General features: G+C 38.8%; 2 protein-coding genes across 2 annotated transcripts; both read right to left on the bottom strand.

The window, feature by feature from the left end:
• Positions 1–30,357: 30,357 nt before the first annotated feature.
• LOC145116940 (transmembrane 9 superfamily member 7-like) lies at positions 30,358–34,752 on the bottom strand. The gene is made up of 7 exons (XM_079053241.1): positions 34,580–34,752; positions 33,488–33,652; positions 33,257–33,366; positions 33,050–33,158; positions 32,855–32,967; positions 32,606–32,756; positions 30,358–31,699 (listed from the first exon to the last, which is right to left on the bottom strand). Exons 1-7 carry the CDS (start codon positions 34,691–34,693, stop codon positions 30,542–30,544), a joined length of 1,920 nt encoding a protein of 639 aa, XP_078909367.1. The 5' UTR covers positions 34,694–34,752; the 3' UTR covers positions 30,358–30,541.
• A 19,651-nt stretch (positions 34,753–54,403) lies between these two features.
• LOC145116937 (beta-galactosidase-like) lies at positions 54,404–60,850 on the bottom strand. The gene is made up of 19 exons (XM_079053238.1): positions 60,380–60,850; positions 60,137–60,232; positions 59,938–60,050; positions 59,776–59,842; positions 59,603–59,695; positions 59,352–59,495; positions 59,136–59,224; positions 58,937–59,042; positions 58,748–58,835; positions 57,612–57,730; positions 57,358–57,522; positions 56,984–57,156; positions 56,784–56,893; positions 56,580–56,689; positions 56,367–56,477; positions 56,124–56,234; positions 55,774–55,979; positions 55,367–55,703; positions 54,404–54,911 (listed from the first exon to the last, which is right to left on the bottom strand). Exons 1-19 carry the CDS (start codon positions 60,554–60,556, stop codon positions 54,801–54,803), a joined length of 2,526 nt encoding a protein of 841 aa, XP_078909364.1. The 5' UTR covers positions 60,557–60,850; the 3' UTR covers positions 54,404–54,800.
• Between the last annotated feature and the right edge of the window lie 11,239 nt (positions 60,851–72,089).

Here is a 72,089-nt window from a genome sequence, read left to right as displayed (position 1 = left end):
AAGCACAATATCTCAACTCAGCATAAATAAATGAATGAATACATACCAGCCACGACATCGGGCGCTGCGCGGACCTCCTCCGCTGTCAACTGGAAGGCTCTCCCGCGAGCCTTCGGTGCCTCGGCCTTTACTGGCCGACCCTCAGTAGCTCGTGCAGTAGCAGGGGCAGATCCCTGCGTTGATCCCTGTGACAGCTGTGGGCACTCGGCCCTCCGGTGACCCGTCTGGTTGCAATGAAAGCAAAACATAAATCCCTTGGGGTAGTCCTTGGCTATATGCCCCTCCTTGCCACATTTGTAGCAAGCACCCGCCCGCCACACTCCATCATGTCCCTTGCCGTACTTTCCACAAGTGCGGCCCTTCTGGCCTCCACATCTCGTATCAGCGGGCTTAGCCCGCTTGGCTGCCGGCTGTACCTGTGCCGGTCGCCTGTCACTCCTCTGAGACTCGGCCTCCTCCCTGGCCTGAGTCTCTAACTCAATCTCCCTCTTCCGGGCATTTGCCTGAAGCTCGGCAAACGTCCGGTACGTCGAGTTCGCCACGAACTCGCGAATGTCTCTCCTCAGTATGCTCAGATACCGACTCATGCGTGCCTGCTCGGTAGACACATGCTCAGGGCAAAACATCGCCCTCTCATGAAACTTCCTGGTGATCATAGTAACAGAATCAATACCCTGCTTGAGGGACAAGAACTCATGGGCCAGCCGTTCCCTTTCCACCGGGGGAACGTACTCATCACGAAACATAGTGGTGAACCTATCCCAGGTCACCGCAGTAAGCTCAGCAGGGTTGAAATCCGCCGACACAAACTTCCACCAGTCCTTCGCCCCCAAGCGAAGCTGGTTCAGCGCGAACCGTACTCTCAGATGCTCCGGACACGAGTAGGTGTAGAAGCATACCTCAATGTCAGAAATCCATCTCATCACAGCAATCGGATCCTGCGTCCCATCAAACTCTGGTGGCTTCGTGTTGCTGAACTCTCGGAACAGCAACGAGTCACCCCCCTGAGGTCTAGTAGCTGCAGCCTCAGTAACCGCTGCGTATCTCTCATCAAACGTCTCAATCAGGGTGGTCTTGATAGACCCAAACGTCTCTGGCATCTCTGCGCGGATAGCCGCAACCACCTCATCGTGGATCATCTGACGAAGCTCCTCGTCACTCACGCCGCTGGTCTCTGCTCTGTGGCGTGTCGTAACCATGATGTCTCTGAAATACAACATAAAAATATCAGAGACTCGCTCGAGTATGCACGCACTCGATAACCCATCCCTACTTGTTCCTTAGTACCCTAAGGATTCTTTCTTGGACTGCGCACTGATCCGGTGTTTTCAGTAGTACGGGCCCTATACTATCGTCCACACCACATCAGTATTCACCCCAAGTCCTCCTCCTAGGATCCCGGATCACAAGTACTCTATTTCTCGCTAAGTACAGGCTACCCTTCGGTATGCCCCTCATAAGCTCCTCACTGCTACCTACTCACTCTCAAGCATCTCATAGCAGCAGTAATCTCCTAGGCTAAGGCATCACAAATCAGGCCACTCTAGTCCTAACATGAATACCTAGCCTACTCTAGCATACATAACATATCATATCATATCTCATAACACATAATGTAAGGGTATTTTGGGAAATCACCTTTCGGGCGCTGACTGATCGTACACACTGCTTCTTTCCGCTTTTCTCAAATCCTTTTACTTTTTAGAAAAATTGTTTCTTTTATGAAAAACTTTCTCAAATCCTCATTTTGAGTTCAGATACGCCCGGAGGTGCATCCGAATCCCTCAAACCAAGGCTCTGATAGCAACTTGTAACAACGTAAATTTTCAAAACAATTTTTCATTTTTAAAACATAATTTCATTCATAAGATATCATAAGAATCCATTGTATCACATGTCATCATAATAAAACAAATCCCAAGATCTCAAATACATAAATCCTATCAGTGTGTACAGATCATGCCGGCGCCTTCCCGCGATCCTCACTGGTACCTGAAACACATCACACAAACACTGTAAGCATAAATGCTTAGTGAGTTCCCCAAAATACCACATACGCACATACGCCACTCAAGGCTATAACTCTACAAGACCTTCCGGTCCATGTGTCTCAGGGGACTTCCGTCCCACAATCCTGGTAGACCTTCCGGTCCTACCCATAATGACCTTCCGGTCCATATCATAATGACCTTCCGGTCCATACATACTACTCATAACATAGAATAGCACATACATATTAAATAACAGCAAACATCACATACTCCTCATAGCACATAAGACCTTCCGGTCACACATATTACCACTCTAGGTAAAGTATAGTGAGAAGACTCACCTCGTACGATGTCGGATAATCTCTCTTGCTTGATAACCCGACCTAGCCTCCTCCTATTAACATAATAACATTTCTAATCAATACCTTCTCATGTCCTTACTTCTAAAGGATGGGTAGAAGACCATTCTACCCCTCCCTGATCTCTCATGAACCAGCTTGACCAAAACCCTAGGGTCAACTGAAGTCAACTCCAGTCAACAGTCAAACTTTGACCCGACTCGTCGAGTGCACTCGGGTGACTCGGCGAGTCCAAGTGTGTCCTCCGAATCCTTCTAAGTCTTTACTCGACTCTTCGAGTGAACCTTCCACTCGACGGGTTACCTCTGGTCATGAATCGCGGGGCAACCCCGACTCGACTCGTCGAGTTCCCTATGGACTCGGCGAGTTCCTTCCATAGACATACTCAAATGACCTTCTGAGGTCAGATCTGCTTCTCTAACTAATAGATCTAACCTTTAAACACTCGAAAGTCACATAAAGGTCTGACCTTTATACTCATGCAACACTCATAAGGCTCTTTTTGGTGAAATAGCTCCTAAAATGGCAACCTAGGTTCAAAACTCCATTGGAAATGCATAAAGCTGGATGCTTGGGACTCCCTGGACCCAAAAGGGTCCAGATCTCTAACACAACTCGAAAAGGGGGGGGGGGGGGGGTTTGAGGCATCCAAGACCCCAAAAGGAATGATTCAAGCCCTAACCCCAAATAGTGAAATCCATACAATAGAGAGAAAGAGGAGTCCTATTTGGTACCTCAAGATGAACTTCTTGCTTGGCTAACTCAGAATAGCAACCTCCTTTGACCCTTCTTGTTGGAGCTCCTCTCCTTTCTTGCAAAATCACACCAAAAGCTCAAATGGCCTTCTCTCTCTCGCTCTACACACTCAAGCTCGATGGGGGTTCTCTCTCTGGAATGGTAGCCGCAAATGAAGGCCATAAGTGCCTTTAAATAGGGCACAAGCCCGAGGATTTAGGGTTTCCACCCACAGCGCCTACTCGGCGAGTCTACTCTTGGACTCGTCGAGTAGTTCATTAAACTCGCGTGGCCACCCCGCTTCTACTCGACGAGTTATAGCACCAACTCGTCGAGTAGGTCAATGATTCACAAAAATAAATAATTAAAAATAATATACCCGGAAATCCGAGTGTTACACGGACCAAGAGGGTTCCTTTTGGGTTTTCTCATTTGGTTTTGGGCTGTTTTCGACTGAGGAATGTACATAGAGAGATTTGGGAGAGATTTCACATACTTGGAGAGAATTGGGAGAGATTTCACATACTTGGAGAGAATTGGGAGAGATTTCACATGTTTGGAGAGATTTGGGAGAGATTTCACATGCTTGGAGAGATTTGGGAGAGATTTCACATACCTGGAGAGATTTGGGAGAGATTTCACATACTTGGAGAGATTTGGGAGAGATTTCACATGCTTGGGGAGATTTGGGAGAGATTTCACATACTTGGAGAGATTTGGGAGAGATTTCACACACTTGGAGAGATTTGGGAGAGATTTCACATGCTTGGAGAGATTTGGTAGAGAGATAGATACAATGGGAGAGATTAAGAGAGACTTTGTCGGGAGCCTTTATTAATGTTTTTCTTCGTAGATCAAAGACCGTAGACTTAATTACATCCCATTTTGAGTGTTATACACCCCCGAAGGGCACGTAATAGTGTTTTATAGAGTTGTTACTTCTCTCAATCTGATTAGGGTTTAGAATTTTGAACATTTGAAACTTTCAAGTGTTACTTTGCATTTAAGGTTTAGAGTCATACATCGGTAAACATAATGTAAACCCTAATATACCAGGGTTAATTTAGTCGGTCGGTTTGACTTGTTGACTTTCTTTGACTTTGACTTGACCAGAAAGTGACGGTTGTCACATTATCCCCCCGTTAGAAGGAATTTCCTCCCGAAATTAGCACTTTGACCGGGACTTCAAGAGTTTGGGAAGAGGTGTGGGAATTTTTGTTTCATATGAACTTCGCGTTCCCAGGTGAACTCGGGTCCTCGTTTAGCGTTCCAACGGACCTTCACTATAGGGATGCGACTCTGTTTTGTTCTCTTGATCCCTCGATCCATGATTTCTACCGGTTCTTCCACGAAGTGGAGACTCTCGTTGACCTCGATTTCCTCGAGTGGGATCACAAGAGTCTCGTCAGACAGACACTTCTTTAAATTTGACATGTGGAAGGTCGGGTGTACGTTCTTAAGTTCTTGGGGTAGCCGAAGTTTGTATGCCACCGGGCCAATCCTGGCAAGGATTTCGAACGGCCCGATGTACCTTGGATTTAGTTTACCACGTTTACCAAAACGTATCGTTCCTTTCCATGGTGAGACCTTCAGTAGCACCCGGTCCCCAACCTGGAATTCCAAGGGTTTGCGTCGCTTATTGGCGTAGCTCTTTTGTCGATCTCGAGATGCGTTCAGTCTTTCTCGAATTTGAACAATATTTTCCGTAGTTTCCCTTATGATTTTAGGGCCAGTGAGGGTGTTGTTAGGGACTTGCCCTTTTGCTAACTGTGTATCTCCCACTTCAGCCCAGCATAATGGTGATCTGCACTTGCGGACATAAAGGGCTTCAAATGGCGCGACCTTGATGCTAGTATGATAGTTGTTGTTGTACGAGAATTCAATAAGTGGTAAGTGCGTATCCCACGCTTTACCGAAGTTAATAACACAAGCTCTTAGCATATCTTCCAAGGTTTGAATAGTTCTTTCGCTATGCCCGTCAGTTTGTAGGTGGTAGGTCGTACTCATATCCGGCCTGGTTCCCAGAGACTTTTGGAGTGATTGCCAAATTTGCAAAATGAATCTACTGTCTCTGTCGGAGGTGATGGATATTGGCATATCATGCAGTCGTACAATCTCTTTGATGTACGTTCTAGTCAATTTCTACATCTTGTCGGTTTCTTTGATTGGAAGGAAGTGCGTGGCAACTTGGTTATGAAATCCATGGTTATCCGCTTCCACTTCCTTTCGGGTATCACGGGTTGTTGTAGGAAACTCGAAGGCTTCTGTGATTCTACCCTGACCTTGGCACAGGTCAGATACCCGTCCACATATGTAGCGATGTCAGCTTTCCTATTTGGCCACCGATATCACTTTTTGAGGTCCAGATACATCTTGTCTGAGCCTGGATGAATGGAGTAGCGAGTTTTTGTGTGCTTCGTTCGTGACGGTGTTTCTGAATCCACTAACTTCGGTGTCCAGATCCGGATCATAGGATAACGTGCCCTGCCGCTCTTGCCTTCTAGGTTCTTATGATCGGTGATGATTGTATGTTTCGTATCGTAGAGATAGTGTCTCCAGATCTCTAGGGCGAGTACTACTGCTCCTAGTTTGAGGTCATGCGAGACCTAGCCGACCATGTACGTCTTTATCCGTCTTGATTCATAAGTAATAACTTCTCCTCAGAGCGCTGCATAGGGCATGCTTTAGTGATTCTCGTTTGTCGATTAGATCGGTAGGGAGCATACGGGTTGGTTTATGTGACTAGACTAATTTTAATGGTAGAATGTCCACTCGTACCCCTGGGTAGCCTTGTCCCAAAGTTCATGGTAGGACTCGTACCTGGTCCATCTATCATTACTCGTGCATATAGGACGTATGTAATTAAGGTTGGTAAGACAGTTGGATGGGTGACTCTGCCCCAAGTCCACAACCAGACAAGGAACAAAAAATAGGGCGGAAACACACATCCAATGTCCGTAGAATATTAATTATATATTGTCCTCGCGTATACACTTAGTAGTGATAGGTTGACTGCATTCGTCCCAAGCCTCTGTACTTGAACTTTATTTGTTGCATGCGTGATATTCCCGAAGGGTCTGCTGGGAATACTTGATGGGTTTTGAGCATTCTAACACTTCCTAAGTGTACATGCAACCCTAATAACCTTGGATCTATGTTTGTCTAATAATCATGCAAAGTTGAATTCCAAGGTTATATTCCTATCTAGCATACATGGGGAACATTTTTAACTTGAATGAAAGATATAATAACTTACCTTGTTGTTGATTATGATCCTTGAAACCTTGTGAGCCTAGCACCCCAAGTGTGATGCCTCAAATGCTTCACACAACACCAAATGCAAAGGAGTAAACTTTGAGAGAATCTTACACTTGCAAAATCGGCTCTAGCCCTCTTGTTTCTTATGTGTAGCCTATTTTGGTGGAGAATGGGTTTCTTATATAGTGTTGACACATCTAGGGTTACACCATGTAAACCCTAATGTGTCATGACTCTTCATTTCCATGACCCATGGGTTTGTAACTCCCATGGAGCATCCTATGGGTGGAACCCAACTTGATAATCCATGGAGCCTCTTAGCCCACTATATAAGATATGGAAGATTTACATAATCTACCCATATATTTAATTAGTTATCTTTTGATCACTTAATTAATTCTAAATTAATTCTTGATCAAACTAATTAAATAATATTATTAATATATTAGAACTTATAATATATTAATAAACCATAAGTGTTATTTCTCTCATTTTAGTTTATCCAATTGCATGGTGCCATGCAACCCAAATGGACCATGCCGGGTCGGGTCAAATACATACCAGAAATAGTTATGGACTTAGACACCTTATCCAACAGTCTCCCACTTGGATAAGTCTAATAACTATAACTGTAATACTTCAGGAACCGATCGGCAATCGTAGCTCTTTCAAGGTCTCTCGGAACTGAGAAGATGATGATACGCCATTTAAGATAAGTGATCATATAATCCTCTGTTCTAGATATCAGCCGGACAAATACATGGAACAGTGTCTTACTTTGTGTCCAGCAGTTTGTTTCCCGATTTCCGATTTGTTTGACATAGAACTCAATTGAACACATCAACTTAGTTCTGACCGGGCCCGGTACATAGGTCAAAACAAAATCATCGAGGGGCCCAGATATCAGCTTCTAATCCAAGAAGGAACAGATAAACTTCGACTCATATGTTTGTTCTACTACTCATTGAATTATACACAAGAGCACGTTTTATAACATCGAGTTACCAATGCATTTTCGTACAATCAATGCATAACCAACTCATAAGTAACAAATCATATCTCTAGGTTTGAAGACTTATATGATATTACCGTCTCACGATCACTCGAGATAAATTCCATGAAGTGATTCCAGTGAGCGTGGGTTGAGTCCAATGCTCAGAACTTATGAGCACTCATGAGTGTTGTAGCCATGTCCAACAACTTAGACCTCTGCAACCAATCATGACAGTCTTGATTCATACCTACTTCCGACATATGACCGACTGTGGAGGTTCGAATAATATGATATACCAAACATAATTATTCTGGAAGTCAAAACATGCAAAAGAAATATAGTAAACGATCGACAAGAGATAGCAACACTTTACTCATAAATAAAACACCTTTTATTCATCATCTAATGTCAATTACACTTTACAAATTTCAAGGTTATCTAACTACTAAATCTAATATCATCCTTCAGCCCTATGCTCCGAGCATGCTGGAGATGCTTAACCCGAGTCAGTCCCTTCATGAGGGGATCTGTTGGATTCTCATCCGATGATACCCTCTTTGCCACGAGGAGTCCTTCTTCTATTCGATGTCTGATGAAATGGTATTTTCTGTCGATGTGTCTGGATCTCCCGTGATCCCTTGGTTCCTTGGCTAAGGCAACTGCACTTTCACTATCACAGAAAATTTCCATTGGCTCTTTAATAGCTGGTACAACTCCAAGGTCTCCAATGAAGTTCTTCAGCCATATCGCCTCCTTTGCTGCCTCGCTAGCTGCTATATACTCTGATTCGCAAGTTGAATCAGCCACTGTCTCTTGCTTGGAACTCTTCCAAGAAATTGCTCCTCCGTTTAACGTAAAGACCCAGCCTGACTGAGAGCGGAAATTATCCCTATCAGTCTGAAAGCTAGCATCACTATACCCTACAACTCTCAAGTCTTCACTCCCACCGAGGGTAAGGACCCAGTCCTTAGTCATCCGTAGGTACTTGAGGATATTCTTTACCGCAGTCCAGTGTGCCTTGCCAGGGTTCCCCTGATACCTGCTAACCATGCTCAAAGCAAAGGCTACATCAGGTCGAGTACACGTCATAGCATACATGATCGATCCTACAGCCGAAGCATAAGGTATTCGACTCATTTCTGCTATCTCAGCCTCAGTACTAGGGCTTTGTGTCTTACTCAATCTGGCGTTACTCTGGATGGGTAACTCTCCTTTCTTGGAGTCCTGCCTGCCGAATCTCTTCAGCACCTTATCCAAGTAGGTACTCTGACTAAGTCCAATTAGTCTTTTACTCCGGTCTCTCAAGATCCTTATCCCTAGAATATAGGCAGCTTCTCCTAGGTCCTTCATAGAGAAACACTTCCCAAGCCAGGACTTAACTTCCTGCAGAGTTGGGATGTCATTTCCTATGAGTAGTATGTCATCCACATACAATACCAAAAAGCTAACTATACTCCCACTAGCCTTGACATATACACAAGATTCATCTTCACTCCTAGAAAAGCCAAATTCTTTGACTTTCTCATCAAAGCAAAGATTCCATCTACGAGATGCTTGCTTTAACCCATAAATGGATTTCTCAAGCTTACACAGTTTATTAGGGTACTCTGTATTGACAAAACCCTCTGGCTGACTCATGTAAACATCCTCAGCCAACTTTCCATTAAGAAAAGCGGTTTTGACATCCATTTGCCATATTTCATAGTCATGAAATGCAGCTATGGCTAACAGAACCCTAATAGACTTAATCTTGGCCACTGGAGAAAAGGTCTCATCATAATCAACTCCCGGAGTTTGTGAGAAACCCTTTGCAACCAGTCGTGCCTTATAAGTGTGTACATTACCATCCATGTCGGTCTTCTTCTTGAAGATCCATTTGCACCCTATAGTCTTACGACCAGGTACATTCTCAACCAAGTTCCAAACTTGATTGTCATACATGGACTATATCTCGTTGTCCATTGCCTCTTTACACTTGGCTGACTCAGGGCCTGCCATGGCTTCCGCGTAACTGTTAGGTTCATCCAGACCTATCAGTGTCTCATCACTGATAAGTGTATCACCTTCCGCAGTAATATGGAATCCATAGTAATGCTCAGGTGCATTCCTAACCCTTGTGGAACGCCTCAGAGGTACAGACTTGTCAATTGGCTCAACAGGAGTTTCCTCCTCAAGTTGAGTGCTAGGGTTTGAAGTTCCTTCACCACTTGACTCTTGAATTTCTTCAAGGTTAACTTGCCTCCCACTGTCTCCTTGGCTTATGAACTCTCTCTCTCGAAAGAAAGCCCTCCTAGCTACAAAGACCACATTCTCACTAGGTCTGTAGAAGAGGTAACCAAAGGATTTCTGTGGGTAGCCGATGAAAATACACCTCTCACTTCGAGGTTCGAGCTTATCATGAGTCTCGCGTCTCACGAAAGCCTCGCAACCCCAAATCTTAATGTGGTCTAGTTTGGGTACTTTACCAGTCCACGTCTCATGAGGAGTTTTGGCAACTTTCTTTGTGGGAACTAGATTAAGGATATGGGCCGCAGTCTCTAAGGCATACCCCCAAAATGAGATTGGTAGCGAAGCTCGACTCATCATGGAACGAACCATATCCAACAAGGTTCGATTACGCCTCTCAGCTACACCATTCAAATGCGGTGTCCTGGGAGGTGTCAATTGTGAGACAATCCCACATTCCCTAAGATAGTCGAGGAACTCTGAACTAAGATACTCACCACCTCGATCGGATCGAAGCATCTTAATGTTCCTGCCCAATTGATTCTCGACTTTCTGTTTAAACTCTTTAAACCTCTCAAAAGTCTCTGACTTATGCTTGATTAAGTAGACATATCCATATCTACTGTAATCATCAGTAAAAGTCAAATAATAACGATTAGCATCCCTTGTGGAATGTTTGAAGGGCCCACACACATCCGTGTGTATAAGATCCAACAAACCTTCACCCCTCTCACAAGAACCTGTGAAGGGTGACTTTGTCATTTTTCCAAGTAAGCATGATTCGCAACTATCATCTGACTTTAGGTCAAATGACTCCAATACTCCATCCTTTTGGAGTTGGCCTATGCGTTTCTTGCTTATATGTCCAAGACGACAATGCCATAATGATGCTTTATCCAAGTTATTATCATTAACAGAATCAATACACAATACATTATTTCCTAAGTTATCAACCACAGATACAGTTTCATACACACCATCACAAGGTAATGCTTTAAAATAAAGAACATTATTAAAGAAAGCATTAATCGAACCAACTTCATTATCAAATGAAAAGGTGAAACCTTGTTTATACAATGCATGAAAGGAAATAATATTTCTTGCCATTTCTGGCGAATAACAACATTTATTCAAATCTAAACTAAACCCACTACTTAGCGATAAAGTATAAACTCCAATCTTGGTGACAGGTAAAGCTTTCCTATTCCCCATGATTAAGTTTATTCTTCCATGCTCCACATTCTCACTTCTTCTTAGTCCCTGCAAATCAGAACAGATATGAATACCACAACCGGTATCAAGGACCCAAGAGTTAGAATGGGGTGAGTTATTAGATAAGATAGTGTAAATACCTGCATGGTTGGGTTTAACTTTCCCATCCTTCACATCTTGCTGGTACTTTGGACAGTTCCGCTTCCAATGTGACTTTTCATGGCAATAGAAGCATTCAGCCTCTTTAGGGTCAGAAGAAGGAGTGACAAAACCTTTCTTGGTTCCACTTGAAGAAGAGCCATCAAGGGTCCTAGCCTTGGTACCCTTCGAAGAGCTCGTTCTCTTCTTCCCTCTACCTTTCCCGATTGCCAAAACCGGGGCGGAGTTTGGAGTAGGAGTGTTAACAACCGACTTACCCTTAAGACCTGTTTCTGCGGTCTTGAGGAGTCCCTGAAGTTTGCTGAGTGTGACCTCTTCCTTATTCATGTGATATGTCATGCGGAATTGATCATAGCACGATGGTAAGGAGTGTAAAATGATATCTATTGCAAGCTCCTCAGGGAAGTTCACATTAAGCTTCAGCAACCGATCCACATACCTTTGCATTTTCTGCATGTGGCTCGTGACGGATTCCCCGTCCTTCATCATGGTTGTTATGATAGAGCATATGATTTCATACCTCTCTTGTCGTGAACTTTGATGGTATCTTTCCATCAGATCTTGGTGCATTTCAAAAGGGTAGAAGTCCTCATAGGACTTTTGGAGTTCCGCTGTCATGGTGGCCAACATGATGCATGCCACTTTTGTAGCATCCCTTTCATATGCCCGGAAGTCAGCGATCTCCTGGGGAGTTGCAGTGGTCTCATCAATCTCCTTAAGCTCCTTGTCAAGGACATATTCTTTGTCCTCGTAGCGGGTAATCATCCTGATGTTTCTGATCCATTCATTGAAGTTGGATCCATCAAAAGTGACTTTCCCACACAAGTTCATAAGGGTAAAGGAGCCATTAGGATTAGAGCCAGAAGCAGCATTGTTTGAAGACATCTGAAAGAAGAGAACAAGATTAGTTTAGATATTAAGAGAGTCCTTAATAAAACACCCAAATGTAATATTAAGGCTAGGATCCAATCACAATATATTATAACTTAGAAGAGGTATGTCGTAATCCAAGCTATAACATATTTGAAAGGTAGGTGAATGACGATTCACCAATTTCCACCACGAAAAACGAAATATAAATATTAGGTTTTTAATTGGTTCTTAGAAATTCCTAGATTCTTTTGAGATTCAATGAACTTTTCAAAGGCATGTTTCAATCTCGAGTGTGCCCTCCAAGTTTTGTGACTGGGATACCGAGGATCACAAAACGAGGTGTAAAGTAACCATGCAAATCACTTGGTACCCTCAAGGTTTATCACTCAATCGATGTGCCGGTAAACCACACACGCTCCACCGATGCTATGGTAAACCTTAAGTCACCCTTTACCTACCTTGTTAATTCCAAGTTAGTGTGTCGGTTAACCACACACGCTCCACCAACGACTTAAACAAAGTGTAAAGTGTAATTTCATGGATTAGCACCTTATTCACATTTTCCTAAAGTAACTAAGATTGGGAATTTAATAAAAGCATTTAGTTACTTTATAATATTCATCATACTTTTAATGAGAATTTATAAGTCCTTGTCTTACCCGTTCGGCTAACGACCCTCCACCGATCAAGGAAGCGGTGGGTGAGAGTGGACACCCATTAAGTTGCCATTTTATAGGCAACAACCTTATACCCCCCTTATAGACCGGCTTCGTGAATGAGGCGTACTAGCGGTAAGACGACTTGTTGTTATACATATATATATATTAGTAACTTATAATATTATAAAGTATAAAGGTTGAATTTTAACTTTTAAAATTCTAAGGGTTGGAACTAAAGTTTTAATCAAGACTTTACATGTTCCAAAACTTGAGGGCAAGTTTTGTAAACTTCCAAAACTTTTCATTTTTTATAACTTATGAATTAATTGAGTAATAAAAATGAAGACTCTTCATTTTTATAACTCTTGTGTTCTTTTAATGGCTTTAATAAAAGTGAGACTTTTGGTTTTCCATAACTTGAGGACAAGTTATGGACTCCATTAAAATACATTATGATCATGAATTAAACTACCATGAAGGTTACAAACAATTCCTATGATCATCTAATCTTCATAAGTTCAAGAACATGAATATGAACACTTTCAAGAATCAAAAATTACACTTAAAAAAAAAACTTGTAATTTAACGATTTTTTTTTTCAAGCTGTTTGCACACAAAAAAAAACAACAAACAAACCTAGGCTCTGATACCACTGATGGGTTTTGAGCATTCTAACACTTCCTAAGTGTACATGCAACCCTAATAACCTTGGATCTATGTTTGTCTAATAATCATGCAAAGTTGAATTCCAAGGTTATATTCCTATCTAGCATACATGGGGAACATTTTTAACTTGAATGAAAGATAGAATAACTTACCTTGTTGTTGATTATGATCCTTGAAACCTTGTGAGCCTAGCACCCCAAGTATGATGCCTCAAATGCTTCACACAACACCAAATGCAAAGGAGTAAACTTTGAGAGAATCTTACACTTGCAAAATCGGCTCTAGCCCTCTTGTTTCTTATGTGTAGCCTATTTTGGTGGAGAATGGGTTTCTTATATAGTGTTGACACAGCTAGGGTTACACCATGTAAACCCTAATGTGTCATGACTCTTCATTTCCACGACCCATGGGTTTGTAACTCCCATGGAGCATCCTATGGGTGGAACCCAACTTGATAATCCATGGAGCCTCTTAGCCCACTATATAAGATATGGAAGATTTACATAATCTACCCATATATTTAATTAGTTATCTTTTGATCACTTAATTAATTCTAAATTAATACTTGATCAAACTAATTAAATAATATTATTAATATATTAGAACTTATAATATATTAATAAACCATAAGTGTTATTTCTCTCATTTTAGTTTATCCAATTGCATGGTGCCATGCAACCCAAATGGACCATGCCGGGTCGGGTCAAGTACATACCAGAAATAGTTATGGACTTAGACACCTTATCCAACAATACTTTGGAAAGGTTTCGGAGGACATAATACTCCTCCCATGAGTACTTTGAGGTTTCGCAACGAGGGATGACCCGGAGGTCCGTGTCGGATTTGTGTTTACGAGAGACGAGGGTTTTGATATTCAGCGGGTTAGGTGAAGGGTCTTTTCGTAGTCATTCAATTGGGAAGGTGAGGACTAAACCAATCCAAATCGAATGACGACATTGAATATTTTTAGTAAGACATGTGTTAAGTTGTATTCGTACGAAATATTTGTTAGGGAGATAGAGCACCTTGTGCTTATTGTTAGTACATTCTGTGTTGGCCGGTGTTATTATTAATGTAGATGATTCGCATTGCAGCATCTAGTACTGATAGTAAGAGTGTTTTGTTAACTAGCGATGATACTTCATATTATGATCCCTAACAGGTTTCTCTATGATCGCTCGATGTATATGAGTGTTTTGATTCGATTAAACGAGAATGTATTTTTAACTGCTCTTTGAAGGAACAAAAATCTTAGCAAACATACCACATACATTACAAACATATGGTACTTAAACGTTCTTGTTTTTGAAACATTCCCAAAAGTCCTAGTAAGGTTCCTTGTTGCTCCTGTTGGTTCGGTTGTCACACTCCTCCTGCTCCTCCGTCATTCCTCTCAGTTGGACAGTCTCTCTTGAAGTGTCCCGTTTCACCGCATAGGTGGCATACTGGACTTACGCTGGTATTGGTGATTGAAGCAATGAGCTGGACCTGAGTCCTGCAGAAGCGGGCAGTATGCTCGTTCCTGTTGCAGTTTTTACAGAGCATTACCCGACAAACCCCCTTGTGATGGTAGTTACACCTGATGCACTTTGGGAGAGTTCCCATATATCGTCTGACTGGTGCTTGAGTGACCGATGTTGTGGCTAATGTCGAGGCATGTGTCGTGACTGCTGTTGTAATTGCAGGGGCAGCCACGGATTGTTGTCTTTTAGCACGTTTTTGAGGTAGGTTGCACTTCGTTTTGTCCCAAAACTCTCGTTTCTTGCTCTTAGGTTTGTGGTATGAGGCGTCTTCGTTGGTAGACACCCGATGGTGTTCTTGATTGTTACTGCGGTTAGGATTGTCGACACCGCCTTCACCTCTGTTGGCGTTGTTAGCATTGAGTTGTGTCATGACGGCTGTCACGGCTACCGTGACCGCAGCTTGAAAAGTAGCAGAGTCTATCTGCAGGATTGCTGCCTTGCTTGTTGGCTGGTTACCTTCTTGTGAAGACATAACCCTGTTGCATGGGGAGAAACGGTTTCGTGAGTGGGGATGATTATCTCTAGTTATATCCTTACCATTTATATACACATATATAAATTTCGCACTTTACTGAACTATTCTCGATGTTTCTGCTCACGTTCCTGAGACGGAGTTATGGTAGTGGGTAGAAGTAGGTTTTGTATGACCGATAAGTTTCACTCATCCTAGGATTATGTTTGCCCAAACACACTTAGCTGAGGAGTTCTGATGGGTTTCGGTGCATTAGTGTTGGTATGATCGCACCCTACAGGTCCAAGGAAAAAGGCACCTTTCAACCAAAATGTTTAAAAAGGTGAGATGATAATGAGTCTTGAATAAGGGTTTATACGTCGTGAGCTATCTAACTAAGTTTATCTTAGTTCTAAGTGTATCATGTTCCGATTTTTCATGGTGTTCTGAAATCAATTCATAATGTGAGTTTATATAGATACGAAACTTATGAATTTTTAATAGTACTGTCCCCAATGAAATAATACGCGTGCCCACTTTATTAGTATGATTCTAGTATATTTAGTTTTAGAGAAAATTTTGTGTCTGATGCAGGTCTACACCACATCATTGCAAGGGAAAGTTCGGACTGCAAATAAGTCACTCGACTAGTGTAATCACTAAATCGCAGGGTCAAGCCCACACATGGAGGAGATTACCATCAACGCATGCTCATAACCCAATCTACAAGGTCTTGTGAGTAGTATGAACTCTACTCATGACGGTCCGTCCCTTGTGGCGCTTGAAACGAAGTCGATGCGTCCTGTAGTTCTGCCAACCTACGCTCGGCTGCGACCACTCTCTCTTCAAGTGTCGAGTGTCTATCCTGATACTCCTTTGCCTTCGCCCGTGCGGCGATAAGGTCCTTAATGAGTTGGTCTCTGAAATAACAGTCGTTTTCCAAGTCTCGAGTTTGTGAGATGGTAGCGTCTGTAGCAGCGCACAGCTCCCCAACTCGATGTTCGTGATCTGTTGGGTCATCACCGGGAGGGCTCTGTCAACCGGTCCCCTATGGTTGAGGTCATTGCAACCTCATTGGTCTCCATATGGCGATCGCTGTCGCTGATGGCGACTCCACCCCTCGATCAATGTTGCCCAACGGGGCACAGGTCTGATGTAGTCGAAACGGTTTGCGAGAACCCTGGCTATGTACGGAGAGTTGATGACCTCTGGCTCCACTTCCGACTCTTTTCCGAAACATCCACTATCTCCCCGGGTTCGGAAAGTAGGGGTCTCCTGGTAAATAGAATCTTGCTATGATGTCCGTGCGAGAATAGGGGTGGGGTAAGAGACATATTATATAGTCGTATTCCTAGAAATACTTATAGGGGTTTGGTCTTCCTTAGTTACTTCTATAATGACATGGTGCATACCAATTACATATAACAAAAGATATGATAGACCTTCGAATAAGTAATCATACTCCAAAACCACAACCAAACAAGGAACAGGAAGTAAAGCAATGATCACAGATTCTAAGTCTATGATATCTAAGTTATATATAACCTTAGCGTATTCACTTAGTGATTATAGATCTACTAGCAAGAATCTATTTAGTTTTCACATAAGTTATAGTACCACAAAATACTCCTATAGTATTTTAAATGTTATGTTGGGTTCTTAAAGATTTTCTTGTATGGGAAGTTTTTAGGCTTGTGTCTCACTACGACCATTCCCCGGCATACGTTAGTCACACCTCGGATAAATATAATTGATCAGGCTATATTCATCCCAAGTCTGATTACATATCCCAAGGTCTACTCGTAGTGTCAAACTCTTCATTTTACTTTTGTATTGACCTAGATATGACACTATACTCCATGTGTGCATGTACTCATGCTTTTTAACAAGAAACTATTTCATTTCTAAAAGTATAGTTATTTGAAAATGTTTAAATCAGAGACTTTAGTCCCAATGCATTTATAGTTTGTATATCTTATGTGGTTCGATATACTTAGTTCACTATAAACAATGCTCTGATACCAATCTTCCGAGACGTGCGAGGGAAGAGTACTCCGGAGTGAAGGAGTCCGAAGCTGAGATGCGAAATTGTCCGGTTCCGGACTAAGAGGGTTCCTTTTGGGTTTTCTCCTTTAGTTTTGAGTTGTTTTCGACTGAGGAAGGTACATAGAGAGATTTGGGAGAGATTTCACATACTTGGAGAGAATTGGGAGAGATTTCATATGTTTGGAGAGATTTGGGAGAGATTTCACATGCTTGGAGAGATTTGGGAGAGATTTCACATGCTTGGAGAGATTTCACATACTTGGAGAGATTTGGGAGAGATTTCACATACTTGAAGAGATTTGGGAGAGATTTCACATGCTTGGAAAGATTTGGGAGAGATTTCACATGCTTGGAGAGATTTGGGAGAGATTTCACATACTTGGAGAGATTTGGGAGAGATATCACATACTTGGAGAGATTTAGGAGAGATTTCACATGCTTGGAGAGATTTGGGAGAGAGATAGATACAATGGGAGAGATTAAGAGAGACTTTGTCGGGAGCCTTTATTAATGTTTTTCTTCGTAGATCAAAGACCGTAGACTTAGTTACATCCCATTTTGAGTTTTATACACCCCCGAAGGGCACGTAATTAGGGATGGGAATCGGTTCGATTTTTTGGTTTTTCGGTTTCTTCGAATCGATTTCCTCGGTTTGAAATCTTTTTTGGCCTAATTCGAAAACCGAACCAAATCGAATTCAAATTCTCTAGACCAAACCAAAAACTGAATTCTAATTCGGTTTGGTTCGGTTTGAAAACCGACAAAACCAAATATAAACTTAAAAAATTTTCGAACATAAATTAAAATGTTTTTAACGTACAAACCTAAAGTTGCAAACAGAAATATCTAAAGTTTCATACAAAATGATCCAAAGAGTAAATGAGTTAAAATGATTTTTACTTTATAATTAATACTTTTATTTAATATAAAATATAAAATATATTTTTTAATTAATTAAATTATGAAATTTGGTTTTTTCGGTTCGGTTTGGTTTAAACTTCATGGGACCGAAACTCGAACCAAAAACCAAATTCACAATGTGGTTTGGTCTCGCACCAAACCAAAAACCGAATGTGAATATGGTTCGGTCTGAAATCGATTTCGGTTTGATTTGGTTTTCGAGTTTTCGGTTCCGGACCAAATAATTCTCACCCCTACACGTAATAGTGTTTTATAGAGTTGTTACTTCTCTCAATCAGATTAGGGTTTAGCATTTTGAACATTTGAAACTTTCAAGTGTTACTTTGCATTTAAGGTTTAGAGTCATACATCGGTAAACATAATGTAAACCCTAATATACCAGGGTTAATTTAGTCGGTCGGTTTGACTTGTTGACTTTCTTTGACTTTGACTTGACCAGAAAGTGACGGTTGTCACAAAGTTCCCTGGATTCATCTCGGCCTTCCTTGATTCGAGTACAGATCCTCTGCTTTCAGTAGTACAGGCCCATACTACCTTCCACATCTATCCGTACTTTCCTCAAGAACTGTTTTGACTCCACCGAGTTCCTTCTACTACTACTGCTGATCTCATGCTAATCTCATCCTAGGTTTTCCCTAGGGTAATCGCCAACCCACTCTCCGCCATCAGCTGCATAAGAAGTCCCTGCTATCTCCCCCTAACTAGCTCGCGAATACCATTACATATCACTAAGACTAGATAATTCTTCGAATGAGAGGTCCTACCCTACAACGGTTGGACTCAAACAAGAGCTACGAAATAGAGCTACACCTAAACTTCTGAAATTATTTAGTCCTCGCAATATGTAACTTAACATATTTGTTTACTAGTTAGTTAAAGATAACTAGAACTCCTAAAAGCACAAAGCAAGCAGCATTCGAGCATTGAGTAAACATAATCAAGCATATCCTAATCAGGCCATCATATCACTGAATAATCAGTACTAGCATGTAGTTCATAAAGCTCATATACATATAACAGGCACATAAGGCATCCTTCCTAGATCCTTAGCCCTAACCTAGCATGCAATTCTCATAAGCACATCATAACATAAACGTGTATGGGTAATTTGGGAGTACTTACTTGAGCTCGACTGATTGCATGCACCACACCCTTTTTCTCTTTTCAAAATCCTTTTTGTAAAAATGGTTTTTCTTTTTAAAATTTTATACCAAGTCCTTAGTTTGAGTTCAGACACACCCGAGAGTGTGCCCGAATCCCTCAAACCAAGACTCTGATACCAACTTGAAACATCCCAAAAATACAGTCCAAAAATTTCGTTTTAAATCATTAAGAAAACCATAGTCATCAAACATCATACAAAATCATAAGTCGTGTATCTCAAAATATCATAACATCTGTCAATATATATATATATATATATATATATATATATATATATATATATATATATCAGAGTATAAACATCCCAGGCTAAACAAATAGTGTGTGCACTGCAATCATCCCGAGCTTTTCTCCTTGCTACCAGAAGTACCTGAAACCAAAATTGAAAATTGTAAGCACGAAGCTTAATGAGTCTCCCCAAACTACCACATACCATACACAAAATCACATAACATAACATTGGGCCTTGCCCGCTACATCGGTCCGATGCCGGCGAGGACCGAAGTCCGGCATCAGGCCCCGCCATGCATCGAGCAAAGCTCGGTATACATATCAACATATCAACAATACACATAATAAGCACATAACATAAACATATAAACATTCCTCGGGCCCCGCCCAGCATCAGACCGAAATCCGAAAACATATAACATAGTATATAACCATTCCCCGGGCTTTCCCCGGCATCAGACCAAAGTCCGGAACATATAAACAAGCACATGCAACAACCACAAAGACATCAAGCATACAAACATTCCTCGGGTTTTCCCAGGCATCGTACCGATGTCCGGAAGCATATAAACACATAAACATACATCGGGCACTGCCTGGCATCGGACCGAAGTCCGGCACATGCTAACATACATAAACGGGTCGGTATTGGTGCCTTAGACTCGTTCCTAGGAGGAAACTCACCTCGTAAAGCTGAGTGTTGAATCTCACGGTAAGGAATCTCTAGTGGCTGCTCCAACGACTCCCCGACTATCATTACAACAACACTTAGTCAAAATCCATAATCCTTCATAGGGTAAAATGACCATTTTACCCCTTGGTCTAATTTGGACCGTAACCTAGGCCCAATTCCATCTAATCTCTCCAAGCCCACTAATGGCCTAACTTTCTAAATTGGGCTCAACTCCTCAAATGGGCCTTCCCTTAAGCCCAAACATGTCCTTGACCCATTAATTGACTTATGATAGTGTAACACCCATAAAATTTGAGCCAATTTAAAACATTTTAAATCATTCAAAAACCATTAGGTTCATACAATTCGTTTTCAAAATAGTTTAAACATCAGAGTATCCCCCAGAACCATATCACATAAATCATAAAACATGAGGAGCGGTACGATCACGCCTTCGCCTTGCCACGTTCTCCTGAAGTACCTGAAACAATACACTGAAACTGTAAGCCCGAAAGCTTAGTGAGTTACCCCCAAAATACCAACCACACATATCATACTCATAACATATCACAAATAGAACAGCCACGCACATCGGGTCTACTGTGTGACTGGTCCGCCCGCACCGGGCCTTTAGTCCACCTGGTCCACCCTCCGAGTCTAGCCATGTACATCGAGTCTACAGTGTGATTGGTCCGCCCGCATCGGGCCTTCAATCCACCTGGTCCATCCTCTGAGTCTACAGTATGACTGGTCCGCCCACACCGAGCCTTCATTCGGCCTGGTCCACTCTCCGAGCCTCGGCACGTCTGGTCCACCCTCTTGGGGCCTTCAGCCTATCCGGACCGCTCGCTAGGCCTTCGGAATATCCGGTCCGCCCTGGATATGTTGGCCTACAGCACAAAGCAGGACCCGCCTCAACCCAACCCCCGTCAAACAACCATGTGCACATAACAATTAATCACATAACAATCCTTAACCAGACAAACAGTCTAACAGATCACATAGCATATCAACATCCTAACCAGGATTCCGACCTAACCGGTCACTAGCATAACATTACCCTATATACCGGGTACCAACCTTAACCAAGTCACTAACATAACACCATCCTAAATACCAGGATGCAGATCTAGCAAAGCAATAACATAACAAACAATACCCGGATTTCCATCCGATAAAGGGCCGTCCTTGGTGCCGTAGACCCTGTCAATATAGTGAGGATAACTCACCTGCAATTGCCGACTGAAGAGATACGACCAAGCTGCTCCGACCACCGACACGAACTTCACCACAGCACACTACCAAAGGACCAAAACCAAAATTACCAAAATACCCTTGGAAGTCAAACTGGTCAACTCTTGGTCAAAGTCAAAGTCCTCAGTCAAAGTCAACTTCCTGACTGACCCTACTCGCCGAGTCAACCCGTTGACTCGTCGAGTCCTTATACTCTGAAAACTCTTAGAACACAACTCCACTCGCCGAGTCACCCCAAGACTCGTCGAGTCCAACGGTCTCCGAGTCCCATCCTGTCCAACTCACCGAGTCACCCCTCGACTCACTGATCTGCGTCTTAACCAGAAGAGGTTAGGGGTTCTGCGACCTGACTCGCCGAGTCCAAGAACAGACTCGCCGAGTCCAAGGCAATCTTCAACAGACTCGTCGAGTTGTCCTTCAACTCGTCGAGTCCATGCCTATCTTCATGTGACTCGCCGAGTACACCCATGTGACTCGCCGAGTCCCTTCAGTACTTTATCCATACAGAGGCTTTTTGAGCCATGCAGGGGCTCCAAACTATAGATCCACTCTTCTAGGGCATAACTCCCTCGTAAAGTTGCAAACTTTACGTGAAACCAAGGGTTAAAGGTCCAAAATCACTCTAGGGCTAGGGTTTAAGACAAAGGGGCTTCACCAACAACTCATTGACTGATGCTTTATGACATTCCAGACCAACACAAGTCTAGACCTGGAGTAGCAACTTCAGATCTAAGCTCCAAACCCGAAATAGATCTTAAACACACCAAAATGGCCCCAAATCTCCTACATGAATAGATCTAGATGCAAAAGAGTGAAGGTAACAGCTTATTACCTCCAAGATGTGTCCAAACTTTAGTAGATTCTAGATCTACACCACTCTCTTGATGCAAGCCCTTTTGATCTTCAAGTTTCTTCCACTAGAAACAACTTCCAAGCTTCAATCTCCCTCCAAAGGCCTCACACACACGAGCTTAGGGTTTTCTGGTTCTCAAGGGCAATAAGGAGGCTGAGAGAAGGACATAAAGTCCTTTAAATAGGGTGCAACCCCCGAGATTAGGGTTTTCTCATTCCAGCATCAACTCGTCGAGTCCAAGCCGCCGACTCGGCGAGTTGGCCACTTAAACCGCGACCCAAACCCGCTCCGACTCGGCGAGTAAGCGTACCTACTCGTCGAGTCCCTTCTTCGAGATTACACTTTGCACCCTTCAACTTCTTGCTTCTGAACTTGGGATGTTACAGATAGCCCATTAAGGCCTAATAGCTGATAAGTCCAAAGATTGGCCCAAACCAAGGCCCAAAAGACGTAAATTCCAAATTCTAAGAGTACGTTGAGCGTACTCCTCTGTATGCTAAGCGTACAGCTTACGTGACTTGTACGTTGCGCGTACTGGCTTGTACGCCCAGCGTACTACCCTGTTAAGCCATATTCTTCAAAGATGCTTAACCCCTTAAGACCTTAAGCTGAAAACCCATATCTGGACCCACTAACATGTCTTAACTCATAAAGTCGATTACTTTGTGGCTTGCAACCCACCAAATGGACCCAAACTTGGATATAGCAACTAACTTCCATGGAAATGGCTAGAACTCATGCATGGTCACAAAAGGACCTTAAAGATCGAGACTTTACTGCTAATGGGACACATTTAGCATTAAGGGTGGCAACCTTAAGCCTAGATACGAAGTTCAACCATAAAAATCCATTCTTTGGACCTAAAAAGGTCCAAAACTCCATAAACATATATCTAAGAATTCATGAGGCAAGTTGAAAGCTTTATACCTCCAATGAGTGCCAAATGGTGATGTAAACTCGGATCCTTGAGCTTAAGATACTCAAGTTCTTCTTCTTCAACTTCTTCTTTCTCCTTCCAAGCTTCAAATCTCCAAAATAAGCTTCACAAGGCCAAACACACACAAGGATGAGGAAAGAGAGGCTATCTAGGGTTTCTGAGGTTGAGAGGATGGTAAGGAGGCTAGGGTTTGGGTCATAATGTTCTATTTATATGGCTTAAACCCTAAAAATTAGGGTTTTGAGTCTACATGCGTACGCTCCGCGTACACCTTGGTACGCTGCACGTACGCACCTCCGACCCCCAACATCCAATGATGCACTATGCCCCACGTACACCAGCTTACGCCCAGCATACGTCTTCGGGTAGCCCAACTTATCGGCCCACTTGCTAAGTCCACTCAATAATCCATTACTCATTCCAAGCCCAGCAAATAGATTACAAATACTTTAAAAAAATAAATAATACCTCAAGTGACGGATGTTAAAAGTAGACTAGGGCTCCATGTAGTGTTGGTGTATGATATTTTATCCTTGTTGTATCGTATGACAGACCATGGGGGAGCCAATGGCAATTGCAAGAGTGATGTAAGACTATGATTTGGCCTCTAGCATTCACTTGAGTTGAAATAGACCTGTTGGTTGAAATAGATCATTACAAGAGTGATGTAAGACAACGATTTGGCATGTAGCATTCACTTGGGTTGAACTAGCCTCATTGGTTGAAATAGTCGTTGCAAGAGTAATTTAAGACTACGATTTGACTCCTAGCATTCACTTGGATTGAAATAGACTTGTTGGTTGAAATAGGCAGTATTATTATTTATTTTTCTTATGGGTAGTCGTGAGGGATTTTAGATCCGGGTGGATGTGTAGACTCGTCTAGTCTTTGTTTGATTAGTTTTTATGTTTAGGGTCTCGATCTTGCGTCTGAGTGTGAGGTTGTCGGCTATGACGGTTGGTCGTGGATTCCATTCTTCAGTTATCAGTAAGTCGATATGAGGCCAAGGGAGGTCTTAGGCAGATCAGATTTGTGAGTTTTGGTCAGCATGGTTGATGTGTGGGATGGCTCTGTTTACCTGGAAGTCAAGCACCATCTAAAAGTTCTCAAATTATGTTTGCAGACTGGGTGCCTTTGGATGTTGGTTAGTTACAATGTCTTGGTATGCGTTCCTTTATTAGGTTGTGTGCTTATCGCCAAGGATTGGCTCAGCTTTTAGTGTCCGAATGAGGTTGTCTATTTAGGGTTTTGTTCCCGTGGTACAGGGGATGAGATTTTGACATTTGAAAGTTTCCATTTGAAAATGGATCATGCGTATGGTTTTGGAAATCCTTGTGACTGTAGTTACAGATTTTGGCATTCAAAGTAGCGTCGACTCGTGTAGAAGGAGTGTATTTGGAAAACCCACAAGGGGTTAGGAGGGTTTTTAAGAGTAATTTGTAAAGATAGATTTCGAGGACGAAATCTAATTTTAGTGAGGGGAGTTGTAACACCCATTTTCCAGAATGGATCAGTCGAATATTTAAAGGGGACAAAGATAAGATTTTTTGGAGAAAATCTTATTCCACGTCGTGGTGTATGGAATACCACGACGTGGCATGACACTTCTGGATCGCATGCTCTGATGAACACCACGAAGTAGAAAAATGGAGGCCACAACATGGTGGCTGCTACAGCCTAAGCCTGTAATTTTTAGGATTTCTCCTCATGTTTAAGGCCACTAACTTCGAGATTATGGAATCCATTTCCGCCTTCATTCCTCCTTTTCAAAACCCACGCCTCTCCTCTTTTATTAGGAGCTCTTTGATGGTGTTTGGTCACTTGAAGGTTGAAGGAAGGATGTGTTGAGCTAAGGATCAGCTAGCAAATTATATCTCTAGGTGCATCTTTTGGACCCTTGTAAGCCTCCAAGTTCTCACATTTTTTGTTCATCTTTTGTAGATCTAGGTTTTGAGCTCCTTTACTTCATGATATGTTAATATAAATGGATGATTTTGATAAAGTTGGCAACTTTATCACTTATTGAGGTCTCTTATAGGGGTGTTCATGGTTTGGTTTGAAACCAAGAAACCGGCCAAACCGGTCATCGGTTTGGTTTCATGGTTTATATTGCCATATACAGTTTGGCTTGCATTTCAAAATTTTCAAAGCATATAAAATCGAACCGAACCGTAAGATATGTGTGTATGTGCATGTATATGTGTGTGTGTGTATATATATATATATATATATATATATATATTGATTTGTATATATGTAATTGTATATAGTTTTATTATATATTAAGTTTATATATAAATAATATAATTTAAAACCCACATAACTTATATTTCATGGCTTGAAAAAAAAGAGCAATTAAACGATGTGTTATTTTTTATATTAAAAACTAGTTTATAACCCGTGGGAACCACGGGTTATAAAATTAATTAAACTTTTATAATAAAAATTTATAATTATTAATCAATTATTTTAAATAAATCATTTTAAATAAATTATTAATTAAGAGATATATCAATTTTTTAAAGTTATTATAACTTCAAATTTAACATATAATTAGAAAATGTAAATTTGAATTTTGAAATGAGTTGCCTAATATATCTACATGACACATGGCATGATATTAATGAGAAATTGTATTAGAGTGACACTTGTCAAAACAAGATTAAAATTATTCATTTATAAGAATAGGGATATGGTATGTACATGAAAGTGTGTGTTTGGTTGTATGTAAAATCAAAGTAAGAATGTGTATGTATGCAAAAAGATCTAGCGAAGGCCCATCTGGCTTTGCATTTCCCATCCCACATCGTTGGTAAGAGTAAATCAAAAAGCATAACCTCCACTATATATAGGAAATGGGCCTTTGTGATTTAAATACACTGGAACCTTCAACAGGTTTCTTATGAAATAAGAGGAGGTTTATTACTTAAATAAGCCACCCACTTTTCATAAATTATATTGAGGAGAGTAAAAATAAATTATCTTTTAAAAATTTGGTTATAGTGGTTTTTCAGAACCGTTTTTTTCTGATTTTGACAAAATCAACGGGTTTTGATATGGTCTGAGTTGGATTGAGTTAGTCCGAGTTTGAATGAGTTATCGATGCACATTCACGTTTCCAAATCTTGAAACCAAACCGTTAGTAACAGTCCGGTTTGGTTCGGTTTGATTTTTCAATGGTCCGGCTTTGTTTTTCGATTAAAAAAAACCATTACTAACGGTTTGGATCCGCTTTGACCTAAAAACCAGAAAAAAAAAATAGACCATGAACACCCCTAGTCCCTTGGCCATCATATGCTTCAGATCTAGTCTTTCATATTGATTGGTGCCATGCATGGAGATTTGACTCCATTTCTTACCATTTTGACCTAAGTTTTGGGAGATACATGCATGTCTAGGATTTTTATGACTCATTTGAGGGAAAGGATGCTTCTGGAAAGCTGGAACAAAGGACTTAACGTATTAAGTCCTTAATAAGAAAAATGGCTTCTAGCAGTTACCACGACGTGGCCAAGAGGTCACCATGTCGTGGTGGGGTTCAGTCTCTCGACTATTTTTTCTGGACATGTCCACGACGCGGCCAAGAGGTCACCACGGCGTGGTGGTTGTTGTCTTGGTTGACCATTGACTTTTGACCCGTTTGACCTTGGTCAAACTTGAAGGATTTGGGTTGTTGACGGAGGTTTGTTTCGCGTTTGGTGTTATCGGTTCACAGTTCTGATCAGTATAAGGAGCGTAAGTGTTGTTGTGCTTCTTTGGTTCTTCGGTTGAGGTGAGTTTCTCACTATGTCATGTATGACATTGCATATCCTTGCATTATAGGATAAAAGTAATGTTAAGGTACGGGTATGCTAGTTGACTAGGATAACTCCTTGTTATGCATATGCAATATATATGACACTTGGTGTCATAGTATGCTAGACTGGTAAGGTCTTGCATGTTGATTGTATGATACTGTTTGGAGTTATGTATGGTTAGGGTACCCGGGGAAGGCCAGTTACCAGGATTATGTATGATTGACTAACGAAGGACTTAATTGAGAAGTAGGTAATGGCATGGTAACTAGGGAAGGCTAATTACCAATAGTATGTAAAATGCTATCATATGTTATGTTTTATGTTATACGTGTCTAGAATGGTGGGCGGCATAGGGCGTGGGAAACTCATGGTGTGAATCTCTTATTGCCCCAAAAATGGTGGGCGGCATAGGGCTTGGATCTATAAAGAATCTGAACATTTCTCTATTAGCTAAGTGGATGTGGCGATTGAAAAATGAAAACTCCGCACTTTGGGCGAAAGTCATTCGATGCATTCATGGATTAGATGGAAGACATTGGTCTATCTTTGCCAACAGATCTAGAACATGTGTTTGGAAGAATATAGTCAAAATCAGGCCTGTGTTAAAGAATCTCAAATTTGATCCTAATGGAATTGTGTATTGGAAATCAACTGAAGGTTGTTGGGTCTCCGACTTTGGGATGGACGGACAATTCTCTGTGAGACTGTTACGAGAAAGGATCGAAATGGCGAGTCACATGGTCTGTGATGGAATGTTCGAATGGTGTAAAGTGATACCCACTAAGATCTTATGCTTTATCTGGAGAGCGAAGTTGGGTAGAATCTCATTCATCAGTCGCGTTAAAATCAAGGGGAGTTCCTATTCTATCGACTATGTGTGGTTCATGTAACTTGGATGAGGAGACGAGCGATCACATCCTTCTTTTATGCCATTTGGCTAAAGCTGTCATGGATTCGATTTTTTCTTGGTGCGAAATCTCACACGATGGATTTGACTCGGTAAAGGATATGTTACTTTTCATATCTCGGTGGTCTAAGTGCAAAAAGAAAAGAAGTATGTTGAATGTGATTTTATGTGGAGGTTTGTGGTGTATATGGAAAGACAGAAATCAAAGGGTTTTTAAAAGAATTCCCTTTGTATCGGCGAATACGGTGGAGAAGATAAAAGCAATAACCTTCATATGGTGTAAACATAGAGATTCCTTTCAAAACATGGATTGGAGAGTTTGGAATCTTGGTCCTTTTCTTTGTTTGTAATTTTCTTGTTTTTGTCTTTTGTTTTTGCTTTGTACTTTTCCCTTGCATCGTCTTGATGTGAGGTGTTTTTTATTTTAATATATTTGCCGTTTTCCAAAAAAAAAAAAAAACCATTCTATTTGGGAGTGTTAAAATCACCAAATGATCACCATTAGACCATATGACGACGGTATGTAAACTGTAATAAAGTGGTGATGAATTTCTAGAACCAAACATTAGGAGCTTGTTTAATACATAGACCAACAACGGGCTGCAATAACTGCGAACCACGGTGATATGAGCAACTATAGCAAAAGTCTCTTAGTAGTCGATGTCATATTCATGATTAAACCCTTTGGCAATTAGGCAGACTTTGAATTTGTTAACTTAACTGTACCATTTAATCGAGTTGTGGTGAGGCAAAAAAAAATGGTTATGTTCGCAATAGATACACATGAGATTGTATACCTTTAACAAATGTGTAGATATTTCGTGAGATAGTGTTTAACAAATTTTACAAGCTATGGTTTTTTTGTTGCTATTTTACCTATTTTCAATAATCCAATGATTTATACAATCAAAAGTTGCAAATGACTGTAACTTTTCATATATATTGTTATTTCATGAATGTATATAGATATTTCACAAAATAGTCTTTAACAAGTTTGGCCAACACGAATGGTGCATGGATGTTCCCTTCGGTGTAACAAAACCTTCTTTTCCATTGGAATTACCAATCTAATGATATTAACAGTTTCTTATTAGAATGGAGTTTCTTATTAGAATGGAGATTTATTTGCATAAATTTTGATTGACGATGATGAAAAAATATTGTACACCATATTGGATAATCAGGGTAGCACTTGGAGATGATAATATATTGTTCTCTTAGAATTCATGTAACCTGAGCAAGCTAACTAGCTAAGATAGTATAATTGTATTTCAGCACCTAAGCAAGCTAACTAGCTAAGATAGTATAATTGTAATTCAGCAGCATCAATAAAATCTTTCTTCGTGTTTACTCGTGGCCGATAACTCTGATCGTACGAACCAAGTTATACTGTGTTCTTTGTTTTTCATTTACATTATTACATTGTGTGTGAAATGGTTTAATCATTTATCGAAGTGATTAAACCCTAACACTATCAGCGTAGTTCTGAAGATTGGGTTAAACATGAGTATCACTACTAACTATCAACTACCAAATTGTTAACCAAATTGTTAAGAAAACAAATTACACATTCATACTATCTTACTACATGATTAGCATATCAGTTCAGCAAAAGCAAATGATCAAACGGATTCAATAATATGTTAAAATAAGTTTGGATTAAAATGATCATTGTCTTTGAATTGTATAGATAATTAAACTATAAATCACATTACAAAAATTAAAGGGTATGTAATTAAATAGTAATCAAGTTTCATATTTGTTGACTTAGGCAGGTTAAAATTTTGAAAATTTTTTAACCACTCCACTTTCATATTTGTTCCAATTTTATATAACTTGTAAATTTTGTGCCCTATCATTTTGAAATTTTGTAATATTATTTTACCTTTAAAATAATTGAACCAGCAATCCTCGTTTACGTGCCCATTATATATTTTTCTTAAACATGACATGGAAATCAACTAACTAGTTAAACCCCTATTGAACCCTTTCTATTCGACAAATAGTACCCTGCGATAGATCATGCGGAACAGATCATGATGTTTCAACAAATTAAGAAGAAGAAATAAAAGCAATTGCAGTTGCAACCAAGCCCACTGGTATCTGTTTACTGGCATCAATCATCATTGTTCCTTTAGCCAAGAACATATAATTTGTATGGACCAAATTTTCGTAACATATTTTCCCATAATAATTGTGATAATTTCCCAAGATCAAATCAAGTTCAGTAGTATCAACGCTAGCACGGTTTTAAGCTTCTTACAACTAAAATAGGGATCTATCAAACTCTCGTTACATCTAAGCACATCAATCACCCTGCATATACAACAAAATAAGGTTTATGCATTTAAGTTTAAACCTTCCCAATACAATTCTACTTTAAGTAAGAAAACTAACACAACAATGCTATCAGATGAATTCATATAATAAGATACAACAAATATTCAAAACAAAAACAACCAAAAAAAAAAATAATAAGACTAGCCAATCCTTTTACGGGCTCGAAAATTTTCTAAAACAGTACACATTTTTTCTTCATTCACCGTGTATTCTCAATTCAAGCATAACTGATAACCCAACTCATCTCTACACTTCTTTCTATCTTTTTTCCCATTTCATTCCATATTTCCATATTCCTATTTCTTGTTTATATCAATCTATCTTCACAGAGGAGTAGATCTTACGCACAAACCAGAGGCACGCGTAAAACCCAATCGTCCCAGTCAACACAAAGAATGCATACGAAGCAATCAACATGTACCCAAAGTACAAAATCCCCGAAACAAGCTTTGTGATTTCCAGCTTAGTGAAGTAATAAAAGATGGAGTAAAGGAAAAGGTACAAAGCAGAGGAACCAGCCGTCAAGTATGCCCTCCACCACCAATGATAATCCTCACTGCACAACTGGAAGTAACACAGCACCACCGTTATCTCCGCACACGTCACTATCAATATCACAAACACAATGAACAAAAACCCAAATATGTAGTAAAACTGATTCAACCAAATCGAAGTCAAGATGAAAAACAGCTCGATGAAAACCGCTCCAAATGGCAAAATCCCACCGATGAGAATTGAAAACACTGGTTTCATGTACCAAGCTTGCTCCGGAACTTGTCTTGGGATTTTGTTTGTTTTGACCGGGTCTTCCATTGCGGGTTTCTTGAACCCCAAGTAACTCCCAACGAATACCAACGGGACGGAAATACCGAACCATAAGCACACGAGCGCGATCATGGTTCCGAAAGGGACTGCACCGGATGATTTTTCGCCCCAGATAAGCGCATTGAGGACGAAGAATATTGCGAATAGAATACCGGGGAACATGAAGGAGGTTTTTAGAGTGTTTTTTTTCCATTCGGTGCCTTTGAACATTTTGTAGATTCTAGCTGAGGTGTAACCGCCGAAGAGTCCCATGAAAACCCATAAGAGGACCATGGCAGTCATTAGGCCGCCACGGTTGGAGGGGGAGAGGAAACCGAGGGATGCGAAGATCATGGTGACGAGTGTCATTCCGAAGAGTTGGACGCCGGTTCCGACGTAGACGGAGAGGAGGCCGGAATAGAGTGGAGGTCGGAATACATCTCCGTGGACGAGTTTCCATCCGGTTTCTTCTTGGGCTTCGTCTTGGGTGTCGAGTTGGTTGTAGTTTGCGATGTCACGGTAGAGTGTTCGCATCATGATCATGGCTACCATTCCGGAGAGGAAAAGGACTATCATTAGGGAGTTGATGATTGAGAACCAGTGAATTTGGTCGTCGTTCATTAGGAGGTAGGTGTCCCATCGTGATGCCCATTTGATCTCGCTTTCCTGGGAAGAACAAAAATCGATGAGTTTGGTTGGATGGAATGGGATGAGATGAGTCACTCCATTTCATGATGGAATAGAAAAAACAAACATGAAAATTAACAATATAAAAGGAATCGTGTTTAGGAATGGTTCATTCCATTCCATCTGGCAATATAAACAATTGTTTTTCATTCCAATCGAATCAACGATTCCATTCCTTTTCCAATTCCATCAAACCAAACACTACCTAAGGGTCTTGGACATTTCCAATGGTGTGTTTGGTAAAGGAATGGAATGAAGAAAGTAATGAAATGAGCAAAAGGTAATGGAGCAGATCGTTGCATTCACTTTAAGGAATGGAATGAGTCATTCTAACATGTTATCTTTATGTACACTAGAAAACTAGATGAAATAAATTTATATAAAAAGGAAAAAAATGATATTTAATAATAGAACACTTTAATAAAGATATAGTGATAAATAAATTACATATAAACAAATTTCATATAGATTAAAATATATACTATATATATTTCAAAAGTCAAAATTTATATAAAGTTCATTTATCACTTTATAAAAATGTTTACAAAAATAAAATAAAAAAGTAATAAAATAACATGAAAGCTTAAAATATAATCATAACCAAAAAATACTTTTAGTTATTTTTGGAAAACAACATAAAAAAATTTAATTAAATTATTGTAACTTTCTATAAAAGCTTCTTATTATAATGATAATATATCATTCCATTCCACTTTTGGACAAAAATCAATCCAAGAGAAGGGTTCATATTCCATGAGGAATGCTCCATTCCATTCCTATGTAGCAAACAAACAGATTTTTCCATTCCATTCCCTCTTCAATTACCGCATACCAACATTACAAAAGTGAAGGGAAAAAGTGCTATAAGTCCAATAGATAGTGTACCTTGAAAGTAACATCATATGTAAATACGACCTCCTTATCTGTATCAACTTCTTGAGGTACAGTGCTTCCTTGAATTATATTTTTTGTGTTTTGGTTGCATGTCGACAATTGAGGGTTCTTTTCATCCCAATCTTTGTATTCATGGTTGATACTATTAAATTCAAACCCAACAATATAAGTAAAACTTCAAAACATGGTAGTAATATTTTTACAGTGGCCATGCATAAATTAGAAACAAGATGCAAATACCTGTTTGGAGTAACTTCAAACCCAACAATTCGAGCAGAATCAGTCTCAAGATCCTTGTGAAACATGACTCTAAAGCTCAAATGATTATTGATAAAATATTTTTCCTCTTTGCTCTGTAAGTAAATGAGAGGTTAGATTCAAGGTAATATGAATCAAACAAGTGGTAAAGTTGTTATTTTTTTGTATCAAATTTACCCCAGCATAGTTTCCCTTAAAACCAACACGAAAACCGTGTTCATAAGTAGTTGATTGAACACCATCACGTCTTTGTCTAAGAACAGCAACTGGGAGATTATCCAAAATCCTACAATGCAGAGTAAAAATCAAAAACAAAAACCAAAAGAAGTAGTTGAATCTTAAATAGATTTTTAAAAAGAACCCTTGAAAAAGTTTAACACGTACATGTTAACTCGGTACTCATCGTCAATTTTTTCTTTGAATTTCTTTGAAGTTTCAGCATCAAGCTTTACTCTGCAACCAACTTTGCATGGTTGTTCCTCTCTCATAAGAAACTGAAACAGGAAATAGAAAGTTTGGTGAAAATACACAAGGGGTAAAAGTGATGTTGAATAATAGAACAGACTACAGAGGTCATGATAACCTTGACCAGGAATTGGATGGGAAGGTCCTCACCGTGTAGACTGAATTCTCAATGCGGTCACCTCTTAGCACCTCCCCCAAATTTTCAGCACTGTTTTCAACATGCTTAGGTTTACAGTAATTCAAGTAATAGTACTCATAAGGAAGTTGTGTTTTTGTAGAAGAAAGCTTGTTGACTTTAACTTGAAGAGGATCACCCTGGCAAGATGATCAGCAATTTGTTTAACAATTAACAAAAGATCCATAATCTTATCACTTCATATAAGCAAAGTAGCAAAACGAGTACAGAAAACAACTAGCTGGTAAGATTTCAGATCTCAAAGGTCCAATGCAAATAAAGAACCAGGACAAAAGAATGGCACATTTAATGAAATGGTAAAGTCTCTATTTTCTTTAAGGGGCGAATCTTTTTGAGTATAACAGTGTCAAATTGCCTTATATCATAAGGTTATAAATATCCTAGTCACAAATACATAGAACCCCCGTATTTATGAGTCCTAACGCTATCAAGTCAATCAGATCTGGAAATGAGATGGTCAATAAAAACTCTGTGTTGACTAAACCAGCACTCACCAATGACATTGATCTGTACTTTACAAATTTTAACCATCATTTAACACTGAAGTGATCTTCACTTTACAATGACTAGCTATCACTACAAATGCATCTACCCTGTAACCCTAGAGGAAAGAATTATCATTTAAAGCATGCCATATGTTACATAAAGAACATTCACGACTTCTTTTGTCAATAATATAAATCCGGCATTAGGCAAGCAACAAGAACAGTCTAGGAACAGAAAGAAGAAAATCATTCTTCAGCATTGCGCATGCTAAAGTCAACTAATTAGATCTATCCACCAGCACCAAATCTGTGTATAACAGATCAGTGACTTGCATTGGAAGTTGAAATTTAACCTCAAAGCAACAGCCCTAGATTTAAGCTCGGTTGGTACGGATCATGAACTATAGACTGAGATTTTGAAGTGAAATCAGAGCAACAGAGACAAATCATTCTCGCTAAACATATACACAGATGCCGATTTGAGTTACATTAACTAAATTAAATCAAACGAAAATGCTACTGCTAGATCCAAAGGAGATCGTGGGCTTCCGGAGTACGTACCCTTTGAAAATCACGGGGCGCGACGCCGGGGAGATAGAATGATTCAGAAGATGAGATGAGGAAGACGATTGAGATGAATAGAATAAACCAGACTCCACTGGAGCTCCGTTCCATTTCCGAGATCTCGATCGAGTGAGGTGGTATGTGGGTAGAACGAATCCGTGTTTCGTGTGTCGTGAAATTAATATAGACGAGCTCCAAATCTAACTCCACACCTACTTTTGCTATTTCCAAATGGACTAAACTACAAAAGTTCTCCCTGGACTATGTAATGATCTTCTGTTTTAGTCCAACAAAAGATTTGCCACATGTTGAACAGAATTGGGATAATGACTTGATAGAGTAAAATACTTTTTGAAATATACACATTTAGTCCTTATTCTTTTTTTTTGTAAAATAAACTCTTATACTTTATTAATATGTACACATTAGGTCCTTTTCACCGGATTCTCTAGGTTTTGCTGACGTGGAAGGGTTTATTTTACAAAAAAAAAGAATAAGGACTAAATGTGTACATTTAAAAAAGTATCTTACCCTATCAAGTCATTTTCCCTTTCTTTTATTTTGTTGAAATGAAATACCCAGGCATCCACATATCCACAACGAGATTTTTCCAACTTTTATTCATCATGAAAAAGAGGGAGAACCCCGATCTCCGACGACTCCTTTGTGTGTTCCTACACATCACTGGTAGCAAGGAGGAATGATGGCAAAAACAACAAGGTCGAAGGGAGAGGCAGGAGGAAGTAGAGACGGTAGTTGGCGGCGAGGAGCTGCTCTGGTAGCCCCCTCGTCGATTCTTTCTTCTTTTTCTGACAACATATCTCAAAGATGGAGGCAAAGAGAGACAGATCGGAGAAACGCAACAGGTAAAGGGTGTTTGGCTGTTGCTGTTCGACCGGAAGGAAGAGAGACGAGAAAGAGAAGGGTCGCCGCCCTTTTCTTGTTGCTGGAGGATCACCCACCTCCGGTGACTAAGCTAATTAATTGCTATTTAGTGCCACTTGTGCTTCCACATCAGCAAAACCTGTAGAATCCGGTGAAAATGACATAATGTGTACATATTAATAAAGTATAAGGGTTTATTTTACAAAAAAAAAAGAATAAGGGCTAAATGTGTACAATTCAAAAAGTATCTTACCCTATCAAGTCATTTTCCCTAAAAGAAAATTCGTATATGACCGGTATACCGGGTATAGCCGCTCACAAGGATTGCATTGTTACAAAAAATAAAGTATAAGGGTTTATTTTACAAAAAAAAAAAAGAATTGGTCAAGTGTTTATCTTTATATAGGCTGCAATATGACAATTATGAACTGTTAAAACCGTAATTTACTATCACGACTCAAGACATTTAAACAATAACTAATTAGTTTATAAAAGCCTAGAGTCAAGCCTAATTTGGCTAACCAAATGCCTCAAATCCAAACCTATGTCCATTAGTCCTACCTTTGTCCGATTTCAAAAGCTATGAAGGTTTATAATTATTCATTTTTCAATCGTGTTTCCTATATTAAACAAGTCTTAGTCTCACATGTTTATTTTTGTCTTTCCTCCTTTATATTGAGAGTAAGACATGTCAAATCATGAGTAGTTTATTAGTAAATTAGATTTATCGTTACAAAAAAAAATATAAAAAATTAGAAAAACAAATCAAGATAAACTTTGTTTTGATTCAGCGGGTTTGTTTTATTTATAAACTTTTTTATCCTATCATTTGACACGTCAAAAATACACATAACTTATCATTGGTTCGTAGCTACCATCATTTACCTTATAAGTCTAGCATCCTCATTTGTAGTTTTCCACCATTTTTGTGTAAATTAAGGATGTTTTTCTTCTTTTTTCGTATTTTTATATTGATGTATAAGTATAAATTAAAAAAATGAAAACATGAGGATAAACCATCTGCATTTTCATTTATCATGGTACGATGCCTACCACCTGTCATGTGAAATAGTTTATCATTTTAGTCGATGGAGGAAACCATAACATCGACTTTTAGTTTGAATCGAAAGTAAAAAAAAAAAAAAAAAAAAAAAATAGTAATTAGACTAATATTGATGATTTTAAATAGGTAAGGTACTAGTTTTGTAATATAGTCATTTGCTACTTGGAAGTCTTTGCCTTTTTGCTATTTGGAACACCGACATAGCCACACACAAGTTACCACCCAAGTCTTGGGGTTTTCTTAACCGATAGTTGCACATTGGTGTTTTTGACGCGTTGATCCAGTTCAGACCCGACTGAATCCAATGAAACAGAAATAGGGAAATATAGAATAATGAAACACTTCACAAATTTAGTCGCCACATCTTGAACTTTGTTCATTCGTTGCTCTTGCTCGATAACATGGACTATTTTCAAGAAACATCGGAAAAGGAGATAGATGGCGATTTACTTTGTTGTCAAGGAGATCGGCAATGGATTTAATTCGGGTACAATACTCCATGATAGATGAATCGTCAATGGATGTTTCGAAGCTCATTGTCAAGTTTGATTGTTTTTGCATCTTTGTTGTCTCAAATAAACTTTCAAGCTTCTTCCACACTTGACTTGTAGTAACATTTTTTCAATATTATCTGAAAAAGAGTAAAAGACGTTGAGAAATCGTTCCATAGATCCACAATTTCACGATAGAATCCATTATATTTCACTCGGCACTTTTAGATGTACCTGGAGGTTTATCGTTTCGTTCATCAAGACAAACAGAAACACCATAGCCAATTCAGTGAGTTTGGAACATACAGTTTTATGCTCGTACTCCCATAGGGTTTTTTTAACTGCGGTATTGTTTGCCATTAAGTAACTTCGAAGAAGAAGAAAAGAAGGACAGAGAAGGGTCGGCTATGAGGAAGTCGACAGCCGACACGTATGGTTAGATAATGAGAGAATTTTGTCACTAATAACATGGAATCTGTTAATTTCCCATAATGATTTCTCCTTGATTAACATATAAGTATTATTTACAAATAGATATTGGGCTAAGGAAAACGGATCAATATGACAGACCGACTATACAACAATATTAGTTAATACACTAACAATAATATGGGATATTATCCTAGAGTTATGTTATGATGATTTTATATAGTTCTTGATAAATATAAAGAGTTGTAGAATTTGGGTTTTAATTAATATTTAAACAGAACGTGAATACGTGATAATGATGGATGAAAAGTTCAAAAAGAAATACATATCAAAATTATAACACTTAGTTTTACATTGCATAAGATATACATGCATTTAATGTTTTATATGAAATTATGTGACATTATATGTTTGATGAAAAAAGGAATGGTTGTTATGATGGAAAACGTGTGCATTTATTACGATGTGAAGGTATGGATTTCTATTATAAAAGGTTAAATCATTATGATCGAGAAGGTATGGATTTCTATAAAGTTCATGGGTTTTATACTTTTATATCCACAACACCAAAGCCTCAAAATTGTAACAACCTAAATTTCCAAAACAATTTTTCATTTTTAAAACATACTTTTATTCCTAAGGTAATATCAAAACATAATGTATCCAATGTTATCATAACAAAACATATCCCAGAATCTCAAGACATAAACTCCATGAATGTGTACGGATCATGCCGGCGCCTTCTCGCGGTCCTCGCTAGTACCTGAAACACATAACACAACAACTGTAAGCATAAATGCTTAGTGAGTTCCCCAAAATACCACATACGCACATACGCCACTCAAGGCTATAAGACCTTCCGGTCACTGTGTCTCAGAGGACTTCCGTCCCACAACCCTGGTAGACCTTCCGGTCCTACCCGTAATGACCTTCCGGTCCATATCATCTTGACCTTCCGGTCCATATCATAATGACCTTCCGGTCCTTAGCATTCATAACATACATAACACATACATATCATATAACAGCATACAGCACATACATCTCATAGCATATAAGACCTTCTGGTCACACATAGGTACCACTCTAGGTACAGTATAGTGAGAAGACTCACCTCGTACGAAGTCGGATAAACTCTCGTGCTTGACGTCCCGACCAAGCCTCCTCCTATCATACGAATAACATTTCTGATCAATACCCTCCTATAGCCTCATCTCTAAAGATTAGGTAGAAGGCCATCCTACCCCTCCCTGAACTCTCCTGAATCAGCTTGACCAAAACCCTAACGTCAACTGAAGTCAACGGTCAAACTTTGACCCGACTCGTCGAGTGCACATGGGCGACTCGGCGAGTCCATGCGGGTCCTCAGAATCCTTCTAGCCTCACTTGGCACGTCGAGTCATCCCTTCACTCGACGGGTTACACCTGTCACGAATCGCGGGGCAACCCCGACTCGACTCGTCGAGTCCACTTAACTCGGCGAGTAGCGTCCATGGCAACACTCAAATGACCTTCTGAGGTCAGATCCGCTTCTCTAATCTATAGATCTGCCCTCCCCATCTACAATAATCACGTAAAGGTCCGACATTTACACTCATGCAACACACATAGGGCTCTCTTTGGTGAAATCATCTCTAAAAAGGCAACCTAAGATCATTTCTTCCATGGAACAACATAAAGCAGGTTGGATAAGGCTCTTTGGACCTCTAAAGGTCCAGATCCATAGTCTAACACTCAAAGGGACAATATACTCATCATTTCAAGCCAATAAAAGGGTATAGAAAACCCTAAATTCAAGGATCTCATACTAAACAGAAGAAGGGATCGATTTACTACCTCAAAGTTGTAGATCCAAGCTGGAAATCCACAGAATAGCAATCCCCTTGACCTCCTCTTGCTGGAAACACCTTCTTCTTTGCAAAATCACACTAATAAGGATCAAAAAGGCTCTCTCTCTCTCTTATACCACTCGTTCAAGCTCTCTAGGGTTTCTCTTTCTGGACTGGTAGCCGCAAATGAGGGCTATAAGGACCCTTAAATAGGGCACAGGCCCAAAGATTTAGGGTTTCTGTCCACAGCGCGGACTCGTCGAGTCCACCCATCGACTCGTCGAGTCCCTTCATTAATCCAGTCAGCAAATCGCGATCCTACTCGACGAGTCTAGGCGTCAACTCGTCGAGTCCCTCCTCATAACTCAAAATAAATGAACAACATAGAATACCTGGGAATCCGGATGTTACAATTCTTCCCCACTAGAATCAGACTTCGCCCTCGAAGTCTCGCTCGGCAAACAACTCTGGATGCTGCTCCCGCATCTCTAACTCCGGCTCCCAAGTCAGCTCGGACCCTCTCCGATGTTGCCACTGGACCTGAACCAGGGGCACCTCCTTGTTCCTCAGAACCTTGATCTTCCGATCCAGGATCGCGATCGGTCTCTCAACATAATTCAGGCTCGCATCCACGTGAATATCCTCCTGCGGCACCACCGCCGACTCGTCAGCTATACACTTCCTCAACTGAGACACGTGGAAGGTATCATGAATCTGGCTCAACTCCGCAGGTAGCTCCAAACGATATGCTACCCTGCCCACCCTCGCGGTCACCCTGAACGGACCAATGTACCGGGGCCCCAGCTTGCCCCTCTTCTTGAATCGGATCACTCCTTTCCAAGGAGACACCTTCAGGAGTACGAAGTCTCCCACCTGAAACTCAAGCTCGGATCGTCGCCTATCCGCATAACTCTTCTGGCGACTATGAGCTGTCAACAACCTCTGCCTGACCTGCTGCATCTGCTCAGTCGTCTGAAGCACTATCTCAGTGCTACCATCACGCGCTGCCCTACCTCTCCCCAGCAAATGGGAGTCCGACATCTCCTCCCGTACAACAACTCGAAGGGAGGCATATCAATACTCGAATGGTGGTTGTTGTTATAGGAAAACTCAGCCAACGGCAAGTACGTATCCCAAGTTCCTCCGAAGTCCAACACACATGCTCGAAGCATGTCCTCGAGCGTCTGAATCGTCCGCTCACTCTGTCCGTCCGTCTGTGGGTGGTAGGCGGTACTGAAATGCAACCTCGTACCCAACTCCTCATGGAACTTCTTCCAGAACCTGGAAGTGAAACGTACATCTCAATCTGACACAATCAAGATCGGTACTCCATGATGCGATACCACCTCTCTCACATACAACTCGGCCAGCCTCTCTGCGGAAGAGCTCTCACTGATAGCAAGGAAGTGAGCGCTCTTTGTCAGCCGGTCAACAATCACCCAAATTGCATCGACACCCCTTGCGGTCCTGGCAATTTGGTGATAAAATCCATGGAAATCTGTTCCCACTTCCACTGGGGAACCTCAAGTGGTTGCAACTTACCATGCGGACGCTGGTGCTCGGCCTTAACCCGGCGACAGGTCAAGCACCTCTCAACGAACCACGCAACATCCCTCTTCATATAGGGCCACCAATAGTCTTTCTTCAAATCCAAATACATCTTAGTGGCTACGAGATGGATCGAGAACCTCGATCTATGCGCCTCCTCCATCAGAATGGTACGTGCCCCGCATGTATACGACACCCAAATCCGACCTTGAAAGGTCATCAGCCCTCGGCTATCGGTAATGAACTCAGTCACCTGCCCGATCACCCGCTCCCTCTTGCGGTTCTCTGGTATCACAGCCTCTGTCTGGGCCTCCCGAATGGTGTCCAACACCGGAGTCATCACCGTCAATCGCATACAAGTGTCTCGAATCGGGGCACTCTCTGCCCTACGGCTTAGAGCATCAGCTACGACATTAGCTTTGCCCGGGTGGTACAGGATCTCACAATCGTAATCCTTTACCACATCCAACCATCTCTTTTGGCGCATATTCAGGTTGGGCTGATCCATTAAATACTTCAAACTCTTGTGGTCCGTGTATATGGTACACCGAACCCCATACAGATAGTGACGCCAGATCTTGAGGGCGAACACCACTGCCCCCAACTCCAGATCGTGGGTAGGATATCTCGTCTCATGAGGCTTCAGCTGCATCGATGCATACGCTATCACATGCCCTCTCTGCATAAGCACCGCCCCCAACCCCGATATCGATGCGTCGCAGTACACCACAAAATCCTCCATTCCCTCTGGAAGGGATAACATCGGGGCTTCGCACAACCTCTGGCGAAGAGTCTCAAATGAGGTCTGCTGCTCCGGACCCCACGAAAAAGCAACGCCCTTCCGGGTCAACTTGGTGAGAGGCACGGCAATCTTGGAGAAATCCCTGATAAATCTCCGATAGTAGCCGGCCAACCCCAGAAAACTCCTGATCTCGATGGGTGATCTCGGCACCTCCCAACTCATCACAGCCTCAATCTTGGCCGGATCGACCAATATCCCATTCTGGTTAACGAGATGCCCCAAGAACTGGACCTCCCGTAACCAGAACTCGCACTTGGAGAATTTGGCATAGAGCCTCTCCGATCTCAAAACTCCGAGAATCTCTCTCAGATGCTCCTCATGCTGCTCTCTAGATCTCGAATACACCAGAATATCGTCGATGAATACAATTACCGACCTGTCCAACATCGGTCTGCATACCCTGTTCATGAGATCCATGAACACTGCTGGTGCATTGGTGAGCCCAAAAGGCATCACCACAAACTCGTAGTGCCCATAACGATTCCTAAACGCCGTCTTCTGGATATCCTCATCTCGCACCCTCATCTGGTGATATCCAGACCTCAAATCTATCTTGGAGAACCAAGATGCTCCCTGCAACTGATCGAACAGATCATCAATCCTCGGTAGTGGATAACGGTTCTTGACCGTCAACTTGTTCAACTCCCGGTAATCAATGCACATCCGGTGTGAACCATCCTTGGTCTTGACAAAAAGGATCGGCGCTCCCCAAGGTGAGCTACTCGGTCTGATAAATCCTTTCCCCAACAGCTCCTGAAGCTGTGAGGATAACTCCTGCATCTCTGGTGGCGCAAGGCGATAGGGCGCCTTGGCGATAGGCGCCGCTCCCGGAACCAAATCGATGCGAAACTCCACTTGCCTCTCGGGAGGCACACCCGGCAACTCCTAGGGGAAAACATCTGGGAACTCACGCACTATCGGCACATCACTAACCGAACCCGGCCCCTCTGCGGCCACCCGAGAATCCATCACATAAGCCACAAACCCGCTACAGCCCTGCTGTAGGCTCCGCCTCGCTTTAGCAGCCGAACAAAATGTTGACCCCGAACGAGTACCCTCGCCGTACACCGTAAGTAATCCCCCACTAGGGTCTCGTATCGTCACCAACTGTCGCTCGCAGTCTATAACAGCCCCAAATCGGCTCAACCAATCCATGCCCACTATGACACACACGTCCCCCATCGCAATCGGGACTAGATCTATCGGGAACTCAACACCGAAGATCTCGAGTACACATCTTCGAATCACATCCGTAGCATACACCGCTCGCTCGTCAGCTATGGAAACTCGTAGAGGTCGACTCAACGCCTCCCGCTGGATACTGATGTGCTGACTAAACGCTAACGACACAAATGACCGACTCGCACCCGAGTCAAATAACACCAAAGCAGGTACAGAACTCACAAGAAAAGTACCTACGCATATCATAATATAAGCACAATATCTCAAACTCAGCATAAATAAATGAAAGAATACATACCACCCACGACATCGGGCGTTGCGCGGACCTCCTCCGCTGTCAACTGGAAGGCTCTCCCGCTAGCCTTCGGTGCCTCGGCCTTCATCGGCCGAACCTCAGTAGCTAGCACGGCAGCAGGGGCAGATCCCTACGGTGCTCCCTGTGCTGTCCCCCGCAGCTGCGGACACTCGGCCTTCCGGTGTCCGGTTTGGTTGCAATGAAAGCAAACCATGAACCCCTTGGGGCAATCCTTGGCTATGTGCCCCTCCTTGCCACATTTGTAGCAAGCACCTGATCGACAAACCCCATTATGTACCTTGCCGCACTTCCCACAAGTGCGGCCCTTCTGGCCTCCAGATCTCGAATCGGCGGGCTTTGCCCGCTTGGCTGCCGGTTGAGACTGTGCCGGCTGCCGGTCCCTCCCCTGAGACTCGGCCTCCTCCCGGGCCTGAGTCTCCAGCTCAATCTCCCTCTTCCGGGCATTTGCCTGGAGCTCAGCAAATGTCCGGTATGATGAGGTGTCACACCCCCAAACCAAGGATGGCGGAAATGTCCGGGGGTGGAGGACTTCATGTATAGTATCATAACAACAATTGTAATAGTAATTCAAGCAAACACAACCAACATATATATAATTGAAAAAGTTACATCATTGTATGAATTACATGTTTACGAATCAATTACAATATGTTGACAAAATATGAAATAGTAGACGCCTAAGCGTCCCATCCTCAAAAGCACTTGGTTACCTGTTTAATGATTTCCTGAGAATACAAGTTGTTTGAAAAAGTGTCAACACAAAGGTTGGTGAGTTCATAAGCTTTTGTTTGGTATTATTAAAAGCCTTTCGTTTGTAAAAGTAGTATTTGTTTTAGAAAAATCCAATATTTTCCTTAAAATGTATATGTAGTCTTAAATCCAAAGACCGAAATGTATAAGTAACTTTTCTTACTTATAATAAATAATGTAAGTTTAAATCGACATAAACTCATTTAATTTTAATGAAGTTCCCGTAAATTCCAATATTCATTAATACTTTATGTGAGTTTATTAAAGCCTTTTCTTGTAAAAGTAGTGTTCGTTCCAGAAAATCCAATATTTTCCTTAATGTGTAAATGTAGTCTTAAAACCCAAAGACCGAAATGTACAAGTAGTGTTCGTTCCTTATAGTAAAACAATGCAAGTTTAAATCGACATAAACTCGTTTGATTTTAGTGAAATCCCCGTAAATTCTATGTTTGTTAATACCACATGTGAGTTATTATAAATTGAATCGAATGTCTCACAGAAGTCATTAACGAATTTACGTGTAGTGTAATGAAAACTTGGTACCGTATGGCCGTACCTTGCTTAATGAAAATATCTTTTGTATAAATGTACCCTTTTTAAATGTATGTGTTATGTAATGTTTCATAAAGTCATTAACGGAATTTCGTGTTATGAAAACTTGGTACCGTATGGCCGTACCTTGCTTAATGAAAATATCATTTGTATAAATGTACCCTTTTTAAATGTATGTATTATGTAATGTATCATAAACTATACCTATTATAGTTTATCAACCAAGGGTAGTACGTAGTAATGTATGCAAACTATATTCAAAATAGTTTATTAAATGTTTGAATGTATCGGTTGTACTTTGATTATAATCACTTGTTATTCTTTATATTTTATATGTCCAAATCCATTTGTAAACTGATGTGTGTCTAAATATTAAGATAAAATGTCATATATTGCAATAACATATAATCACATAAAGATATACACCTTGCTCAACATGTTACAAGGTGAAATGAAATTGACAGCAACTTTTTGTTGTATACAGTTTCTGTTACTGTTCTTAGAAAAATTATAGAAAAATCATCAAAGCTCTAAATCCAAATCCGCAAATTCTGAGAGTTTGGAATATGAGTCTAGTTTGTTCGTAAATTTTATCATGATTTTTAGTGATCTCTAACAGAGGTGGAAATGTTCATAATCACAGACTGGTCCGGGTTTGCCTCTGAAATGATAGGCAGTTTTGTAAAAATCACCATAAATTGTAGAAAAATCATATGGAGATTTGCAAGTAGCCATTTTAAAGCTAAGAGTTTGAACTACTTGCACCTGGAACAGTTTTGAAAACTAAAATATTTAAGTTGACCAAAACAGTCTGTGATCGAAGTTTATCTTTTCTGATGTAATCTGATAGAAAAAGTTTAATTGTGTTCTTGATGATTTTACTTGTATTCCCCCCTTAAAACTTAAGAAAAACATGTAAATGTAGGGGTATGAACTCACCTTATGTGATTTCAGTAGATGAAAGTGAGATAGAGGAAGTGTTCAACCCAAGAACACTAAGAAGATGTCTTGATGATTCGAGAATCTAACACCGAATAAGATGGAATTTGTGTAAGATATCAATGATTTGAGTAGAATGGAGTTTAATAATTATGTGAATGATGAATATACTTACTAATTGAAGAAATAAATCCCTGTAGAAAGCCTTGAAGTTCTTGAAGTTGAGAGAAAAGATGAGAGAATTTTGGAGAGTGTTCTTGGTTGCTAAGTGTAGAATGAAAGGGCTTTTAAGGAGAATGAGGAGAGAGGACCAATCCTCCAGCTCTTAGAACGTGGGAAGAGCTGGAGATAGGGTGTAAAGGTCCACTAAGGTGACAAGGAGTAGTGGGAAAGAGTGGCTGATCATAGAGTGAGGTGGTGGTGGCTTGCTTTTGTCATAAAATAAGGAAAAACAAATATTCCCTCAATAATTAGTCCAACCACCAATTCTTTTAATACATTTTTATAAAAACCCTGGAGATTTATATATTTTGGGGCCTTAGTTTATAAAATAAAGTTTTGGGTGAAAATCCCACGTTAAAATAATGAAAAACGGAGTTAAAACGAAGTCGTAGTCGAAAAACCGGTAAAAAGGGGCCGTCTGCGAGACCTCTCGGATAGGGGCCGAGACTTCGGACCCTCGCATGCGAGGCTGCTGTCTGATGGCTTCGGATTCGGTCTCCTGAGAGGCTTCAGCTTCGGTCCTGATGAGAGGCTTCGGATCCGAGGCCTCGGATGAGAGGCTTCGGTCCTGAAGCTTCAGTTCCAGGTCCTTAAGGTTATTTTACCCGTTTTTACCCCGTTTCCAGCGATTTTTGACCCGGTTAAGGGTCGATATGACCCAAATGATTACAAAAAGTTAAAGTAACTTTTGAGAGAGATTTGGGAGAGATTTCAAATAGAAAGAGATAGAGTGAAAACGATTTAGAGAGGTTTCGTTTGTGATTAATTTGAGTGTCCGGCTTCACAACGCAAGGTTCGTAAACCCCGTTAAATCGTGTTTTAGTGTCGTACACACTCCCGATGAGTGTGCAATAATGTTTTATCGTTTTGGTTCAATGTTTACTTAGGAAATTCAACACACGAACTTTCCAAATGATGTTTCTCTCATTAAGATATTACATTGTACAGTAATTACATAGTGTAAACCCTAATATACAAGGGTTAATTGAGTCGATTGGTTTTGACTTGTTGACTTTGTTTGACTTTGACTTGACTCAATTTTGACGGTTGTCACATGAGTTCGCCACGAACTCCCTGATATCCCTCCTCAAAATGCTCAAGTACCGACTCATGCGTGCCTGCTCAGACGACACGTGCTCAGGGCAAAACAACGCCCTCTCATGGAACATCCGTGTGATCAAGGTCACTAACTCCGTCCCCTGCTTGAGGGACAAAAAATCTTGTGCCAACCGTTCCCTCTCCACCGGGGGAACGTACTCGTCTCTGAACATGATGGTGAACCTCTCCCAGGTCACCTCCGAAATCTCTGCAAGAGTGAAGTTCGTCGTCACAAACTTCCACCAGTCCTTCGCTCCCAAGCGAAGCTGGTTTAGTGCAAACCGAACCCTCAAATGCTCCGGACACGAACAGGTGTAGAAGCATCCCTCGATATCATAAATCCATCTCATCGCAGCAATCAGATCCTGCGTCCCATCAAACTCCGGTGGCTTCGTGTTGCTGAACTCCCGGAACAACATCGACTCACCCCCCTGAGGTCTAGCAGCAGCAACAGCTGCAGTAGCTGCAGCAGCCGCAGCCTCAGTAACCGCTGCGTACCGCTCATCAAAGGTCTCAATCAATGTGGTCTTGATAGACCCAAACACCTCCGGAATCTCGGCTCGGATCGCCGCAGCCACCTCATCGTGGATCATCTGACGAAGCTCCTCGTCACTCACGCCGCTCGTCTCAGGTCTGTGGCGTGTCCCAACCATGATGTCTCTGTAATACAAACATAAAATATCAGAGACTCGCTCGAGTATAATCGCACTCGATCACTCAACCCTACTTGTTCCCTAGTACCCTAAGGATTCTTACTTGGACTGCGCACTATCCGGTGTCTTCATGTAACACCCAGAATCAGAAAGACCAAGAAAAGAAAGGAAAGGCTCTAAGTCAAGAGTCAACTCGTCGAGTCCAGGGAGGAACTCGACGAGTCGGAGCGGGATCCGGGGCATAGAGTAAGTGACCGACTCGGCGAGTCGGCTAGTGGACTCGACGAGTCTGGTCTGGACGAGAAAAACCCTAATCCCGAGGGTTGTGCCCTATTTAAAGAACATTACATCCCTTCCCCAGCCTCTTTACTCCCCTTTTGAGATCCAGAAACCCTAAATCGTGAGTGAGAGCCCTTGGAAGCAATTTAGAGCCTAGATAAGTAATTTTGGTGGAAAGGGGCTTGAAGATCAAGAGGCTTGCTGCAAAGGAGTGGTGTAGATCCGGGATCTACTTCAGTTGGAGCATATATTGGAGGTAATAAGCTGTTGCTTTGGCTTTATTGCAAATAGATCTATCTTATGTTTGAGATTTGGGGCATTTTGGGCATGATTGAGATCTATGTCGAGTTAGAGGCCTAGATCTGAGGTTGCTACCTCAGATCTAGACTTGTGATGGTCCAGAAGGTCATAAAGTTCATGTCAATAAGTTGTTGGTGAAGCCCCTTTGTCTTAAACCCTAGCCCTTGAGTATTTTGGGCCTTTAGCTCCTTGGTTTCACGTAAAGTTTGCAACTTTATGTGGGGGATAGACTGTAGAAGAGTGGATTTATGGATTGGAGCCCCTGCATGGCTCGAAAAGCCACTGTATGGATTGAGAACTGGAGAGACTCGGCGAGTCACATGGGTGTACTCGACGAGTTGTATGAATATGTGCATGGACTCGGCGAGTTGGAAGAATAACTCGGCGAGTCTGTTCTTGGACTCGACGAGTCAGGTCGCAGAACCCCCGACCTCTTCTGGTTAAGACGCAGATCAGTGAGTTGAGTGGTGACTCAGTGAGTTGGACAAGATGGGACTCAGAGATCGTTGAACTCGACGAGTCCTGGGGTGACTCGGCGAGTTGGGTCGTATTTTGAGAGCTTCTGAGTTTAAGAACTCGGCGAGTCTTCGGGTTGACTCGACGAGTCGAGTCAACTGGAAGGTTGAATTTGACCAGGACTTTGACTTTAACCAGAGTTGACTTAGTTTGACTTCTAGAGTTTAGTTTGGAGCTAAGTGTTTTATTGATATTAGTAGCTCGGGGAGCTAGTGGAGCAGCGGTTCAAAAAGTGGTCGGACAGCAGCCAGAGGGTTATCAGCAAAGTTCAGCAGTGCGAGGTAAGTCTCCTCACTGTTTGTATGGGTCTACGGCCACAATGCCGACCCATTTAGTTTATGTATGGTAGGAAGACCCGGGGGTTAGCCCTAGGCATTATGCATGAAGGACCAGGAAGAGGCTCCTGGCACACAGTATGTTATTATGTATGGTAGGAAGACCCGGGGGTTAGCCCTAGGCATTATGCATGAAAGACCAGGAGGCGGCTCCTGGCACACTGTATGTTATTATGTATGATAGGAAGACCCGGGGGTTAGCCCTAGGCAATATGTATGAAAGACCAGGAGGTGGCTCCTGGCGCACTGTATGCTATTGTGTATGAAAGACCAGGGGGTGGCTCCTGGCACACTATATGCGGAGTGGCCTAGTAGAGTAGTCTGTATAGTTCTCTTTGTGATACTTGCATGAAAGACCAGGGGGTGGCCCTTGGCACTTGTCTGTAAGACCCAGGGAGTGGCCCCAGGCTTGACCAGGAAGACCACGTGCGGCCCGTGGCATAACCACAAGACTATGTTTGGCACATAGCACCTTAGCAAGACTATGTTTGGCACATAGCACCTTACTTGATTATGGATATGTTGGTTATGAATGGCTCTTGGCTATGTATGGCATGTATGGATCAGTCGGTTTGTATGGTATGTGGTATCTGGGGAACTCACTAAGCTTCGTGCTTACGGTTTTCAGTTTTGGTTTCAGGTACTTTGTTTTCAAGGAAAGGAGCCGGTTCGATCGCAGCGCATCACACTATGTTTTCCGCACATGAGATCTTTGGGATCACACTCTGATATGGTTTTATGATAATATGTTTTGATTACTGACACTTTGGCTTAACACGAGATATAATTATGAATGTTTTATACTGATGGTTTATGTAATAACTTATTTAAAAATGAAATTTTTGGCCTTGAATTTTGGGATGTTACACTTCAGTAGTACGGGCCCTATACTACCGTCCACACCGCATCAGTATTCACCCCAAGTCCTCCTCCTAGGGTCCCAAATCACAAGTACTCTACATCTCGCTAGCATAGGTTACCCTTTGGTAGACCTCTCATAAGCTCCTTACTGCTACCTACTCACTCTCAAGCATCTCATAGCAGCAGAAATCTTCCTAGGCTAAGGCATCACAAATCAGGTCACTCTAGTCCTAATATGAATACCTAGCCTACTCTAGCATGCGTAACATATCATAACATAACTCATAACACATAATGTAAGGGTATTTTGGGAAATCACTGTTCGGGCGCTGGCTGATCGTACACACTGCTTCCTTCTGTTTTTCTCAAATTCTTTTACTTTTTAGAAAATTGTTTATTTTATGAAAAACTTTCTCAAATCCTCAGTTTGAGTTCAAATACACCCGAAGGTGCATCTGAATCCCTCAAACCAAGGCTCTGATACCAACTTGTAACAACGTAAATTTCCAAAACAATTTTTCATTTTTAAAACATACTTTTATTCATAAGGTAATATTAAAACATAATGTATCCAATGTTATCATAACAAAACATATCCCATAATCTCAAGACATAAACTCCATGAGTGTGTACGGATCATGTCGGCGCCTTCCCGCGATCCTCGCTAGTACCTGAAACACATAACACAACAACTGTAAGCATAAATGCTTAGTGAGTTCCCCTAAATACCACATACGCACATACGCGACTCAAGGCTATAAGACCTTCTGGTCACTGTGTCTCAGAGGACTTCCGTCCCACAACCCTAGTAGACCTTCCGGTCCTACCCGTAATGACCTTCCGGTCCATATCATCTTGACCTTCCGATCCATATCATAATGACCTTCCGGTCCTTAGCATTCATAACATACTTAACACATCCATATCATATAACAGCATACATCACATACATCTCATAGCATATAAGACCTTCCGGTCACACATAGGTACCACTCTATGTACAATATAGTGAGAAGACTCACCTCGTACGAAGTCAGATAAACTCTCGTGCTTGACGTCCCGACCAAGCCTCCTCCTATCATACGAATAACATTTCTGATCAATACCCTCTCATAGCCTCATCTCTAAAGATTAGGTAGAAGGCCATCCTACCCCTCCCTGAACTCTCCTGAATCAGCTTGACCAAAACCCTAAGGTCAACTGAAGTCAACGGTCAAACTTTGACCCGACTCGTCGAGTGCACATGGGCGACTCGGCGAGTCCATGCGAGTCCTCATAATCCTTCTAGCCTCACTTGGCACGTCGAGTCATCCCTTCACTCGACGGGTTACACCTGTCATGAATCGCGGGGCAACCCCGACTCGACTCGTCGAGTCCACTTATGAACTTGGCGAGTAGCGTCCATGGCAACACTCAAATGACCTTCTGAGGTCAGATCCGCTTTTCTAATCTATAGATCTGCCCTCCCCATCTACAATAATCACGTAAAGGTCCGACCTTTACACTCATGCAACACACATAGGGCTCTCTTTGGTGAAATCATCTCTAAAAAGGCAACCTAAGATCATTTCTTCCATGGAACAACATAAAGCAGGTTGGATAAGGCTCTTTGGACCTCTAAAGGTCCAGATCCAGAGTCTAACACTCAAAGGGACAATATACTCATCATTTCAAGCCAATAAAAGGGTATAGAAAACCCTAAATTCAAGGATCTCATACTAAATAGAAGAAGGGATCGATTTACTACCTCAAAGTTGCAGATCCAAGCTGGAAATCCACAGAATAGCAATCCCCTTGACCTCCTCTTGCTGGAAACACCTTCTTCTTTGCAAAATCACACTAATAAGGATCAAAAAGGCTCTCTCTCTCTTATACTACTCGTTCAAGCTCTCTAGGGTTTCTCTCTCTGGACTGGTAGCCGCAAATGAGGGCTATAAGGACCCTTAAATAGGGCACAGGCCCAAAGATTTAGGGTTTCTGTCCACAGCGCGGACTCGTCGAGTCCCTTCATTAATCCAGTCAGCAAATCGCGATCCTAATCGACGAGTCTAGGCGTCAACTCGTCGAGTCCCTCCTCATAACTCAAAATAAATGAACAACATAGAATACCTGGGAATCCGGATGTTACAAAAATAATGCTATATCTAATTATAAAATATGTATCATTCTTTAATCATTATATCCTTTTTATTCTTTTAATTATTTAATGAAAAATATATTTTAAATTAGTTAAAATGTTGAGAGAAATAAAAAGAAATAAATGGATTGGATGTGGTCTCATGTGTGGTTCGACCACATTTCACCACGTGTGGTGTGCCACATTAAGTTGGGAATGATATGCACATCACCACACATGTCACGTAAGTCATGTATATTGCATGTGGTATGTATACGTTAACGTCTAAGGGCGGGTGGTGTGGTTAAACCACACACAACAGTGCCACATGACACCGCATATATGCGGTAACACCGCATCGGATGGTAAAAACAATACAATGACCCGGGCCATAGAACACAAACACACCACATTCGCTCTCACTCTCTATTCTTTCTCTTGCCTTTCGACAGCTAATTTTCAAAAAAAAAATTATATATTCAAAAAAATTACTACTTTATAAACACTAACATTTTAACCTTCAATTTCACACCAGCTTCTATCACTTTTCTTTTCTTCAATCCTTTTTTCATCAAAATAGATTCTAACAAATCTTCCAACAACCTCACCCCAAAATACGGTCGAAAATAAATCTCATGATACTAGTTCAAGCACACTTACTAGAAACAATTTTCCTTTCGGATCATCAATCTCACTTTATCAACTACAAATAGGCGTCCCTATTTATTCAACACCCCCCCCCCCCCATTCAATTTATTTATTAACCAATGTCAACCCCTATCTCAAACATGTTCAATGACTTCTAGGTTTTTCCCAAATATGTCCCGGAAACCCAACCCGATTTAAGTCGGAAGTCAAGTTCGTTACGAAAATGCATCTATCATCCGAAGACATCTTGATGCCCAGCGCCAACCCCGTCGCTGAACCATCTAACAGAAAGGAAAAGGAAAGGCATACCCTCAGTTGTTGACTCCAATGGAAGAATTCATGTTGTCCTGTTTGTAGGTCGACATATCCGTTGATCTGAAGACCGGAAATTCACAAGCGGTTGAACATTTTTGGATCTGCGTTATAGAAAATTTTCATATGGAAATGGGTCATGGTGACTACCGTTCTAAACACCGATTAACGACAAAGTATCGGGAGGTGAATATGACAGTTACAAAGTTCGACAGGTTGTACAATAACCTAAAAAGTCAATGCAAAAGAAGACAAACCAATGAAGTTGTTTCCAAGGAGGTGCTACAAATACATCGTTCAAATATATTGAGTTTTAGAACGTTGTAATCGCGGTCCGAGATGACGAGACATAGAGAAGAAAAATGTTGAATACGATGCATCAAAAAAGAACAAAAACATTTTGAAAAGCTACACAACTTCCTCGGATGCAGATATCGAATTAGACCTAAACAATTATGACGAGCTCGAACTAGAAAAAATTGTCTACTAGTAGGAAAGAGAAAAAGATGAGTTTTTTTCTAGTGCATTGGGATTCAGCCAGGTAGAGAAAATACAAAAGATGACAATTAACTTCGAAAAATACAATTTAAATTTCAATGAACGTTTGCAATCCAATAAAAAGAAATTGGCAAAAAAAAAGGTATGAAGAAAAGCAAAAAAAAAAAAAAAAAAAAACACTCGACGAAAAACAACGCATCAAAGATATGTATTTTTTTATACAAAACCAAGGTTCTAAAAAGCTCGTCATGGCTCCGCCATGGCTCCAAGACTTATATGTGTCGCCAAGCTTTACCAAATCGCCGTCTTGACTCGTATATGTGTATAAACATAAATAATAGTTGAAAATACATATAAAAATATGAATTATATACAAAATTGTCGCCTTAAGTCACGTCTTATAAACGACGTGGCTCGCCAAGGCTCGTAAAAGATTGAGGATTGACATTGACGTCAAGTCACGCCTTACGTTATTTAGAACCTTGTACAAAACGCCAACAACTTTTCGGGAGAAGACTCGAAATGGTTTTAAAGGGTGGATGCTGAAATTAAGAATATATATATATATATATATATATATATATATATATATATATATATATATATATATATATATATATATATATATATACACTTGTTTTCAACGTTATATCCTATTTTAATTATTGTTATGTTTTAGTTTATTGTAAACTCTAATTATGTAATTTTTATTTTGAAGTAATGAAATATTTTTACTAATTTATATTATTATAATTAAATTATATATTTATATATTTCTTAAGTTATAGTTTTATAATTTTATTTATTAAAAAAAAGGTGAGGAAAGTGAGTTAATATTTTTTTTGGTTAATGGCAAGTGAGAGGAAAGTTAGAAAGAAATGACAAGTTGATATGGAATATCTAACGTCTAGAAAAAATCCCTAAGATATAGATAAGTTCGGTTTCAGGGTGATAATTTAGGGAGGTTGATATGAACCAAACATGGGGGGATTTTTCGGTTGTAATTTGTAGTTTCCCTTCTCAGTGAGGCTTCGGTCATTTCCACGACCATAACCATAACAATTAGTACCTAATTTACCTTACACAATGAGCATGGGACCGATTGGGGTTGCAAGGATTCAACCTTTTTGGGATTTGGTATAAAACATCAAGAAACTAAACAATGCGAACACAAATCATTCTACAAAAATCGACAAATTCAAGAAACCCAATTAAAAATTTACCATTTTCAACCGTTTTTACATCCACAAAATAAACAAAGACACAAAAAGCCAGAAGCTTTTACATTTCCCTTCAAATAACCAAAATGAAAACATAAGCTCATGGACTCGAATCACGAGTCTCAACGTGCTTTCCTACTAATATTACATTCGCACATAAGCGAACTATATATACACCAATCTTCAAAGTCCGTATACATTACAAGGCTCTTGAACCACAACGGTGTGTTGCATATCTGTACAACTTCACCTTTGGCCTAAGCCTGTCATATGGCCGTGTAGCGACCTTGTTCGCATAACGGCTATTCTTGGTTACCAAATAGTCATATAATATTTATAAATAATAACTATAGATATTTGAAATAATTTCATCATCAACTGCAAATGGCCTCAACTGAAAGCTTCTTCATTACTTTTGGGCAAGGATCACCTCCAAATATTTCAGGTGTTACAGGTACTGTGCATGCTTGTTGTCCAACACATAACTGCAAATATTCCAATACCAAAAATATCAATATTTTTTGTCAAAACACAAGAAATAGCAACGTACTTTAATTTATTTGTTTATATGGCTTCATGCTTTCATTTATTTCTATCACAACATTGTACTTTCAATTTCTTTATTATCAAGGCATTTTCCTATGAACAATCTACCCAAATTATATGACTTGTACTTTCTTTTTCTTATTACAACATTATATTTTGAAAAATCTACCAATGCATTGCTACGTACAATGTTGTAATAGGAAGAAATGAAGGCAGGATGCTACAATAAACAAATCAATGAAAATACGTTGTTATTTTCTGCATTTAACCCTTTATTTTTTTCGTTTCATTTCCAAAGCATGCCATGATTTTCCCAAATATCTATAAACATCACTTTATCTACCCCAAGCATTTAATGGAAACAAAAAGAAACAAGAATGAGAAAAATAAGTACCTTATTGAAGGCATCATAGGAGTTATGAGCATGGCAGCTACCTTCACTATAACTACCACAACCCCCTAATGGTATTCCAAAGCTAGCAAACTTTATAGATGAAATCTTCTGACCAGGGCTACATGAAAGATGAGCTTTTGGCCTCAATGGTTTGGTGACTTTACCAGAAGCTTGCATTTCATAATTCATCAATGAAGGTTGCCATTCGTATATATCCGCACACACACTGTAAACCCCTCTTTTCACCAATGATATCCCATAAGGAATTCCTCCCAATTCTTCAAACACAACCAACAAGTTTCCTCTTGGTTTTAACCATGATCGGGGTACATGGTACCTAAAACAAACCATGGTTAGGTAATTTGGGATTGTTGACTAAGGGAAAAAAAAGATAGAAACTTTCTTACCATTTTTGTGAAGATTCACCACATTTACTTAGGCATTTTTTCTCATCAAAATAACCCGCGTAGCTACAAGTACTACAAGAACCAGATGCCTTGTATGCAGGCCAATAACGTCCAACACTTTGACCATTTATCCATATTTGACCTTTTCCCATACTGCTCATGTCCAAAGCCAAAGGCTCGTTCCCATTTGGAGCATTGAAAACAGTCTTTAAACATAAAGAAAAAAAAAAGTTAGATTTTATCGTGTAAAAGTTACAAGTTTTGGGTGTAAATGATTGGAAGAGTATATGGGTATTTGACAAAAAGTCAATATGATTTCAAGAAAATGTGTAACATGAAATGGGAACTACCTTGTACCATGTCAACGGTTGTCTTTGAGTCACTAATGAACCTTGAATCCACTCAACAGATGAACTACCAGAGAGTGAGTGAAGACTTAGAATTTCGCCTTTGAGGCCAACCTGGTCAAAAGGTCAAAGATCAAGTAAGAGAGTGGCGTGTAGCAAAAAATGTAATCATGAGTCTCATTTATTTAATGTTAAAAGAATTGATTGAGGCTCACAAAAATGAAATATTTATAAAAAAAGACAAACCTTATAAGACCATTTTTGCCATGTCAAGTCTCTCTTTCCTTGATTGAGACCATAAAGTGTGACTGGACCAAGAACACCCGCATTCCATGTCTCAAAATGCGGACCAATATTCTACCAAATTAAATAAAAACAGTAAATTATAAAAATCAAAAATTCAGTCAAAATGTGTATATGGGTGATATAAATATATAGATATAGAGAGAGAGAACATACTGGGAGACCAACTGCAATGCTTAGTAAAGAAATCTTGTTCAATCCAGCTCTTAGATTTACCGGTTTATTAAAAGTTACTTTTGGATTTTTTTGACTTCCATAAACAGTTCCTGTAAAAAAAACAAACAAGTGTCACGAAAATCACACACAATAAGTGTAATGACAAAACAAAAATAATCTTATTCCTTGTTTGACTCTTCTGACCTGATAATTGACCGTTGATGAAAACATGCAAAGCATGGCCAGCAGATTGGACGGTAAGTGTAGGCCACTTCCCGCTTCTTAAGAACCCTTCATTGGACCCCACCCTCACACTGAACAAAAAAGAAAAAGTCAATATGTTAGTCAACTCTAATGAATCCAAAGTACAATGTTAATATGATAAAAAGAAAAACGTCACTTACTCTGTCATGTACCACAGATAATCCGAAGAATCTCTAGTGACATTAAGTTGCTCCAATAATCCAACTGTTGTAAACGAGTTGTCATCATAGGATTCGGTTTGATCGTTGTATGACTGCCAAGCAAATCCACTCCCTGCTGATGTCATCTTCATCAACGAGGTTTGTGCACCGACCTATAAATTACATTCATAGTTAAATGTCTAAAATACCCTTCTATAATAACAGTCATAACATCCATATGGACCAAAATCGATGTTATCGAAAGAATCAAACACTTAAAGTGTATTTCATCTGGTCACTTTGACACCAAAGCCTTGGACTTCTTTTATAACAAGAAACAAAAATAACGAAAAATTTATATAAATTTTTCTTACCCTTGCGGTATTGTAAACGGTGTTCTTGCAGTCAGGCAGGATGCTGACGGACCATGGTGGGAGATTGTACCGTTGGTTTTGAAAGCTTACTGTCGCGTAAGCAGCTCGGTTGTTATTTGAAAGGAAAGCAGCACAGCCTCCAGTTTTGTATTTGTAAACATATGCCTAAAAAGATTGCGGTTTATCGAATGTAAGAGGTGGGGTCCACTGATGACATGGATAAATAATATTAAAAGTTTAAAATTAAATCCAACCTTTTGATAGTTTCCAAGGGTGATGATAGAGGGGTCACTGTTTATTAAAGCGGGCTCACATAGTTTTATTGCTCTATGAAGATCTTTTAGGTGTCCCCACTTAGCTTCCCGTTTTAGTCCTATAAATAGAACATGCATTGAACTTACTCTATCTATATTTAGTAAGGAATATTACGTAATGAAACAACATTTCTATTCTCTCTCTCTCTCTCTCTCTCTCTCTCTCTCTCTCTCTCTCTCTCTACGTGTGTTTGAATAATTGTAATAATTTACTTGCATATTGTATTAGTTAAATGTTAAAATGAAAAGCTGTAGCTAAATAGAAAACAGGTGGAAAATCGAACATAGTGTATTCATTCATATGCATACAACCTTCTCAATTGCTTTTGTAAGATTAGATTATTATCATAAGATTATCGTTTTTAATCATATTTAAAACATTAATTATTCATAAATCATACATTCAAACAATTGGACAGAAAAATGTTTGTGGTCACACCTATTTGACTCTGTCATAGAATAAATCTATGTCCATCATCAAACTTACTACTACTTTTTTATATGGAAAGGGTGGAATATGAAAAGAAAATTTGTGTTTTACATCAAAAAAAAAAGGTTTCTACTTATAGTAATTGTTTTGTGAAATATCTAAAATGCCCTTTTAGAAAGAGTAGAAGAAAGAATCTTATGATCCAAAGTCAATACCATCTATCTGTTTAAAATAATGATAAAAGAAGAATGTTTAATCTTATTTTGAACATCAATAATCGTAAATAAAGACAAAAAAAAGAGAATCGTACAAGCGAAAATCAAGAGCTGCGGTTGACATCCAACAACGATAATGGGCAAATATGTAATTTTAACTTTAAAAAACGTTCCAAGAAACAAACTATTGTCATTGTCTTGGACAAAATGAATATAAAAAATGATACAATGTCTGTGAAAACGATAGTGAGTACTTTTAGTCTTTTATTACTTTGCCCTTTGACTGAATAACGCTTTAAATTATGTTAAATAAACCATACTTAACTCGAATAGAAACCCCGCCAACTTAATATTCAAATTTATATTAGTAAGATAATTTCCACATGCATGCTAATATGAATTATGAAATGTAAAATAGCTTTATAACATACCAAATTCATCAAGAGGGGCATCATAGTCATAACTTGTTGCAATAAATGGGCCACCTGCAGTTCTCCCGAAATTTGTTCCTCCATGATACTGTCAAAAATCGAAATACAACAAAAGAATAAATTTTAATGTGATATTATCAAGTGATGATGAATTCGAAAAAAAATTAGGAAAAAAAACATTTATTTTACCATATAGTAATTAATAAAAGATCCTCCACTTTGAATAAATTTAGCAACTGAATATGCCAAATCTTCAGCTGGTCTGTAAGGAACCGCACCTCCAAACTCAGTGAACCTACATTTTATATAAATTAAATCAATCAATCAATTAGAAACAAGAAAATAAGAACAATAAAAAAATTACTAATATCATATTGACTGAAATTACCATCCTGTCCAAGCTTCTGTCCACATTTTGGGCTTGAAATTTTTGTTGGGAGAGAAATAGTCGCAGTAAAATCCATTACAAGTATTTATCTGTCGTTAACAAAAAAGATCTAATCGTTATTGAATTATAAAGCGAAAAGGGGAAAAAGTACATCTTTATTGCATAAATATGTTCTTTACCCTTTAAAAGAAAATACAATCGGGTCGAGTCACTTACAACTGGATCAGGGGCGTCATCTTGCTTGCACATGACCCATGGAACTCCGGTTCCTAGACCCACCGCCATAGAAGCCGCCCATTTTGTATAAGCTCGAGCCGGAGCTCCAAGTTCATACTCCAACGGTCCATATTCATTCTCAATCTGTCACATTAATTTCCGCTAAGAATATACAAGATTGTTTCACCGATTTTCGAAAACTTTAAGATTGTTTCACAGATTAACGAAAATTTGAAGGTAAATTTGACTACCTGAGATAAAATAATTGGACCACCTTGAGTCTCGTATAATCTTTCTGCTTTCATCATGTTCACTATGTGCCTTGTGAATTTTTCCATAGCAGCCTATAATAGCAAATATAAATATATATAATCATATCATTACAGGATATTTGGAAGAAAATTTGGGCAATCTTGGATTTGACCTTGAAAGGACCATTATCTGTTCTGAAACTGATTCCTGGAACATATTTCAACCAAACAGGAAAACCCCTGAAATTGAAACGACAGAGAAATGTAACTTATTTGTGAAATTGTCAAAAATTACAACTAAAGATTTTACTATTTATGTTAAAAAACTTAATTACCCAAAATTCCATTCAGCACAAGCATAAGGACCAACTCTGAGATGAGCATAGAGTCCAGCTTGCTTAATTAGCTTAATGAACTTCACCAAATCATACCTATCTTCGAAATAATACTGGGAAAGAGAAAAGAAATCATGAAATTAAGAAAATTATATAGTAAATTAAAATAAAATATTATTTTATTTGAAGAAATACTTACTTGACCAGGTTGTGGTTCATGTCCATTCCAGAAAACATAAGTTTGAATCACATCTAACCCTCCTTCTTTTGCCTTCTGGATAAGATCTGGCCACATCTGAAACATCAAAGTATATAACAAAAAGATTCAGAAACAAGGTAAATAATAAATCCCAGAATATGATTCTAGATAGAAAGATGACATTACAAAAAGGGGGAAATTAAGAAACTCAGGAAACACATGAAGTGCATTGATGAGTTGTACCTCTGGAGTGCTTCTTGGATAGTGAATGGATCCAGAAATAAGAATTTTTCTTTGGCCATTAATGGAGATAGCTTTGTGGTCATATGAAACAGACCCGTTACAGAAACAAACCCATGAACACAATAACACCATCAACAGTAAATTAAACTTCGGCATTTTAACAAACCCAATATCCATCAGAAATCTTCGACACAGAGAAAAATCCTGTGTTTTTTCCCTTATAAATTAGCTTTTATGCCAATTTCTACTTTGCTCTTTCTTGCTTTCTGTATATTAAATTAAAGAAAGATACCAAGAAACACACAAACATACACTAAAAATCGTGTAAAATGTGTGTGTTTTTATGGAGAGACTAAAGAAAAGATTCTAGTTCTTTGTGAACTTTTGGTTCTTGTATAAATATTTTAGGATAAAAGGGTAGTGGTGATTGGTGAATAATGAGAGAGGGGTGTGTGAAAGATTTGAAAATTTTGAGTGCTTTGGAGCTGCATTTAAGCAAAGAAAGATTGGGTTGTCTGCAGCGAAGAAGGAGGGTCCTACTTTTCGGTCGTAGTAACGCGGATTCATTAGATTGTAAATTTAAAAATGTCTAAACAAAGTAACAAATTATTCGGTAGCTGCCCTAGTTCTAAAATCTATCTTATTATAATACTACTCGTTTTTTTAATAAAATATATGTGAAAATGTAAGAAATTTTTCTCTGATTATATTTTCCATCAAAACATCAAAATCGGTATATGGTTGAACAAAAGCCAAATCGAAACTAATAAATCAAAAAACTATTTCAAACCGAATGGTTTCTTTTGTTTTTGGAAAAACAATTTTTTACCGGTGGATTTGGTTTTGGTTTTGTGCAAAAAAAAACCGAACGAATCAAATATATATATATATATATATATATATATATATATATATATATATATATATAACATAAATAATTTGTGAAAATACGAAATATTATCCAATAAGGATTAGACACATGTAATTAAGAAAATAAATTTATTAGTAATATATTAAAAGAGATAAGTTTACACGGAATGGTATTATGGAAATGAAATAATAAATAAAATTATAAGTCGGTGTAAATGAATATTATTACTGTATAATTTAATTATTTTTATTAATTTACACCAAAATAAAATGGATAGGAGAACTATGAATGGAAATGAAGTGAAAAATATTAATTTTTCCGTCAGGTATTATTAATTTTTCCATTTAGACTTCATGTCTAAGGTCTACTCGACGAGTTGGCGCTTGACTCGTCGAGTAGCAGCGGGCCAGGACACGTCAATTAATGAGTGACTCGACGAGTAGGAGCTGGCAGTGAAAACCCTAATTTTCAGGGTTTTGCACCCTATATATTGGACCATTAGCGCCTCCCACTGTCCTCTATCACCCTCTTGAGACCCAGAAACCCTAATTGCCGTGAGTGAGAGCTTGGAGAGTGTTTTGGAGCTTTGGGGAGTGACTTTTGTGAAGGAAATTTGTAGATCAAGAGGCTAGCATCAAGATTTCTGTGTGGATCCAGAGTCTACTTCAGTTTGGGCACGTTTTGGAGGTAACCAGCTGTTACCTTAACCTCTTTTCTTCTAAGAATCATTCATATGTGAAAATTAGGGCTTTCTTTAGTTATTCATGAAGGGATTTTGGTATGGGAGCTAGATCTGAAGTTGAAACTTCAGATCTGAACCTCTTTTGAGTCCTAAGTCCATAAAGTTTCCAGCTCTTGCAAGGATGAGAATCTCCCAAGGTGTAAAGCTCCATTAGAAGCTTAGATTGGTCATTTAGAGCCTTTAGGGCCTTGCATGTGTGTAAAGTTTGCAACTTTACGTGCTAAACATGCCTTAGAAGCTTGGATCTGTAATCTGGAACCTTGGCATGGCTTAAAAAGTGTGCATGGATGAAGGTCTGCAAGGACTCGGCGAGTTGCATGCTCAACTCGGCGAGTCATATGAAGATGGTCATGAACTCGTCGAGTTGATGAACAAACTCGGCGAGTCCGTTGAAGATTGCCTTGAACTCGGCGAGTCGGCTAGGGTTTCTCCCAATTCTTGGACACGTATGAACTCGGCGAGCTAAAGGGGAACTCGACGAGCTAATCAAGGATTTCACGACTTCTCGAGTTCAGGAAGGACTCGACGAGTCGATGGTCTGCACTCGACGAGTCGAGTCAACATGGACTGTTGACTATGACTGGGGACTTTGACTTTGACCAAGAGTTGACCGGTTGAATTTTGAGAGTATTCTGGTAATTTGGAGATTTACGAAAAAGGGTTTTATGGTAACGATAGGTGGTGGAGTTCGTGTTGGTGATCCGGGAGTTGAGCTTCTAGTTTCAGACGACAGTTGCGAGGTGAGTTTTCCTCACTATACTCAAGGGTCTAAGGCACCAAGCCGACCCTTTGGATTATTATATGGTTATGTTATGCTAGTATAATCTGTTAGATCGGTATCCTAGAGGGTAGGATAATATTATATGATATGTGGTATGATCTGTTAGATTGGCATCCTGGTAGATAGGATGGTGTTATGTGCTATGTGGTAAGATCCGTTAGATCAAGTATTGTCTATAGACTGTTATGTGATTATCTATTATATGTGCACATGTTTGTTTGGCGGTTGAGGCTTATCTGCTTGGTGCGAAGGCCAATAGACCTGGGCATTCCAACCTGTAGGTTGTGGGCCGTGAGTATTCCATCCCGAGGATGATTGGAATCAGAGTATGTGGGCATTCCAACCTGTTGGTTGTGGGCCTGGGGTATTCCAACCTGATGGTTGATTGGACCCATAGTGTGTTGGCAATCCAACCTGTTGGTTGTGGGCCTGGGGTATTCCAACCCGATGGTTGATTGGACCCATAATATGCTGTTATGATTCTATGTGTATTGTTGCGGGTATATGTATTTTGGGGGAACTCACTAAGCTCTCGGGCTTACAGTTTCAGTTTATTGTTTCAGGTACATCAGGGGATCACGGCAAGGCGAAGGCGTGATCGTACAGCTCCTCATGTTTTGTCTATGTTTCTGGGAAAACTCTGATATTATACATTTTGAAAACAAAGTTGTAATGATTTTTAATGGTTTGAAATGTTTTAAAAGTTTAAATTGGTTGAAAATTTTTGGGTGTTACATGAGATTTACTTGATTTATCATTCAAACCATTGAAATGTATATTTTTTTTATTATTCGTGAAATATATATTTAGTGTTTAATTTTTTGCTTTTGTACTTATAACTTATTCTTATGATATCAGGTGGTGTCCTCACTCTTTGAGGTCGAGAGTTAAAGTCTTGTCGTGGACATAGGTGTAATAGATGTTGTTAGTTTAGGAGTAGATTAGAATTGACAGTCCAAAAAAACTTATAACTTATTCCCATGAAATTTTATTTTACGGTTTATTGATATAAAAGTTCGTAGGTTTGTCAAGTTTTGTTGGTTTGGTCTCTCTGACAATTTTTTGTTCGTTTATGGCCTTAAGTTTTCCAAGTTTTTTTATTTTCGTCTTTTACATGTAATAGCAAGTTTTCAGGTTATCATAAAATATAATTTGCAAAAAACCTTTAAGCTTACAAATCTTTTGCAAAAAAAAACTTTAAGTTTACAAATCTTAATAATGGTCAAGAATATGTTAAAGAATCTCGAATTTTGCATTGATAAACACGGAGTGACATCGCTTCCTATAAAGATCGAATTTAATAAAATCCTTCCTAATAAGGTTAATATATTTCGATGGAGAGCTGCCTTAGACTGTTTGTCTACCAAAACAAACTTAACTAGCGTGGTATTGGCATTCCTTGTTCTTTATGCCTGATTTGTAACAACTCTACATAAGATATCCGACATGTGCTCGTGGAGTGTAAAGTGGTGTCCCAAATTTTTCTCAAGATAAGTTGTTGGTGTGATATAGACTTATCTAATCTTATTTTTATTCGTGACTTACCATATTTTTGGATTTGTTACATATGTTTGTGGCCCGTAAAACATTTTTAGAGGTGATCATAATCATTACATGGTAGTCAGTTTTGAATTTTAGAAATTGATGCGTCTGTGATACAAAAGACCGAGAAATGATAGAATTTTTAATGACATAGTTTCAATTGTTTTTAGTTTAGTTCATAGGAAGCATAAGTTCCAAGTTAAATGGAATGATTGGCTTTAAAATCCACTTTTAAACTTGAAGTAATTGGTTCGTTTTTGCCCTAGCTCTTTGTTAGAGTATGGGTTTTTAATGCATTCAGTCGTTAAAAATAAACCTTAATTCGTATACTATGAAAAAAAAACATACTTAAAGTAAAAACGTAAAATATTTATAAACCTAATGGCTTTTTACAAATAATATTTCATGATAGTGTGGAAACCTACTATTACATGTAAAAATCGCAAAAATATAAAAACTTTGAAAACATAAGAACATAAACGAACAAAAAAAACGTCATGGAAACAAAACTTGACAACCTTAAAGGAGTTTTATGTCAATAACCATTTATTTTACCATTAACTTATTTAAATTTGAGAGATTTTTTTTATTTTACTAAGTAACTTATTTATCAGATATTTAATAATTTTTCATTTATAAAAGGTAAATCATAATTTCTACCGATACTTTATAAATATGATGTATGTTATAAAAAGACAGTTAAAATAAATAAGTTTTATAAAATAAATAGATAAATAATTATAATCAGTTAAACTTATAAAAATTGTTATAATAAATTAACCACAAGAGAAGATATCTAATTTAATAGTCAAAATTAATAATATATATATATATATATATATATATATATATCAATAGTTTTAAGATATAACATAAAATCGAAAAACTTTATTGTTAGTTATAGATATAAAATAGATAAATCATCTGTTACTAATTAACTTATTTATGAAATATTTAATAATATTTTATTTATAAAAGGTAGATATTAACGTCTACCAATTTTTTTTAAATAAGATGCATGTTATAAAAAACAATTAAAATGAATAATTTATATAAAAGAAGTGATAAATAACCATTATTAGTTAAAATTTAAAAAGTTGTTATAAAAAGGTAACCATAAAAGAACATTTCTAATTCAATAGATAAAATTAATAAAAAAATATATCAATAGTTATAAGTTGTAACATAAAATCAACTATTTGAAAACTTTACTTTTAGGTATAGATATATAATAGATAAATCGTTTATTACTAATTAATTAATTTATTAAATATTTAATAATTTTTATTTATAGAAGGTAAATTCTAATGTCTACCAATTTTATTAAATATGATGGATGTTATAAAATGCCAGTTAAAATGAATAAGTTTTACAAAAAAACTTAGATAAATAATGATAATTAGTTAAATTTTTAAAAGTTATTATAAAAATTTAACCATCAGAAAATATAGGGGCAATTACTAATCTAGCAAAATTAAGGAAGTCATTAGCAATTTATAGCCAAAAATTAGTAAATGTCCAATTATAGCCCACGAAACCGTAGATTTCGATATTCGTCTACTGTTTCGCCAAATCGTCTACTGTTTTGCGTTTTGTATAAAAAAAATCATTTTTAGGATACAAAACCGTAGGTTTTTTAAAACCTACGGTTTGGGGTGAAAAAATACGTTTTTTTTTTTTTTTTAAATCTACTGTTTTATGGGTTTTAACTACTGTTTTGGGGAAACCGTAGGTTTTAAAAAACCTACGGTTTTGTATCCTAAAAATGAAAAAAAAAATTATACAAAAACGAAACAGTAGACGATTTGGCGAAACAGTAGTCAACCTACAGTTGACTATTCTTTTGTGGGCTATTTTTGGCTAAGTGGTTTTTTTTGGCTAATTTTTGTTAAGTAATTAAGGATTTTGGCTAGATTTGTATTTTCCCCGAAAATATATATAATTTAATAGTTAAAAGTAATAAAAGAATAATATATTAATAGTTTTAAGTTATAACATTTATGGACTCTTTGGAAACTTTATTATTGGTTATAGATATAAATACGAAATAATTGATTATTCATAATAAATTGATGGATAGTACCGTACAAGCTATAAAGTTGTCCCTTTGTTACGGGGAAACACTTTTTAGTTTTTACGGACACTTTTCACTATTCATTGTCCAATAAGATTCTCTGCTCCGATCATTGTCCGTTCTTTTTTATAACTCTGGTTTCATTAGATTATAATATTTTAATATATACTATAATTCATATTTAAATTATGAAATTAAAATTCAAAATATCATGCAACTCGCAACAAACGTTTATGATAAATGTGGTAATGTGTATAAAGCTACGAGGTGTATTTATAGATTTGTCATAAAAAAAATAGTGTCATTTAAATATCTAGTCATCATTACTATCCTTTCGCTTTGTATTTGGTATACTTACGATATAATAAATGAAGATTCATTTTCAAAGTATCAACTATAATAAATGAAGATTCATTTTCAAATGTCAATCTCTCATTAGTTTTGAGTTTTGATACTTATCATTTTGTGATATTTTTGAAATAAATAATATCCACATGTCAATGCTTAGGTTTTTCAAATTTTAAAATTAAAAAGTCACATAATATTTATATATTTATATATATAAAATATTAAATGTCATAAATATGATATTAAATTGCAATTAATATATTTCTTTATTTCTTATTTCAAAATTTTATTTTAAAAAATATTTATTGTTTACACTTTAATATTTAATTTGTTTTTTAATCAACGCGTGTAATACACGGGTTTTACACCTAGTCATATTATAAAACAAGTTATTTTTAATTTTTTCAATTAAATAAATAACTTTTTAACTAACTAAATTAACATCTCATTCCCGAGTTTCATTATACGAATGAAGTGAAAGGAAATAGAAGAATGACTTTCCCTTCTAACTTTCCTTCCGATTTGGAATGATTTGGAGAAAAACAATAAAATGTTTAATTTATCTTCCACTTCTCTTCAACTCGGAACACAAACGAGAAATTTTTTTTCCTTTTCTTTCTCTTCTTTTCGTTCCTTACTTTTTTTTCTCTTCTTTTATTTTCTCTGCTACAACTCGGGAACTAATGGTAAATAAAAAAAACTACATTTTCATTAAAATAAAAAAACAACATAGATTAAATTTTTAAAAAAATACCAAACATTGAAAAAAAAATTACACATTTCTATATTTATATATGATGTTTTCTTTGACCGTAAGGAGTATCTGTAGATCTTTGCCCTCGCAATGGTGGTTGATATAGTGGTTGCACGAAAGATTATTGTTGGTAGATGGAAATGGATTTATGGAAATAAAATTGTGATGGAAAAGGTTGTTGGAAGATTTGTTGTTGAGCCTTGGAGCAAATTCATGAAACCACCTTGTGGTGAGTCCATGCTAGAAAACTGTCGTAGGGTTGTGTCTAACGTAAATGCCTCATATATGTGCTAGACTAAAGTAGTTTTGTTAGCCGTAAGGTAATGTTATAAGGTTGTATATATCATCAATGGAATTATAGCAAGAACGATACAAAATCGTAAATTTATAGGACTGGAACTGATGGTAGTCTGTGTGGTAGTAATCCTATTATTCCAGGAATGTAAGTCAATGGCAGATTTAGTGTCTGTAACACTATACTTGTAGATTATTTAAAAAGAATTAGTGGTATGCTTGGTGTTATAATTACCACTGTGTGGGAATTAGTTGTTAGTGGTATGCTTAGTGTTGTAATTACCATTGTTTATCTCCAATGAAAATAATAGTTATTGTGGTATGCTTAGTGTTGTAAATACCACTGTGATGGATTAATGTTATTCATGATAGTCTTAGCGACTATAATATCATGGACTAATGTTAGTGGTGGTCTTGGTGACTGTAACACCGCGATATTGAGAATAAGTTATCAGTGGTGGTCTTGGTGACTGTAACACCACAATATTGAGAATAAGTTATTCATAGTGGTCTTGGTGACTGTGACACCACGGTATTAGGATTGGTTATATGTGGTGATCTTGGTGACTGTAACGCCACTATATTGGTAGTTGTTATTAATGGTGGTCGTGGTGACTGTAACACCACTGGGTTATGAAAATGTATAAATGCTTTATGTTAATATTAATATTATGATAATATCCTTGGTGGCTGTAATATTATCATTTGGAGAATTGTAAATTTATTGTAACCTTGGTGGTTGAAATACTATACTTGTGAAAGAATAAGTTGTGAAAGTTTAAACGACTTCAATGGCAGAAAGAGAAATGTTGGTTGGAAGAGTTGTAATATATGTAGTATTGATTACTACTGAGGAGAGGTTGAGTGGGATTGATGGTGGCTTGCTTGATTATAAGTCCAAAATAAATTATAAATGGCAGACTTGGTGTCAGTAATGTCGTACGGTGTATTGAATGATTGAAATATACATTAGGATTATATGTTTGAGAAAGCCATAATATATTTTGTTGTGAAATTAATTTATACCATGTTGATTTGGTTACTCACTAAGATTGTTCTAGCTTACCTTTTTGTTGTGTGTGTCTTTCAGTTTTAGGTAAACTTAGTAGCAAGAAGTGGAGTTAGTAGCGTCTGGCTTGGATTCTTACACAAGGTTATTGTAAGATCCTCTTGATAACTACTTGTACTGATTTATGATACGAATGTACATCGGATTTGTAATGATTCGTGTTTTATAAATGGAAATTTTTGGGTGTACTTTGTGTAAAAAATATGGGCGAAACAAGTTGGTATCAGAGTCGTGGTTTAAGTGAATAAGGCGTCTGGTAGTAGATTCCTAGTCTTAGACTGGAGAGTGGGAAGAGAATGTGAATTGGCTATACCTTGTGAATATAAGTTAGTCCAATTGTTGGAACCAATTAGGGAATATTATGGTATGTATATGATTTATTTGTTGTAAATTGTATGATTGTAAGTCTTGTTTAGGTGATGGCAAGATCGGTGTTACAACACTATGAGCCCAACAATTCTGTTTGGATGATGGTAAGATCGGCATTGCGACACCGTGAGCTAAATAGGCCCGATAATTACATTATCGTTATGTTTGTTTTGATGGAATGAAGACAAGATCGGCGTTGCGACCTCGTGAGTCTAGTAATTTTGATTGGTGTGGTAGCAATAGCGACGTAGTTTCGAAAGCTAAATAGACCCAAGGGATGACGGAGAAAGCCTACATGCCCAATGCTGACATTAATGTTGTGTTTAAAGATCGTTGTTGGAAAATCACAAGTACTGGAAGACTTGGTGTTTGCAATGCCATACTTGTACATTGGTATTAGAAAACGGTTTAGAAAGTTAATCTCATAAAAGAATGTCGAAATTATCCCTAAAATTGGTTAGTGTTTTGAATTATGATAAGGGATTGGTGAGTCAGGTAGACTCACAGAGAATGTTGGGGTCATGAGTTGAAATTATAAATGAATACAACATAGAGACTAATGTTATGAATTTAGAAAGTATGGCCTAAAAATAAAATCATGGGCGCGGCAGTCCATGTACCGTGATGCGGAAGACAAGAATTGTTGATGTGAAACAAATGGTAATATCAATGTGATTTCGGGTTACGTGGTGTGGCAAGAATAACTGCAATGCGGTATGAAAGTAGATTGTTATAATCTTTCTTAAAATAATTTTAGTGACAGATGGGAACTGTCTGAAATACTACGGGACACGACATGACCATAGTATTCGCGACACGGAAGGTAGATTGCATACGTTAATGTATGTGATAATGTTGGCGTGCATGAAATTTAGTTATTTAAATACGATATAGAGTGAGGCATTTTTATGAGATACACTATTGTATGAATAAGGTTGAAACTCAGGAGTTGGTGGCATTGTTACCTATATGCTCAAAGTCATGGAGTGGAGATGTTGTGAGTTTAACTCATAGATTGTTTTGATCTGTACATAACTTGTGGATCGAAGGATTGTATTAGTCAAAAGAGAGATTAGAGACTTAGTTAGAGTATAATCCATCGACTTGTCAATGTTCAAGTTTAGCGTATTGGAAAGGTTGGGGATAACCTGGAGGAATGTTTATGTTATGAGATAGAAGGATTTTTACAAAGTGGTATCCTTGGTGATAAGGTTACCTGGAAGACTAGAGCAGCACAACGAAAGCATGTAAGTTTGTAACTCGTTAGTAAGACAGTATTATATGATCCTGTATTGGGATGAGAAGATTTTATTAAGGAGATGTCATCTGTAGAGAGTAAGGTGTTGTTTGTTTTTTTGAAGCAAAAATTCATAAAGTCTGTGGACCACCTCTGCAACTCTCTGCATCAGAAGAGGTGGACCAAACAGCTGCAGACCGTAATAAGAAGCGTGTTTGTTTTTGTTAACATCTGCAGACTACTGCAGACATTAAAAAATTAAAATAAATTGATTTAATGAACCGAAAATGGTTTTTAAATACATAAAATTTAATAATTGTAGTCTTAAAACATTGAAATAAATTTCATACAACCAAATTAGTCTTACAATAACATTTTGTAATAAAGTTCATACAACCAAACTTTAATAATTCTCATTCGATATTTTGCACAATTGCTCGACAATTTCATGCCGTAACTGGGTCATATATTCACGGTCCGCTGCAATACGATGTGTTGGAATCTCATCTTCATCATCATCAACGACTGCATTGTTATTTCGAACCGAGACATTTGGTTCATTATATCGTGCAAAATACTCATCACGTAGTCCCTCTCTTCTTATAAAATTATGAAGCGCGAAACATGCAAGGGTAATGTTTCGTTGTGTAACCAACGAGAATGGTGTCATCCTCTTCAATATAGGGAATTATGCTTTCAAGACACAAAAAGCACGCTCAATGACGTTTCGAAGTTTTGCGTGTGCATGGTTAAATTTTTCTTTATTCGTTAATGCACGTCTTCGACGGAAATCTCCAAGCCAATACCTCACATTACGGTACGGTGCCATAAAACCTCGAACGTTTGCATAGGCGGCATCACAAAGATAATATTTATCTGTAAAAAGGAAAAATTAAATAAATAAATAAATAAAAATCATTTCTTTTTCAAACTAAGATAAAACTATTTAAATAACCATAAACTTACCTGATGGTGGTAACGGGAATAGTGCATGTGGATTTGGTAATGCTTATGATAATATTCTAGAATTGTGTGTTATCCCTTCCCAACCGGCCACAACAAACGTAAACAGCATGTTGAAGTCACATATTGCCAATACGTTTTGGTAACAATCGCCTTTTCCCCTACTTCTATATAAATCTCGTTTGTTTGCAGGGACAACAGCATGTATCAAAGTGTCATCAAGTGCACCAACTGCTCATTTGAACACCAGTCATAGCCTCCTATTATGTCCCAGAATGTTTGGATTCAGATTAAACTAGATTATGATCCGCGTTAAACGCGGGGGAACGCATAAATAATATATATATATATATATATATATATATATAGATATTGCAGAAAAAAAATCAGAGTTATTGATATTATTGAAATGTATAGAAAATACACTGAAATCAACAAATATATATAGTCGTTGAAGGACCTCTTTGTAGACAATATATTTTTTTATTAGTTAAATGACCTTCCTCGTCACAAAGTAACTTCACACATTTTTTTACTTGTGACACGGGAAACAAGTACATATAGCTGACCATGCGCGAAAACGGGTCTACGCAAGTATAATCCAACATTTGACAATGTACTTTCAAAATACATTCTTATTTTATGGTTATATTGCGAAATATAATT

Source organism: Lactuca virosa, chromosome 5 (genome assembly GCF_052849685.1).
Source record: "Lactuca virosa cultivar CGN04683 chromosome 5, Lactuca_virosa_CGN04683_v6, whole genome shotgun sequence".
Taxonomy (NCBI): Eukaryota; Viridiplantae; Streptophyta; class Magnoliopsida; order Asterales; family Asteraceae; genus Lactuca; species Lactuca virosa.
This window is presented reverse-complemented; position numbering and strand designations above follow the sequence as displayed.

What these genes read in the sequence shown, in the direction of transcription:
- LOC145116940 (XM_079053241.1), bottom strand. Translation starts at nt 34,693, where the DNA reads ATGGAACGGAGCTCCAGTGGAGTCTGGTTTATTCTATTCATCTCAATC. An exon ending in GATGAGTACCGAGTTAACAT is followed by an intron (nt 33,159 to 33,256) that starts GTACGTGTTAAA and finishes TCTGCATTGTAG; the next exon opens with GATTTTGGATAATCTCCCAG. An exon ending in TTTGAAGTTACTCCAAACAG is followed by an intron (nt 32,757 to 32,854) that starts GTATTTGCATCT and finishes TGAATTTAATAG; the next exon opens with TATCAACCATGAATACAAAG.
- LOC145116937 (XM_079053238.1), bottom strand. Translation starts at nt 60,556, where the DNA reads ATGGATATTGGGTTTGTTAAAATGCCGAAGTTTAATTTACTGTTGATG. An exon ending in TGCCCCTCTTGATGAATTTG is followed by an intron (nt 57,731 to 58,747) that starts GTATGTTATAAA and finishes TTCTATTTATAG; the next exon opens with GACTAAAACGGGAAGCTAAG. An exon ending in CCTATGATGCCTTCAATAAG is followed by an intron (nt 54,912 to 55,366) that starts GTACTTATTTTT and finishes GAATATTTGCAG; the next exon opens with TTATGTGTTGGACAACAAGC.